The sequence below is a fragment of the Nelumbo nucifera genome, chromosome 5, assembly GCF_055504915.1.
Source record: "Nelumbo nucifera cultivar China Antique chromosome 5, China Antique-T2T, whole genome shotgun sequence".
NCBI classification, from domain to species: Eukaryota; Viridiplantae; Streptophyta; class Magnoliopsida; order Proteales; family Nelumbonaceae; genus Nelumbo; species Nelumbo nucifera.
The window spans coordinates 28,984,119-29,056,207 of record NC_142653.1 but is presented as its reverse complement, the minus strand read 5'-3'; the positions used below and the strand labels follow the sequence as shown (position 1 = coordinate 29,056,207).

The 72,089-nt window shown below is 36.6% G+C and overlaps 2 protein-coding genes and 1 long non-coding RNA gene across 6 annotated transcripts; 2 read left to right on the top strand and 1 right to left on the bottom strand.

The window, feature by feature from the left end:
- The first annotated feature begins 13,660 nt into the window (after positions 1 to 13,660).
- On the top strand, positions 13,661 to 16,013 carry LOC104600117 (ethylene-responsive transcription factor RAP2-4-like). The gene has a single exon (XM_010262960.3). The coding sequence runs from the start codon at positions 14,260 to 14,262 to the stop codon at positions 15,505 to 15,507; it is 1,248 nt and encodes a 415-aa protein (XP_010261262.1). The 5' UTR covers positions 13,661 to 14,259; the 3' UTR covers positions 15,508 to 16,013.
- A 4,426-nt stretch (positions 16,014 to 20,439) lies between these two features.
- Positions 20,440 to 42,846, bottom strand: LOC104600118 (uncharacterized). 2 transcript variants are annotated; one of them, XM_010262962.3, is made up of 13 exons: positions 42,482 to 42,846; positions 39,198 to 39,271; positions 38,548 to 38,631; positions 38,269 to 38,349; positions 37,543 to 37,623; positions 34,666 to 34,758; positions 25,347 to 25,526; positions 24,967 to 25,034; positions 24,791 to 24,842; positions 23,206 to 23,259; positions 23,026 to 23,118; positions 22,329 to 22,395; positions 20,440 to 20,873 (listed from the first exon to the last, which is right to left on the bottom strand). In XM_010262962.3, exons 1-13 carry the CDS (start codon positions 42,618 to 42,620, stop codon positions 20,782 to 20,784), a joined length of 1,158 nt encoding a protein of 385 aa, XP_010261264.1. In that variant the 5' UTR covers positions 42,621 to 42,846; the 3' UTR covers positions 20,440 to 20,781. The 2 variants fall into 2 exon arrangements, with proteins under 2 accessions (XP_010261264.1, XP_088743831.1); XM_088887705.1 differs by having other exon boundaries at positions 39,198 to 39,295; positions 42,482 to 42,840.
- Positions 42,847 to 45,052: 2,206 nt separating this feature from the next.
- LOC104600119 (uncharacterized) lies at positions 45,053 to 48,383 on the top strand. Of its 3 annotated transcripts, none has more exons than XR_016076023.1 (5): positions 45,053 to 45,232; positions 45,550 to 45,670; positions 47,168 to 47,359; positions 47,829 to 47,904; positions 48,195 to 48,383. It is a non-coding gene; the product is annotated as an uncharacterized LOC104600119 (long non-coding RNA). The 3 variants fall into 3 exon arrangements; XR_735626.2 differs by having other exon boundaries at positions 45,053 to 45,245; XR_016076022.1 differs by having other exon boundaries at positions 45,053 to 45,670.
- The last annotated feature ends 23,706 nt before the right edge of the window (positions 48,384 to 72,089 follow it).

Sequence of the window (72,089 nt, the reverse complement as noted above, 5' to 3'; positions counted from 1 at the left end):
AGAAAGGAAAAATAACCGTTCAATTGAATCAATCCAAATGAAATAAAGAGGGGAAGGAAACAAGAAAAGAAGGGGATCGTCAAGTTATTTTGTAACATGTTTTAGCATAGGCCCAACTCCCAAGGTGTCTATTGTGGGTACTTACCAGAAAAGGTGTTCATTGTGGGGTTACCCGTTAGCATTCCTTGGTTTTCTTTTAATTTTCAAAAGGTTTAATAGAATAATAGCCCAGAAAAAAAAGAAAAAAAAATTACAGAAATCTTAATTTATTTTCTTTGTGAGTTTCTCTTCTTTTCCTTCACGCTTCTCTTTAATGCAAAACTGAAAGAAATTGACTGAGTTTTGAATACAGAATCGCCAGTTAACCGGTCTGGGGACGGGGATTTTCATGATTTTCCCACTTAGGCAGATATTCAGAACATCAAAACCCATCATCCTGCCTAAGAGAGAGAGAGTTCATGCCAAAAAGCAACATGATCGATCAGATATCTTTGGACCATTTCAATTTTCAATTTTCAAACGCTTGAAAACATGGATATCGGGAGAGCTCGCATCCTCTACACCCATGTTGCAGAAAAATTTCTACAACTGCAAGTGAATTTATGCCACGTCATTCTTGCTTACAACCATTAAACTTAACGGAATCAAGGCCCTTAACCGACGTCTACACTCTAAAATATTTGAAATACCTAAAATCCCGCCTCTCAAATCTCTCCCCTATTTAGTTTCACCCCTCCCCGGCCTCTCCCTCTCGAGCACAAAGTCCTCCCTCTCCAACCTTCTTAGATTTCTGCAGCCTTGTGAAGGTCTGCGGCTGCAACCGTGGAGCGTCGCATATAAGGCTGTGTTTGATTTGAAGGAAAAAGCAGAGAAAGGCAGGAAAACCTTTACAAATCAAACTTAGCATTAAGATCATGAAATCTTTAATTCATTCCTCTTTAATACTGTTGCACTCAATAAGAAAACAAAGATAACCCAGAAGCAGAAACAAGGCTCGATTGTTCTCATTCTTTAGAGAAACTAAGTACCCAAAAAACACGAGTCACCTAAGTCAAATAACACCAATCATCTTATTCCTACACCTTTGAACGCACTAAAACCCAAGAGCGGGACGTGGACTGTTTGGTTGCTGAACGCACTAAAACCCGTAAATGTAAATCCATTGTTACCGAAGGTTTCTGGATGTGAGAGACTAATGAGAGACCAGTTTGAGGCGACTGGTCTAGTTTGGATACTGGACTGGAGTACGAGGCAAGAAAGATTTTCTCAAGGATTGGATTGACTCTTAGGTTTTCAATTCATCGCAGTGTCAATAGAAGAGAGTGGATGAGTGAATTCAGGTGGGTTAAGCATAGAGATTAGGTGTTCTTAAATCTTGTTTTTCAAATGGCTTAATCTTCAACTTTTGTTTTTAACAATTAATGATGCCGTCAAATCTCATTGTTTTGTTTTTGGGTGAGAAAACTAGACACTCAGTTAAACGAACGAGTCATGTCCGGTTTTTACATTTATGATCATGTCTTATGATGAGTGTTTGCAGCGGTAGATCTTCACGGTTGCAGTGTTCTGAGAGGCAGAGGCGATTGGAGAGAGAGAGGAGTTCGAGGGGAGACTGGAGAGATTTGAAACTTGAGAAGCGGGATTTTTTTTAATCCAAACGTCCGTTAATGGTCTTTGACTCCATTAAGTTTAATGGTCGTAAGCAAGAATGATGTGGCATAAATTCATTTGCAGTTGTAAAAATTTTTCTACAACATGGATGCAGAGGATGTGAGCTCAATGCAAGATATATATCAAGTAATGGATCTACAGACCATTTAATATTCCTTCTTCCCAAGACCGAGCAGGAAAAATGCCTCTAAACCTGATAATTTATTTCTCTTTTTGTGGGAAAATTTCACTTTAATGCCCCGAAATTTGGGGTAATGTCAAGTTAGATCTGAAACACATTCTCGCCTAGTTATTTCTTTGTTTTTAATTATTGTTTCCCTCTATCATATTTCATGTTTTTCCTCTATTTTTCTTTGAAAATAACCGGTTCAATCTCAAGGTAGAAGACAGCGAATAATGTTTTCTTTTGAAGGGTACTTTTGACATTTTCAACAGATAACTGACGGTCGTTTAACGGCAGGGACCAATTTGACACTTTTTGAAAGTTTAGGTACTGCAATGACATGTTTGAAAGTTCAGGTACTAACTCGACACTACCCCCAAAGTTTAGGGTACTAAAGTGGAATTTTCCCTTTTTCTTGTATTAATCACTACCTGACACTAGAGGTGTCAATTGGACTGAATTTGGTCCAATCCGGTCCAGCCCAATGTGAGTCCATTACAAATGGACCTGGTCCAATCCAGTCCAATGAATATTTTGGACCATTTTGAACTGGTCCAAAGATTGTTCAATCTGTTCAAATTCTTGTAAATTTAGATTGGTTTCAACTCAAACCTGGTCCATTGACACCTATGTTCTTATTTTTTATAAGTGGACCAGATATTGACTCAATCTAATATAAATTCATTATGGATGAATCAGGTCCAATCCAATATGTCATATTAGTCTGTCCAATCCATCAAAATTCAATGTTTTATTGGTCCATCCAATTAGTCCAAATGGATTTTGATTTGGACGGAATCCAACCCCAAACCGATCCATTGACACCCCTACTTGGCACTCCCATAGGGGTCGTTATACTCTTTTAAGTGAACAGTACAATATCATGTCGACAACTCTTTTTTTACAGAGATGATAATAGTAGGATTTGAAACTACACCATTGCTGGGACAACAATTCATCCAACGCACCACCTGGGCTACCCCTCAGTTGACAAACCTGACAATTTATTTAGTCTTACAACCATTTTGAGGAGTAAAAGTTAGGGGTGATCATGAGCCAAGCTGGGATTTGGGCCTAATACATTATATTTAATACACCATCATTAAGCTTGTCCTGTCCCAACTATACGGGGTTAGTTATATGAATCCTTATTTGCTATTCTGTTTAGGGGTGGTCATCTAACCCTTGTCCTAACCATATTTGTGGTTAAATTATGGGTGCTTAAGTCATTTATTATTACTTTTACCCAAGTCCATTTTGGTGTCTTCAACTTGTAGCATATCAATTTTTTTCTAAGAGGTGTTGTAAATAGTCTTTTATACATGTGATCAAACCATCACAATCTAATTTCTTTCATTTTATCACCTATTCAAATTATACTCATAGATTCATTTGTCTTACTTCATTTTAATCCTATCCTTTCTGGTTTTACCACTTGTCCATCTAACATTTGCATTTTTTTTGTCACACTTAATTTTTTGGACATGTTTTTTAGTTTTCCCACACTCTACCCCATAAAAATATATATAACTGGCCTTACAACCGTTTTATACAATTTCCTTTTTGTCAAAGTGGCATTCATCTATTACATAAGACTTGGATACTCCCTTCCCTTTTACACATCCTGCTCTAATTTTATGGCTGTCATCCTTCTTAATCTCTCATTTGTTAAGAATCGTTGAACCAAGAAGTCACATTATCCCTTGTGTACTCTGATTTGAATTTCTACTATCATTAAATTTACATGCTATATTTTATAATGACAGGGTAAACTACTGGAAGCCACTCTATATTTAGGGGGTAGTGACACACTTACCCTTCAACTTTGTTTTGCAACAAAGACCGCTTTGAACTTTTGGATTCTAGAACTTAGGCTGCAATTGACATTCCTTATTTTAAGGATTTATCATATTTTTGCGATAAAAAACTCAGTGTCTATAAGAACATTTTAATTGCAAAAAGGAGATAAATTCTTAAAATAAGGAATGACAAATGCAGCCTTAAACCCCGCCATTAGCATTCTTTCAGTTAACTTCATGGAATTTTCCATTAAGCATTTCTAAAATCCCAAACTACCCTTGTGTTATCATATGAAATCATTTTGCCCTTTTAACTTAGGCTCTATTTGGTAGGACTACAAATACAAATATGTACAGTACAAATAGATAGAAATAATACAAAATACAAAGTTTTATGCTCTACAAATTTGTATTTATACTCCTTCCAAACTGAGCCTCAAGTTTTTTTTAATTCTAATGCTTACATGTTTCTCTCAATTTTATTTTAACAAAGTTCTATCATTAAAAAACTTGGATAATAATCAATTCATCAATGCCTTGAGATTGATTTGTGATTTAGAATATAGTTATTTTCATCATCATTTTCATATTTATTGCTAGAAGCCCGTAGAAGGTTGAATGGATAATTTTGTAATTTTACTTTCATTGTCAACCTTGTTACTGGTCAAGAGGCAAAGAACTGGAATTCAGGGTTGTTTTTGGTAATACTGTTATTCCTACCAAAAAGGTTTATCAACACAAATTTGTGAAAGGCATTTTTTCAACTTGTAATACTGAGTTGATTAATACACATTGTTGTTTCTACTTTCTACCCTTGTTCCTTCTTTCATTTATAAACATCAACCATCAATTCCATATATGCGTTTTTTTTTTTAAATTCTTGTATGATGTGACAATACATATTTCTCACCAATTTCTATTTAAGGTATCTTCTTATCAAAACAGGAAGGTATCAAGTAAAATTAACAATACCACAAAAAAAGGTTCAAAGTATCATACTCGCAAAGTATTGCATCAATGATTTTGACCAAATTAAACTCCTTTTTATTTGTTTGTTTTAACTTCTTCTTAGTTGACATGACAGGATACAATATACTGTAACGAAATAACAAGAACTACTAGCGTATCATTTACCCCAAAAATTCATGTTTGCATCCATTATAGCTAATAATCTATTTGGTAAGAAAATAAATTTGTCAGTGCAAAATTAACCCAACTTTATTATTTATATGAACTATTTTATACTCTACATATTTGCATTCACACTTATTTACATCGCTTTCAAACACAGCTTTAAAAGTCAATATATTACACCCTTGGGTCCATAAATTCATTGAAGGTAGGGATATTCATGATTGGATTCAATATGATTTGAAAAAGATCTCAGACTAAATCAATTAATAAAATATGATTTGAAAATTCATGAAACCAAAGCAAATCGTTTTATACTTTTATTATGGTTGGGACCACGACCATTCTATTAGACTTAACCTAGTTAAAAAGCCCAAATAACATGCAAGCTTACATAAATAGTAATTTACATTTTATATATAATTCAGTGCTTCAGTTTATGGTTTACGGTATAATTTGATTTCTAAAATGTAGAAAATTGAACCGAAACCATAAACCGTAATTTAGAAGAATTCCAAACTGAATCAAATCATTCCTCTGTAAACACTGAAGTACTGAACAAAACCATAAATTTCAAATTGTAATTTATATATAATTTATCTAAATAATTTGGGCCGTCAAAAAAAGTGTAACTTACTCCTTCAGTCATGCAATCAACCGCATGGTATAAGTGGGATCCATTTGAAAATGTGTTCAAACTCATGAGTTTTTTTTTCTACGCAATGTATTAAAAATCGACTGGCTAAACATAATGTATAATTATGTTTTATATATAATATATGAAATATTTTATATTTAATTTATGTTTTTTAATTCAGTTTTAATTTTTTTATTTGTAAAACATATTAAAAATTGCAATTTAAGGCAACAAAAAAGGATTTTTTGAAAAAAATATTGGGGCAAGTTACCCAAATAATGGCGCCTTAGGATTAGACCTATTCATGGGACGGGTAGTCCGACAAGCCTGAAATATCTGGCTTGATTTTTTTTTCAGGCTGGGCTTGGGATTTCTCAAAAAAGCCCGGCCTGAGCCCGACTTGATAATGTATGATATTAATAAAAATATATTTTATATAATAAAAAAGCATATATATAATATATTTTTCTTCTCTTTTTTCAATTAATAATGAGACTTTTCATTATTTTTTTTTAGGTTTTGAGGTCTTTTAGTATAAATAAAACAACTTTTAATTGAATTAAAAAGAAAAAATCTTTTTTTTTCCAGATTTCTAGTCGGGTTCGAGCTTGGGCCTGAACATTTTCTGTTAGTGTAAAGGCAAAGCCTAGCCTATGAACAAGTCTACTTAGGATGCATAGATCTTGAAAAGTTACCCAAAATTAAAAAAAAAAAAAATCACCTCAATTGAACATTGGATTCAGAATGCCAAGGTACGGAACGTATGGCCTCCTAAAGTTTGCATACACAATTAGTATGCAACCTGTGACCCGGTCACCGGGTCAAACGAGTAAGTGATCCAATTGTCTGGTCTAGGCCGGGCCGTGGACCAAGCCAAAATTATTTATTTAAAAAATTGAAAAAAAAACTTAAAATTGAACAAATTTATTTATTTTATTAATATATTATATATTTTATATATATATATATATATATATATGGGTTGTGCCACCGGCTAGGCCGCAGGCCGGGCTGTGCTAATCCATGGGCCACCAGTGTCACGGCACGACAGTGTGGGCTGTGCCAACCCGACTTATTGACCTGAAACCCCAAACCCAATACAGCCAATCGACCCATACAATCGTATCGAGCTGCGGTATGACTGGTAAAACCATTGAATCGGGCTGGCTAAAAATCGTATTAGGCCGTGTCGGGTCGCGACCGATTTACACCTCTAAATGACTCCACCAATTTCAAGACAAAAAATCTAAAAACAGAAAAAACAGAAAAGATGATCACATGCTACGTGGCAAACATGTACGTCTCACGTGATACGAAGAATCTAAGTCTGGCTTTGATATTTCAGGCGCTGACTAAATCACGTGCGGGAGAGATGGTCGACTACTGTTAAATAAGTGAAATGCACGTGGCAAAGAATAATTGGCTTGGAGTGATGTCTTCGTCAATAACGGCTGTGAAAGCGCGTCAGAACTCAGAAGCCTTTTTTTTTTTTCTTTCGTTTTTCATGCGGGTCCCACGCTAGCGCCATTGAGATTGACAAAACAAAACGACTAAACGAGCAGCAGATTTCGCTTACTGTTCACGCAACCGAACCCAGCCCTGCTATATTTGTCCTGTCCTAATAGGCTAATACCCATTACCCCCACCCCAACTCCACTCCTCTACGCCTCCAATTTCCCGTTTTCGTAAATCGTAACACTTCAATTTCTCTTTTCTCGTGTCTACTTTTCCACTTCCTCCTCCGCACAAGTACAAATCAAACCTTGTTTCATATTTGTATTAAATATATTTATATTTGTGCAGTTTGAGAAAATACAAATATGCAAAATCATGTATATTGTTTATATTTGTCTTTTTAAAACCTTGTATTTTTACCAAATATATTTATACGACGAAAATCTTTGTTAAGTGGATTGTGTGGTGCAAAATGCAAATTTCCCAAATCAACCCAATTGAAGGGTGGGAATGAAATCAACCTTGAATATGTCTGTACTTGTGATAAGAATCAATTTGTAATTGAAGCATAGAATTAGGCCAAAATTGGTCATGGCGCATAACCTAGAAAGCGATAAAGGTTATGTACCATTCATCTTAGAATGGTTTCAAAAAAGAAAAAGAAAAAAAAAAATCAACGAAATCTTTGAAAATTTGCATGAATAATATATTCTTATGGTTAATTGTCATCAGGCTTCTATGCGTCATGATGGATGAAAAGGAAGCATCATTGTTTGAAATTTGATATCAAAAAATTGGCAAAGTAGCGAGTAGCCTGCATCTGCTGTTGATGTACTGCTATGCTATAATAATACATCATGTTAAAACTTTAAAACTGTGTTCATAGCATTTTTGGTAGTCGATTTGGATTTATTCAATGTACCTATTGGAAAAGATATGATATCTAAAAATTTTTTGACCAATCAATTAGTATTTAAACATGATAATCAATCAGAGATTATTTGTCAAAATTTATAGGTGAGTTTTGATTGGTTAAAAATCTTCCAACACCATTTTCAGGATGAGTCTGTTATGCCTAATTTTAGTCTATTATCTATCCAAAACTCTTAATCCACTTGTTGATTGTTCTATTCAAAGTTTAATCAGGCAAAATTAACGGAGTTCAATATTAACGTATCAATGAAATTGCCTGCAGGCTTTAAAAGGAGGAAAAAAAAACTGCTTATTCAAATTAATCAAATATTTCTTCAAGCTTGTAAGTGATGATTAATGAAACAAAACCAGGAGGTATTTGACCATTTATTATAGAGCGAAATTGACGGAGTTTAAGCAGATTTAGGAAATAATTAAACCTGCAATTTAAAGCTTAAGTTTCGCATGACGTTCCCTGAAAATAAAATAAACCTTCGAGGGTTGCGTTGTTGGGCCATATTGTCCATCGAGGTACGTGATTTAGGAAAGAAACTAGCTAGCATTTAATTTAATTTTAATGCTTAGTTAAGTTTCCCATCACACACGGACTTCAAGGTTTCATGCGTGGTTTGGCGAATTAATTAATAGCTGCTTCCATTTAAACGGTTGCAAAATTTGTTTAATTATTGTTGGATCATGTTTTGTTATTATTAGAAGGTCGATTTGATAATTAATTTTGAAAAGGCAAACGACTCATAATAATTAATAACTTGGGGGGTGATGGATCCTACACCATAGAATTGTTGTGGATTTATCCATTCATTTATTTCACAATATAACTTGTTTTCTGATGAATCAAATTATCAATAAATGTCCTTTTTTCATTTTTTCAAGGGTTTGGAATTAAAATTGGAATGGTCCATTCCCTTTTCAATTATATGGTTGGGTGGAATCAGAATCTCATTCTCATTCTTAATGGAAATGCTATTCTTTTATTCAAAGGAATGGCCAACCTTTGCTCTCATGATAGATCTCATTCCAACTAATTTTAATTCTAATTTTGATTCATATCTGAACCAACCAAATAAGTTATGGGAACAGATCATTTTAATTTTGATTCCAAGAGGGTATTCTACAACATAGTTGAGTTTGATTTTAAAACAAAAGCAACTACCTCATCAACAAATTATATTGGTTGCTTTTGCTGATGCGGCAGTTGCTTTTTGTTTTTTAAAAACAAAACCAATCAAGTTTTTAAACACCCCCCTAAGTTGATCAATAGGTAAATTGAATGTCGTCATTTAAATCTCAGAATAGTTTTGTTTGACAATAAAAAGAAAATTGAAAATTCTATAAATATTTGTGCTGAATTATATAGCCAAAATACGTTTCTTAAATTAATGTACCAAGAATAGAAAAGAAAGCAATATTTGGCTCTCTACTCTATACTTCATAATATAACTTTGTTTAGAATTATATATGAAATGCATGGCAATCTGACTCTGTGGTGAACGAGAAAGAAGTGTTAATGGAAAATGGAGCCTACGCTATTTGTTAAATTAATTTGTTTTTGGTACATGCATTTAAGTATTTAACTAATTAACTTGGCTCTAGAATACTCTTGAATCACTCACTTCACATGTTAGCAGATACATGAGTGCTGTGTTCTGTTCTCTCATGGTTCATCGTTAATAGTAGGCGTGTCAGATTATCCACGACAATGCCTACATAGAAAATGAATTTTCGAATCAAAACTGTGAATTGAGACTTGAAAACGAATCGTATCATCAAATGTGTTTTATTTTTAATTTCTTATCTTGGATTTGGAAATTGGAGTACAAAAAACTGCGTGTATATACCTTGGATGCGTACTTAATTAAAACACCTTTACTTTTGGATTCATTCATCATTCGTCGACGTGTCACGTGGGATAGGAATCAGAAGAGACAAAATCCATGAAGAACAACGAGGAGCCGGTCATCCGACCGATTTAGGAATTCACCGATTCAACCACCTGAGTCAATCACAGTTTAAAAAGACCGATTATAGTACTCAATAACCTTGTATTGTAAATATAGTAGTACCAATCGAATGCTTCTTCCTAAGTTACTTTAACATGCTTCTGTTTAGCAAATATGCATAATATTCCACTAAAAAAATTATTATATATACGTGCCGTTTTTTTTGGGATTTTTGAATGAAAAATATATTAGTTAGATGTCAAATAATTAATATATATGGGAAAATATACATAACTGAAATTTTATAAAAAAAAAAAAAAACATATAGAAAAGTGATAATATGAATTTTAAAAACTACCTTGTTCTTCTTTAACAAAAAGGAAATAATATTGTGATGGCACCCACCACCACATTTTTGTTTGACAACATTATCCATGTTCATTATATATGCATTTTCATTTTTTATTTTTGAAACCCAATTTTCAAAATTAGTAATTAAGAGATGGTCCTTTACTATGAGGTGAACATTTTATTTATTTTTGTGAATTTGCCTTGTAGCTTTCTACTGGGAAGTATTGACAGCAATATTTATGATCATCATGCTTTTTGATTTTTATTTTTTTATTAAGAATTAAGAGATGGTCCTTTGATATGAAGTGGACCTTTAATTTTTTTATTTTTTTCATTTTCTTTTTGGAACTTGCCTTGCAGCTGCTTCTACGCGAAAAGTATTATTGGCCACAAGACAAAATATCTCTTTATACCCTTCAAATCATGTGCCTCACCAGCATTCATGATCCATCCCGATTCTCTTGTGTTGTGTGTGAGTTGTGACTATACCTTTCATAGGCCGGGTAGTTCGATGGTTATTTGGAGAAAATTTTAGTCTCGTGACTCGTGAGTTTGCAGGTTCGGGTTTATGCTTTAAATACTAGGTTCGATCATTTTTCGGGTTGGGTTTGAACTTTCTTAAATTAGTTTAATTTAATATTATTATATATAATATATTTATTTCTTAAATTATTAATACATATTAGTCTATTATTAAAAAATATAAATTAGTTTATTAAATTATTAATTTATAAAAATATATTAAAAATAGGACATTTTGTATACAGGTTGAGCTTTGGACTTTATATAAAAGTCGGGCTCAGGCTGAAAATTTAAACTTGATGGTCAAGCTAAGCCACATTTAGACTTGAACTTATACATTTTTTGTTGATAAAGAGATAAAAGCCAGCCCAACCAAGTTACAGGTCTACTTGTGACTTGTGAAATAAAGATAAAAAAGAGTGAGAAAGACGTATAGATATGTGGTTCTGTATTCATTAGTTCTTAAATATTGCTCTGTGCCGGATCGTCTTTTCTCATCTCTGATCCACTTTGAATGGTTATTTTTGTTTGACGCAATCATGTTTAGGGGTGGATTCATGCTTAGTTTGACAGAAGACCATCATGTTCAAGTTTGGGTCTCAGCTCGATTCAAAGTATAGATATGAACTTGAATTCGGCTCCACTCAAAGTTCATATATTCGAGTTTGGTTCAAATCGAATTCAATAATGAATCAAGCTTTCATATATAAAAAATTAACAATTATTCATATAAAAATTGTTTATTATTTTCTATATATATATATAATTAAAAGTATTACATATAATATAGGCTGGGTTAAGGTTACGAGTCTCACAAGCCAAATATCAATTAGATTAGCAAATAAGTCGGAATTGAGTTCGATTCAAAATTAGATTGTACCAAATTGAGTTTTTCATGAACAAACTTGAATAACTCGTGAAAAGATCCTTTAATTATATTGGCTTATTTAAAAGAATTGAACGAAGAAGGTGTATTAATTTTGGAAAAAAAAAAAAAAAACAAAAGAGAGGGATAGCGAAAAATCGAAAGAAATGATGAGAAACGACGACAGGGGGAAAGAGTGAATTTGCTGCTGGGGTGGAATAGTAGTGGGGGGAGCATTAACACAAGAAGGTATAGGGCGGGCCCACGAACGTGAGATGGTTCCAGACTTGCAGACACAGACAGCCTGCTCCCATCTGTTCCGCAACTTTTGACTTGTGAACCCTGAATTAACTTTCATCTCAAGCATGCATGCTTGGACTTGGGACTTGGGAGTTGGGGTTTCGTTTTTAAAATCAAAATTCAAAAGCCCCCAAAATACATCTTTTCCTCTTTGCTTTCCAACTCGGAAATGGGAATCTCTCAAACGCAAACTATCAATCAAAGTGGAATACATCACAATTCACAATTCAGTGATTCATAAACACCCCCTTAAGTTTTTAGTTGTTGTAGAGAATTTGCTTGGTTGTGCGGTTCAGATGGAATGGAATCAAAACGAATGAAACCAAAAAGTGGTAGATACCGGTTTCGACTTTCGAGGCCGTAAAAGCCAAGGCTTCTCCCCCGGCCCCACCCTACCACTACTACCAGGCTACCAGAGTGTCATGCGCCGTAACTGACAATCTTGCTCATCACCTTTATTTCCCAAATCCAGCAACCAACCCCATACTCATTACTCGAGAATTGAATGGGAGAGATGTTCTCAATGTACGGCTCGATTGCCGTGTTAGAACTTGCAAGTGTGTTATCACTCTTTTACTAGAAATCGAAGGGGCACCCAACTCCACTCCAGGTTCCAATCCCCCCAAACTCGATCACGGCCACACCCTCATGACTCTTGAGTTTAGTTAACCATGATGCTTTCTACCCATGGTCAGCATAACCTCCTTCAGTTTCATAAATAAATAAACTAATTAATTAATGAATTCATGAACTACCCCTTTCCCATCTTCCTACCTTCTCCGCCTCTCCAACCAATCATTTAATAAATTTATAATATTTTAATCAACCACATTCCACCAGATGAGATGAGAGAGTTTGGTTGTTCTGTTAGGATAAGCTCCCAAAATGTTAAACAATTACATTACTTGGCTATCTATTCTAGACCCTTCTCCTCATCCTTCTTCCTCCCTCGTCTTATATTTCTTTGGCCTTCACAACATCACCTCTGGCCCCCATCCAAACACAAACAAGCTCCTTTCATCTTTTCTTGTCATCTTATCAATCTCCTGGAGCTTGGAGATTTCGTACAGCGGAGTAGAGTAGAGACCTGGGATTAAATCCGCTGCCACCAAATGTGTTACCCCTTGTTTAACCCCGGATAGGCTTGAACACGCAAAAGAGTTCGCCGGATTAACCCCGGGCTAAAAAGCTTAGCCCGTAATAAATTTGAGCTATGTTTAGGATTTGCCAAAATAGCTCGGCATAACCTGATTTATAGATTAAAGTTAAAAATCTCTAGTGAAATCCCTCTTCTCTTTCACCTATTTCACCTCTTTCCAGCTGAACCTTTCTTTTCTTCAGTCTTCACATCCTCCTCAGTCCTCATGAACGTTCGTCATTTCTCTTCTTTCTTTTTCTCTCTTCTTAGACGTGAAATGATCACTATTGAAATCAGTTCGGACCTAACAAATTTCCATTCATAAATAATAAAAGCCCGACCCGGACTATTAACAGTAAGTCTACCGCCCTGTTGTGTAACCCACGAAGCGAAAAAAAAATGTATTCTATCTTTTTCTTTTTATACCTTGTGCTACGGTTTTTTTACGGACAATAAAAGACTTAAAAGCCCACTTAATGAGAACGCGGAATTCAGTCAACATGTTGGTTCATGAACCAAAGTTCGCCACGTATAAAAATGATGGACACCTTCCGGTTAATACCGACAAGTGTCGGTTGGTACTGGTACGTGTCCACTCCTCGTTGGTGTAAGTACATTGATTGGAGGAGACTTGCGTCATAGCCGAAGTTGACAGCAGGAGAGAGAGCTTGTTAATTAGGTGAGCTTAGAGAGAGAAACAGGAAATTAACTATGAATTCAAGAGAGAGAAGGCCAACTCCCGGATGATTATATAAGGAGATTGTGCAATACAGACTGCTGCAGAGGTAAACAACCAAAGGTGAGGTTGAGCGAAATAGAAAAAAAATCAATCTCGCTTGAGAGATAATTTTCTGCTTTCTTCTTCAATTGTTTTGATCGGTTTTCTTCTTCTCTTCTCCCTCCCTCCTCTCTAATTCCCGCTTCTTGGTCTCCCTTTCTGTCATCGTCTGTCTTTCAAAATTTGTTTTTGGGTTTGTTTTTTTTTTTGTTGGGATTTTGCGCAGGAAAAAAAAGCAAACTTTGAATGGTTTTTGGAAGTCGGGTGGTTCAGAATAGAGATCCAGGTTTTCCTTCTTTTTTTTAGTCAAATTCTTTTATGTTAGCTTAGATCTGCTTTTTCTTTTCGTTTCATCAACCAAGAGGGTTGTTTTTCTGTCCCTCCTGTTGATTTTCTTAGTTCTAGAGGTTTTCTTTTGCTTAAACCTCTTTGATCTTTTTTTTACAAAACTTTTACCTGGTTCTTTAGTTTTGGTAAGAAGCAGGTTGCTTTTAGAATCTTTTGCAAATTTTCTCCTCTTGTTTACCTTTTTTTTTCTAATATACAAATTTCCATTTTCATCATCGTTAAGAAGGCATGGCAGCAGCTATAGATATTTGCAGTAGCAGTGGCCCTGTTTTTTCAGATCCCATTAGGGAGGAGCTCATGAAAGCACTGGAACCTTTTATCAAAGGTGCTTCACCAAGCTCCTCTGAAATCCCTTCTACACCTTCAACCTCTTATCCATCTTCATCTTCTTCATTTTCTTATTATTCTCCTTCTCCTTCTCCTTCTCCTTCTCCTCCTCCTCCTTCTTCTTCTTCTTGTGCCCCCTTCTCTTACCCTATGTGCTATTTCCCTTCTTCAATCCCTTCCTACACCAGTCCAGACTCGAGTTTTTGCTCAACATCGACAACCCATATGTTTTCTCAAGGGTTCTCGAGCCATGACCTACTGGGTCTTGAGCATTCGAGTTCAATCGGGCTTAACCAGCTTAGCCTATCTCAGATCCAGCAAATCCAAGCCCAGGTCCAGATCCAACAACAACAGCAGCAGCGGATGGCTGCCTTGGCAGCAGTCTCCATTCAGAACCAGAATTCAAGCACAAGGCAATGGCAGCAGCAACAACATCAGCAAAATACCCTGAATTTCCTCGGTCCAAGAACCATCCCGATGAAGCATGTGGGCTCTCCAAGTCCACCAAAGCCCACCAAGCTTTATAGAGGGGTAAGACAACGGCATTGGGGGAAGTGGGTTGCTGAGATCCGTCTGCCGAAGAACCGCACCCGGCTTTGGCTGGGCACCTTCGATACCGCCGAGGAAGCGGCTTTGGCTTATGATAAGGCCGCTTACAAGCTGAGGGGAGAGTTTGCAAGGCTGAACTTTCCAAACCTCCGGCACCAAGGAGCTTACGTCGGAGGGGAATTCGGCGATTACAAGCCTCTCCAATCCTCCGTGGATGCGAAGCTTCAAGCGATTTGTCAAAGCTTGGCCAATTCGCAGAAACAGGGGAGCTTGGGTAAGCCCGTGGTCGTTGCTGACACCAAAAAGACGACGGCCGGGCAAACGCAGGCAGGTTCGACCGTGTCACCGGCTCAGCCGCAGCGGAAAACTGTTTCGGTGGATTCTTCTCAAGGCGAATCGGGGTTTCCGGGATTGGAGGATTGCAAGGTGGAGAACTCCTTGTCGCCATGTTTAACAGAGAGCGATGAGTCTGCAGGGTCTTCACCTGAGTCCGATATCAAGTTTCCGGATTTCACAGAGCCGCCATGGGATGAGTGGGAGAGCTTTCAGTTGCAGAAATTCCCTTCGTTGGAGATCGACTGGGAATCTATCCTGGCTTAAATTAATGTGTCGTAGGCCTGTTTAATTTCAGTTTCTAGATGGTTCTTTTTTAACTTTTGAATTTTTTTTTTTTTTTTTTTTGGGGGGGGGGGTGCGTTAAATTGGTACATCAAATAGGCAGTATAGCCACTGCAATGGGTTTTTAGCAAAAGCAGGGGCTACTGGTTAGTGGTTAGGATAAATGAATCAGCAGCAGGTTTAATTAAGAAGTAGTGGAGATTAGTGTCAGTGTAAGAGTTGTTATGTATGTAATATTGTGTGTAATGTCTCTCCCCGCCCATCTGGTCTGCTGGTTTTTTAGTCTTGCAGAACTCAGGGAACAAGAGAGATTCTCTTATTCTTGTGTAGTACTATAATCTGTGATCTTTGTAATTTGTATGTATGTTATTGTAGTAAATTTGTAATTTGTATGTATGTTGTTGTAGTAAATTTGTAATTTGTATGTATGTTATTGTAGTAAATTTGTAATTTGTATGAATAGAGAGAGAGAGAGAGATTAGATCTCAGTGTTCTGTTTCATTTTTTGGCCTCCCTACCAAATCCCAATCCAAAGGCTAGTGAGCATGTGGATTGCTTGCCAAATGGTAGAGATAAGGTTGGGTTACCAACCGACTTACCATGGACGCATCATATTTCTTCATAAATGCTTTTAAGAGTGGGGTTCGACAACGTTACCGGAAAAAAACTTGTAACGAATAGACCGTATCGGTACGTACCATAAAAGGAGAGTGATAATTTGTAACCAAGAAGAGGGGTTGATTGGTCAGCACTGTTTTTTCTGGCTTTGAGAACGTCGCTGAACACAACGGGATGAATAAAGGAGAGTGATAATTTGTAACCAAGAAGAGGGGTTGATTGGTCAGCACTGTTTTTTCTGGCTTTGAGAACGTCGCTGAGCACAACGGGATGAATGATCGGATGGATGTACCTCCACAAAAAGGTGGGTTGGATTGGGTTACAGTTGAAGCAAAATATCACCTGAATTCAATTTGGTTAGGGTTGCAGAAATCGAATCCTAACATACCAATTAAATAAACCAACGTTGGATTATGATCGACCACCTCAACTGACGAACTCCGAGATATACCGGTCCAACTTGCACTCCCTCCCATCTTAAAACCCCAAAACAATTGTCAAACCAGAAGGCAGGCAGAAGCGTGATACAAGAATACTCGGGCTCGGCGGGTCGGGTCAAGATGTACTTACGCTACAGTAGCCATAGGGCCATAGGCCTTAAACCTTCCTACAGACATCAATTGGATCTTCTCTTGGTCAAGACTCAAGAGGGCCCTCATACTAAAGAAAATGGCAGTTGTAGTCATCGCTGGGTCCATTTCTATACAGGCCCATGGTTCCGGACCCACAAGGAATAATATCCATACCTTATTATTGCGGACAATAACAAGAACCCAACATGATTCTAAAATCTTTGCCCTTTTCAGCTTCACCATGTAATAATGTTGAGCTCTCTTGGTTTTATCAACTGGGGTTGGACAGTCGGGTAACTGGCTGGGGTATCTATCCATGGGCATGGGCACACTAAATTTGAATTGTTAGTCTTCTCCAAGTATCATTAATAAAAAATTGAATGGGTCATTTGATTTTTCAAAAATATCAAACCAAAATCGATTCAATTAACCAGATTTTTTTATTAGATTTTCTCAAGTTGGTTTGATTTTTGAATTTTTTGAGCACCCCTATCTGGAATCTGGAATTCTCCACCTTTTGTAAGGAAATTGCTACTCGACCTTGAGGCTTGAGAAAACCCACTCGTAGTCGCAGGTGGGAACCCTATTAACAGTAAAACCATGAGTCGTTGCTTGGCGGCCTACTTTTTAACCTTACGTGTTAATATAGTGCCACGTCTCTCTTAAGACAAAAGGAATTTGGAAGCCACCACCTCAGTCCTCACCTCTTTATTCTCATTCTTCCTTCTCAAATTGCCAACCCGAGTTCACACGGCCATTCTCATTCTGGAGTGCTCGGACAGACCATCAGGAGGAAATCTTGCCTTGAAGCCAAACAACGTCCTTTCACTTTCACTTCCAACTTTGTCTTTTGTTTGTAAATTTAATATATCGATTCTTTCAGTTTGTATATATTGTTTATCCATGGATGAAAAAGCTCCACACATGATGAGCAACTACTGAAATACAGTGTGAACTCAATGGGGGGAGGATCAAGAGAATACAAATACAGTGTTGTAGATGGAGACCCATAACACCCAAGTGCAAGTGGGGTTCTCTTACTTTACGTGTCAGCAAAAGGTATATTCATCCATGTCAATGATGTGGTTTTCATCAATAACATGGGCAAAGAATCTCGACTTTTCAGTAAAGCTGGGGCTCTGCCTCATCATCTACATTTTCAGTTAATATGAACACTCTATATTAATAATGGAGAAGCAGAGAGATGCTTTGAACGGATGAGTCCACACTATTTTGCAATCAAAGGATGAAATACCCGTTTACAGAAAGCCTAATAACTGGCTGGCGCACATAAGAATCGGGACCGGCCTGATTCGATTTGTTTTACTTTTTAAAACATGATTCTCTCCCTTCCAAATCTTATCTCCTCATTCACTCATAGTTGATCCACTGGCTTTTTGGAAAATTGGTAATCAAAATTGAACTGAAGAAAGAATCCCGCTTTGTTATCTGAACCCGTTCTGAAGATAACCATGGGCTTCACCCTAGGATTTAGTTTGCACAAGTAGAATTTGAAAATGAAAATGCAGAAAAGGGAATGGTGGCCAACTGCAACTGCTGCCCATGCTATGACTTATGAGAAAGTTACCATGGAGCTTTCCTTGCAATTGACAAGTGGATTGTGTGTCTTTATATGTGGTGATGCATACGTCATTCCCATAAGAGATTTAAGAGGTTCAACCACCTCTCTTCCCTTTTTGTCTGTACGTGATTGAAATGTGGCTATACACCAAATTGATCGAAGACCCCCAATGGGGGGTTAGTTGGAGTGCTGGATGTTACTCAAACTCACCTTAAACAGAGCTCTCTTACTCTTTCTAGAAGAGAAAGAATGTTTTTTAACTTTTTTTCTCTCACCTTTTAACTTTGTATCTTTTTGCCCATTTCCTACTGAATCAGTTGTCCACGGCCACCATGTCTGAGTCTCGAGTTTCCATCTACTACAGATTGAGGCAGCTGGCCTACAAAACTAGTTGATGATGAAGAACCAGCCTGAAACTGAAAAAGTTCATAATCCGGACAACAACTTCTTGTCAAGTTACATAAAGAAGCTATAGATAAATATCCAGTTTTATCACAGAACCTCAGCACGATTAGGTGCTGTTCCTAATGTTACTATCGGTGTTAAATATTGACAAGAGTGATTGGACAAATGTCATTTCAATTCAAAAACTGAATAATGGGCATCTTCCATCTTCTTTCAAAATCTTGCATTAATTATTTTGACCAGATTGGCTACTTGACAGTCCAAGTTCACGTGGTGCTGCACTATGTCACCAAATGGATACAAATAATGGATATGGTTATGGTTCTCCACTCTCTGGGTCTGGTACGTTGTAGATCCCATAAGGAGACATTCTAGTAGTTGCGATAGCCCAATGAAGATGAAAATAAGATGGCAACCCATACCGAGCAGAGTACCAGTTTTAACTAGGGACCATCAGTGGCCCATGGAATTCCCTTGACCATTGACCAAGGTAAGGCATGAAATTGAAATGGGTCACACTGTCCTCACCTCATTTGAAACTGCGAAGCCAATTGGCAGAAACAGGCAAAACTATTGTTCGGCTTCTGTCAGGGCAAGTCGGTGCTCGCACCGTTCCAGCAGCCCCTTGTAACCTCACAAGTATGGAGATATTTCTAATCGTAAAGATTGTTGGAACGGGCTTTGCCCTGACTCAAGCCGGACTCACAAAACTAACAGTTAAGTACTTCGGCAAATTTGTTCCAAAGCCTTTCATGGACGAATCCTTGGCAACAAAGCTCCACGTCATTTGGCAAATAAATCCTTTTTAAGTAAAATTAGGAATTTGGTTTTACAGAATGGTTGGTTGGTTTCTGCAGATGTGGGGCACAGGTTGTCCCAATACTACCATATAATGACACACTATGGGCCATACAAACCCTAAGATTCCAAAACCATCTTACCAAAGGAAATTCTCAGATTCCAACGTTATCTTGAATATAAAATAATTCATACTTTCATAGCAAAGTTCTGCTTGGTATCATTACCAATACAAACAACTTGCAGTAAAGTGAGTGGCGGTAGGCCCCTAGAAATTATTGTTCTACAATCGAATGAAATGAACCCTGATTTATTTTAATAATAAGAACCAACTTGGTTATACACTTGAACAATCTATTAGCAATGATCCTCTGATTCAGTGAGACAAAGCAATCACAGAAACTTTGGTTTATCTATCCTTACATCCCCATCAGTCTATCACATCGTAATAATTTCATTCACTACCATTTTTACTGTTTTATTCATCGATTATCATCCAAGTCTTATCCCAACCATATACGATACCCACCATTCCCTTCTGTTGCTAGAAACGTCTAAAATCCAAAGCAATGTTATCAGACTGGGACCAGACGAGAAAACCGTAATTTGACTGGATCACCCACTAACCAGTTCAGACACTGGGTCCAACCCTTGAGGCCGAGACCGACAACACTGAAATAAGAGCTTGTCGCAAAAAGATACTAGCAGCACAAACAGAGTCATTTGCATTGCACGAGCTCCTTACTGTTGATTATAGAGATGAAAGGACAAATCATAAGATAACATGCAATATTCACCCCAAAAATCTGACCAAAAAAAAAATAAGGTTCACCCCGTAAAGGATTTTTGCACTGCATCAATCGTCAGGAAATGTTGCAACTGCATCAGTAGTACTTTCTATAAATGAATAAATAAACAAGTGTGGAAAAGATCTAGATGGGCACTCAACTGCACAAGCAACTATTTAATTTCCGAAACTGATCAACTACAACGGTTTCAGGAGAGGTATTAAGCAGTCTTCTTGATAAAGGCACCCATTGCCCTCTACTTTCAAATAGAAATACATTGCCAGTTTAATGACAAAAACTTGAGAAAAGTTGTTAGAATAACAAAATTTAAAAAAAAAAAAAAATCTCATTTGAAGGACGACATTTCTAGTTGTAGGGGAAACCCATTCTATCGGTTCTCTTTCCATTCATCAATTTTCCACAGAAAGCCATGGCCATGTGCAACATCAAGTGGGCCAACAAGACTGAAACATGAAATGCAATGGCGAAAACATCAGCTGAATTTGCCAATTTCCATCTTCTTCTTTATTGCCTTCTGGCCATGGTATATAAATGAATCTACTATTCCAGAAACAGTGAAAATGCCTGGACATAACAAACAAGCGGGTTATTATAATTTGCCCCATAAAAAATAAATGAAAACCACACTATTAGAGCTTAACATGAATAAGATTCACATTTCAGGATTAGATATTGAAACTTGCTATATGGAAACTTCACAAAAAAGTTATTTGGAATTGCTCAGTTCTCAAGAAACAAGAGATTAGCGGGATTTTAAACAGCCAGTTACACCCTTTTAGAGCTGCAGAAAAGGAAACCTCAGAGTTGAATATGAAATTATGCAACTTCTGAAAAACAAATTATTACAAACTTCTGAAAAAACAGTTGAGAGACAATTTTATCATGTTGGAAGATTAGAAAATTCATATGCTAGCTGCATGAATCAGAAGACGAAAAGTTAAAGACCTATATTCATATAACCACTAACACGGGGGTGGGAATTTTAACAATGATAAAGGAACTCCTAGGGCTGTTCATAACAAGACCCAAACCGACCAACTCGGTCCGACCCAATCTGAGTCGGCTGGTTTTTCTTCACCACTGGTTGGTTTCGGGTTGTAAAAATTGGTAAACCGACCATTCAGTTCAGTTTCAGTTTTCCTGTGTGAAAACCAAAACCGAACCGAGTTATATAACTACTTATTACTTATTAATTATTACTTAACTAGGTTGTCTCTATCCTAGTTACAACCTAACTTAGTTCCTAGTCTTCTCTTTAGGAATGCCATTAATGGCAAGTATTGCAAGGCAAGGAATCCCTAGTCCTACTCCCTACACCTTTACTCCTTTAGAAAAATTAGCTTGATAGCTTGCATTTTTTGGAAAGGTTTAAATAAAGGATCTCTACTTTCTAAGGTCTTTTACACCAAATAGGCAATGACAAATAGGTGTCATTTTTTTCTTAGATTAGAAGTCTTCTTCCAGTTTCCAAATTTCATTCTTTCTCTAACTCTCTTTGATTCTTCTTTTCTTGGTATTGGCGTTGATTTTAACTTCAGTTACCTCTTTTCTTGATATTGGATCTTTAAGGCCAAGAGATACTTTGAATATCACAAAACTGACCCAAACCGACCAGGTCGGTTTTTCTTAGTACAGGGTCGGTTTTGGTTTCATCTTTAGGCAACCCGACCAGGTTGGGTCGGTTGGAAAAACACCAGTAAACCGACCCAACCCGACCGTGAACAGCCCTAGGAACTCCAATAAACACCCAATATAATTGCTTATAGCCGAGAAGGATATTATATTTCCAGTAAAAAATATTATATATAGAAGTTTTTCTGTTCTTTTGTTTCAACTCTCCATTATCCACCACCACCAGACAACCTTTCGATTTCTTCGTTTGTTGACTGTATCCATGTACTAAATATGTAGTCATATTCCTCTTGGAAAGAGCAGTCAGTTGCACAAGGAAATCAAGAATCAATCAACTTTTATACTTGCTCAACGGAAGAGCTTGTGTCTGAGAGAGAGAGAGAGTACCTCCAACTATAGCACAAACACTAGTCAGGAAGTGTAAGAATGACACATGTTCCTCTGTGAAGGTCACCTGCAATATACAATCACATAAGCTGCAGAAAGACATGAGAATAATAAAATCTGACATTAACATTGCCTTGCATTTAGTGGTTATGTTAATATTAACTATTAATCATATATCGTACACTACTTTTTTTCCTCAATGATTTTAGATATCATTTAAGCATTTAGGCTGTGTTTGGTTTGAAAGAAAAAGTAGGGAGAGTGCGCAATAATTAATCTCAATATTTTCTCCAAAAATAATAACAAAGAAAACTACATATTTTCTTATAATTTATAAACCTATATTACATGGATAAACCATCAAGTTAGTAACTAATATTTTTTTTAGAATGCAAATGATACATTTTATTATATAAAACTAACTTAGCTGATTTACCAGCGCTGCCAAGTATGGTACCACATATACACATTATGACATGTAGAGCCTAGATAAACTTGCACTATGCATTCCAATGATTACAGTGGAAATAAACAAAGCACAAGGTTGAAAAAAAAAGGAAAAATATAACACTAAAAAGTGGCTCCTAACTAATTAGCAAAACTTGAAATTCTCCATCACTCACCTGAGGAACTAGCCACATCATAAGGAATAAGATGTAAAACTTGGGATAAATATGGTAATACAGGCAGGACATACCTTAATTGGGGAAAGGTCATAAAAGAAGAAAACTCCAGGAAGAGACTGAGGTCTTCCGAATTCTGCATTCCTAAAATGCTCGGTTACAGAGAACTGCACAATGACCATGCTAATGCACCTCAGATCGGATTAAATAAATGAATTTCACTAGAGGTACAATGGTGATATGTACAGACAAACCTGATTTGATTGGATAGTGTGCCCATTTACATCAGTGTATACAGTGGGGACAACCTGCAAAATAGATAGAGAATCCTAGTAAACATCTGAAAAACATTACCCCCAGAACCTTGGGTAACTCTTAGACATGTCCATACACAAATAAGTTGTGTGCAAACCTACACCATCAAGCATTGCTTTGACCTAGAACATTCACAGAAAGCAATAGTATCATCACCTTTCTATACTTGGGGCAAGTAGGCTTGGCTAAGTCAATGAGAAGAACTATTTTTTCTAGGAAAAGGTGTTGTATTAGAATCAAAAGTATAAGGTCTTTAACAATGAGAAACTATACAAGTTTAACCAGTATTAGGACCTCCCCCCCCCAACCCAAAAAAAATAAAAAATAAAATCCACCCTCGAAAAAGTATCAGAAAAAAACTTCATCTTTAAATACATCAGAGAAGATCAACCAACTCCTAAGCTCTTCCACTATGAAGTTGATTACCCCAGCCTCAGACTTAGCTTTTTGCTCAAAGACCATATTGTTCCTCTCCATCCATATAGCCCACAATACTGCACAGGGAATAACAGACCACACTTGCTTTCCTTTTCTTAACATGCCTGGGAGAGAGAAACTATTTTAACTTATTCAAGGGATCAGATAGCATTTTTAATGAGATTTGAAAAATACATCATGGAGGGGTGACGATTGAAAGACTAGAAAGGGGGGGGGGGGGGCACAAACAACCAGAAGTAGACAGTCGGGCAAAATGTTACAGGTTGGACCTTCTTTTCCTACAATGAGGAGGGGGCATGGGTTGCCCATTGCACCTCTTTTGATGACTCTTGCACTTTCTACTTATATTTGCGTTCCTTTGTAACTAATACAATTTTAAGTTTACTTAAAGATTAATATGCATCTTAGATTTTCAGGAAGCTTATAATGGTGGCAATTCTTGAGCTAATCTCCTTTGTTTATTTATTTATTTGATTGGTAGCATAGGTTATAGGTATTTTAGTCTTTTCCATGCATGCTTACTTCCATCTGTAAGTAGAGAGAGACTCCAATGAGGCCCTCAGGAGTCAGGAGAGGACAATAATATGTATAGGTACAGGTTTGTTGGTGGAATATTTTCGACAAGGAGTCCAGAGTTGAGACAACCTAGGATAGCATGGTTAGACCCAGCAAGGAACCACAATCTACTATCCTAAATTCCTAATCTATTCATAGGACAAAGTTTCAGGAAAAAAAAACCTCACCTTCTGGCTTTGCCCAAGTCATTCTCTGAACTTAAAAACAAAAATCAAAATTTCAACAGTTAAAAAAACTGAAGAAAAGATCCAATTAGTTGCAGGGTATAAGATTGAGAATTAAGGTATCCATGGATGTATTAGGATCATGAACCTGAATTTAAAAACAAAAATCAAAATTTCAACAGTTAAAATAACCGAAGAAAAGCACCAATCAGTTTCAGGGTATAAGATTGAAAATTAAGGTATCCATGGATGTGTTAGGATCATGAACATATATGCTAAGAATCACAAGAAACCCAATCCTTAAACCAATATCTTAATTCCTATTGGAGACGACCAAAAAACTAACCTTGATGAAATACTGATACATTCCGCTTGGTGTTTGTTGCACCCATTGCACCCTGTAAATTTTAGCAACAAAAAATGAGTGCAAATACATGAATAATATCACAAGTTGGCATAGAACATAGAGGATTAAGCATTTCATATGATTGAATCATTCAGTAAAATGGAGGAGAGGATTACCTGTCAAGAGGATTCACAATGCCTGGGAAATATTCACCGAAAGCTAATCTGTTTATTTTGTGACTAATCTGTATCACAAAGAATAAATTAGATAGTTGTCTCAATAGAATGTGAGGGGAAAAGATTCTACAAATAAATTAAATTTCTTATTTATTAAAACTAGCCTGATGTACATGGGTTGCGTAAGCTATGGGTCTGGATACATGGAAGTAAGAAAAATTGAAATAGAAGAAAAGGGATTCAGGTCGAACCAAGGAAGAAAGGGTTGACCACAAAGAGGGTTAACCCCCCTCTTTTACATACAGGTATAGAAAACATTATATTGTCAATATGACTTCACTTTTGCTCTAAGAATTTTAATCAGTAGAGTTTTTCCTTACATTGAAACTATCCTTCTGGAAAGCCAGCAAATCATGTACATGAACATTTGACTGTTGAAAGCTTTTGCCAGGGGCAAAATGAAAATTTCCAGCCACCTTGTTAACTTCCAAGAACCCATAAATATTGCATCCTTCACCATCTTCGTCTTTAATTTTTTGAAGAAATCCTTCTCTTTTGCACTAAATATCACAAAATAGGAATTAGAAAATAAATAAACAAACAAAGAAAACCAGTGCATAGACAATTATATCAGCAAATATAGAAAAGAACCATCATTTCAAAAAAATCTGATCTGATCATGCTTTCACTGCAAGTTGAAAGCTTTTTTCCAATGCTCCTCACGTTTACAAGCTTTTTTCCTATTGTGGTACATTTCTCACATTTACAAGCTATATACAATGATATTATCATATTATTCTAAATCCTACTGTAGAAACCACTGATGTGGTCCCCACCTCTTTCTATTGTACTCGTATACAACTATTAGTTATTTAAGTCAGTCCACAATTAGTTATTAGTCTTTTATTAGGATATTATTTTTGCCATGTAAGCAGTCTTATCCTTACTTCAGAATTAATATAAATAGAAAGAGGGGGGCGGCAGATTGAGCATCCTCTTCTTTTCTGAAACCCTTCCTTTGAATTCTTCGTCTCTCTTTCTCCTCTCATTCTCTCCTCTCATCTTCTTAATTTCCTATTGATTATACACCACAGCTTGGGCTGTTAGTAGTCTCATACGACTACATGGTATCAGAGCCAACCTAGGAAATCTTATGATAGTCTGACATGGCCGGCTGCATAAGAATTTCCTAGGGTTGGAAAACTTCCAGCAAAAGGGATCATCGGCTGAATCTTGGAGATTGTTGGTGAAGCATCAGAGGATGACCAGCAATCAGGAAGAGTCAGAAGGAAGAACCCTCAAGATTAGGGTTCAGATTTATTTTTGAAAGTTGCGACCAAAGTTTTGCTGAAGTAAGTTAATCTTTGATATTGATCTATTAAAAGATTACCTTTTCTGGTTATTTCAAAGGTTCGACTGAAAGTTTTTTTCCTCCTGAACTGTTCTTGATACATTGAAAGAATAAATTTTGGTTACTTTAAGAGGTGCAGCTGAGAGGTCGCCCCCTTTCTAGCCATTGATTGTGTTCTTGGCTTGTTTCTTGACCTTTGACTGGTTCTAGGTTCAAGATTCTAGTTTCTTGACTGTCGCCAATTCTAGGGCTGCAGTTAGTTTCAGCCCTGCACTCTCAGCCCTTCACTCTAAGTTGTTCTTGGAAGGTTACCTTTTTGGGTGGATTGCTGACCTAGAAGGATAAAGTAGGTTCGGCTGTTAACAAATTTTGGGTGAGATTACCCAGTCTTAGTGATAGAAAGGTATTGTTTCTTGACCTTAGGTTCGGCTGATAGCAAATTCTAGGTGTAATTACCCAGTCCCAGTGATACAAGAGGCATTCTTTAACCTTTTCTTGACAAAGATTGGAGTTTAAGAGCCAAGGGGAAAGCCTTTTAGGGGCTGGTGGTGCTGGTAGCATACCTGAGAACAGTTTTCAGATTATCACTGTAAAATTTGATGGGTCAAACTACCTAGAGTGGACCCTATCAGCCATGATGGCTATTGGGGGTAGAGGAAAGCTAAGTTATTTACTGGGAGATGTCAAGGAACCAGCCAATGAAGACCAAATATATATCAAATGGGTTCAATAGAACTATTTAGTTATGACATGGCTGTGTAACTCCATGCTGCCACATATCAGCCGAAATTATTTATGGGCAAAAACAGCTAAAGAAATTTGGGATATCATGAAAGAAACCTACTCTCAACCCCTCAATGTTGCTAGGGCCTATGAACTAAAATGTTAAGGTAAATAACCTTAAGCAAGGAGAGAAGCCAATCTCGGTTTATTTTTCCACCTTGAAATCCTTGTGGCATGAGATTGATCACTTAGAAACAATTGAGTGGGAAAGCCAGAAAGATGCCCAGACCTACAAAAAGCAGGTTGAAACCAATAGGGTATTTGAGTTTCTAGCTGGTCTGAATTATGAGTATGACATTCTGAGACAACAGCTTCTAACAAGAGACAGTGTGACCCTATCACAAGCTTACTCTCTAGTGCACAGTGAAGAAAGTAGAAGGAAAGTTATGTTACAGCATTCGCCACTTGAATCAGCCTTGGCAGCAACTAAACCCAAGTTTGGGGGGGATAAGGAGAGAGATATGAAGAAGGAAGACAAGAAAGACCTAATATGTTAACATTGCAAGAAACCTAAGCATACCAAAGAAACCTGTTGGAAGTTACATCCTCATCTAGTTCCAGCAGAACTCTGGAACAAAAAGGGGAATGTTAATATAGTTGTTACTACTGATTGTGCAACCTCATCAGGCACAAGAGCAGCACCACTAGACACTCTAACTGCTGTCCGAGCTGCCTTGACTCAGTTGGAAAAGGAGGTTGGTAATTCAGCATCATCATCTCAGCCAGTCACAACAACTCCTCCCACCTCAGCATTTGCTCATTCAGGTACACGGGCCTCAGCTTATCATGCTTCAGCTCCAGTTAACACTGAACATTGTTGGGTAATAGACTCAGGTGCATCTGATCATATGACCGGTTTGCCTTCACTATTTACTACCTATCACTTATCCTCTAGTAAAGACAAGGTGTCTATTGTTGATGGATCACTTGTTCCCATTTCTGGCAAGGGAGACATCAAGTTGTCTAGTGCCATTTCCATGTCTTTTGTTCTGCATGTTCCTAAACTTAGCACCAATAAGCAATTTATTTTTAGTTAGCAACATTACTAAAAACCAGAATTGCTCCGCAACTTTTTTTCCTGATCGATGTGTTTTAGGACTTGGAGACAAGGAAGGTGATTGGGACTGGCCATGAGACAAATGGAATCTATCTGCTTGGAGGAAGTTCACAATGGGAAGGTAGTGAATTTAGAGGGTCTTTTGTTTCTCAGTCTATTGGTCAAGTCATGCTTTGGCATAACCAATTGGGTCATTTATCCTTTAGGTCTTTGAAAAGCTTGTTTCCTAGTTTATTTGAATCTTTCTAGATGTCCAGTTTAAAGTGTGAAAGTTGTGAGCTCGCAAAGCATTATAGAATAACATATTCATTAAGTAATAAGAGAAATAGTGTTCCTTTTGACATTGTGCATACCAGTGTTTGGGAACCATATCACATCACTGCTATGGGGGGGGGGGGGGGGGTACAAATACTTCTTGTTGCTTGTTGATGACTACACCCAGTTTTCTTGGGTCTACTTGATGCGTTCTCGAGATGAGGTTCCTACCCAGACCCAAACCTTTCATCAGATGATTTAACCCAGTTTGGGGTAAAAATCAAAATTTTCAGATCCGATAATGCGAGAGAATACTAACATCACTAGCCTCTTATTTTCTAGAACATGGGACTATCCATCAGAGTACCTACCCTCATACCCCTTAGCAGAATGGAGTGGCTGAGAGAAAGAATAGACACATATTGGAATAGCTAGAAGTATCATATTTAACTCCAATGTGCCTATACATTTCTGGGGAGATGCCATTCTCACAGTTGTGTATCTCATCAACTGAATCCCTTCATGGGTTCTTGACATGAAACCTCCATTCACTCTTTTATATCCTGATAAAGAGCTATTTTCTGTCCCTCTTAAAACCTTTGGTTGTACCTGCTTCGTGCAAACTCCTGGCCCTCACCATTCCAATTTTGACCCTAAAACCTCAAAATGTATTTTCCTTGGTTATGCACAAACTCAAAAGGGATACTACTGCTATGAACCTACTTCGGGAAAGATATTTGTATCCATGGATGTTACTTTCTTTGAGGATGTACCTTATTACTCTAGGATTTCTTCTCAGGGGGAGAGTAGTAAGGTTGGGGTCAACACATCAGAAGTCCCTTTACCTGTTCCATTGAGTGAAGAGGGGTGTAATGGGGAGGGTTGTCAAAAATGTCAGGATTTGAGAGTTTATCACAAATGGTGGAGGCAGGTTGATTTCGGTCATCAGCAGTCCAGGCCAGCCCCAATTCCTTCTGAGGATCCAGATCCAAGTACTACATCTCTTCCATCTCCCATTACGGATGAGCCTCCTACTGTTGAGCCTTCTCCATCTTCTAAGCCCTCACTTCCATTGAATGACCTTGACCTTCCCATTGCAGTCCGTAAAGGCAAACGCCGTTGCACCTCATCCACAACCCACTGTATCTCACAATTCTTGTCCTATGATCATCTACCTCCCTCTTTTTCTTTTGATGAATAACAATAAGTTTATTGATTTAGAAGCAACTTTAGAGTGAGTTCATACATCATCCCAACGAGAGGCACGAGCTACAGCCCCTCCTTGAGTCTTACAAGTAAACTAGGAAAGAAAAACAATAATCACAGCTGATCATCTACCTCCCTCTTACAAGTCCTTTCTTACATCCATTGTTGATATTCCCATTCCCAGAACAGTACAGGAAGCCCTGACCATTCCTGAGTGGAAGGATGCAATGAAGGTAGAAATGGATGTCCTTCTAAGAAACAATGCCTGGGAAGTAATTGATCAACCTAAAGGGAAGAAACCAGTTAGATGTAGATGAGTGTTTATTGTGAAATATAATGTCGATGGTTCCATTGAAAGGTATAAGGCCTGGTTAGTTGCAAAGGGATTTACTCTGACTTATGGTATAGATTACTTGGAGACTTTCGCACCAGTAGCAAAAATGACCACTATCAGAGTGTTATTATCTCTTGCAGCCAATTACTCTTGGCCCTTGTTCTAAATGGATGTTAAAAATGCCTTCCTCAATGGAGACTTACAAGAAGTGTACATGCAGTTACCTCCTGGTTTTTATAGTATAGAGACAGATAAGAAGGCTTATCGGCTGAAAAAAGCTTTGTATGACCTAAAACAGTCCCCTAGAGATTGGTTTGATAAATTCAAACAAGCCCTTGAAAAGTTTGGCTATGTGCAGGCTCAATCATATCACACTTCATTTATTAAGAAAGTGGACACTTCCTTGACTCTACTTGTTGTATATGTTGATGGCATTGTAGTAACAAAGAGTGATAATAGTGAAATTGAGTCTCTTAAGAAACTTCTCCATCAAGAATTTGAGGTAAAAGACCTAGGAGAGCTACGATATTTCTTGGGTATTGATGTAGCTCGATCCAAGCATGGAATCTTTGTTTCTCAAAGGAAGTATGTCCTTGATTTGTTAGAAGAAACAAGAAAGTTGGGTGTTAAGCCAGCCGATACACCTATTCAACAGAATCACAATGATTAGTTAGGAAACTACTCTATCTTTGTCTTACACGACCAGACATCAGCTATGTAGTCAGTGTTTTTAGTCAGTATATGCACTCTCTTAGAACTACCCACCTACTTGTTGAGAGGATATTGGTATATTTAAAGAGGTGTCCAGGCAGAGGTGTACTATTTAAGGATAATAATCACATGAAGATAGAAGTTTACACAGGTGTAGATTGGGCCAGTTGTGTTGATGATATTGTGCCTTTGTAGGAGGAAACCTTGTTTCTTGGAGGAGTAAGAAACAAAATGTTGTTTCTCGTTCCAGTGCTAAAGCTGAATATCGGTCCATGGCAAATGCTGTGGCTTAAATAATATGGTTGAAATCATTGTTTGATGAATTGGGTATTACCTATGAGAAACCTCTAATGTTGTACTGTGATAATCAGGCTGCTATTAATATAGCTCATAACCCGATACAACATGACAGAACCAAGCACATTGAAGTGGATCGACATTTTATTAAGGAAAGGGTTGCATCTCAAGAAGTTTGTCTTCCATATATCAGCTCCAACATGCAGTTTGCCGATCTTCTCACCAAGGCAGTTTCAAAGAAGAAGTTAGAAGCAGATCTATGCAAGTTGGGAACGAGAAACATCTATTCCCAACTTGAGGAAGAGTGTAGAAACCACTGATGTGGTCCCCACCTCTTTCTATTGTACTCGTATACAACTATTAGTTATTTAAGTCAGTCCACAATTAGTTATTAATCTTTTATTAGGATTTTATTTTTGCCATGTAAGCAGTCTTATCCTTACTTCAGAATTAATATTAATAGAAAGAGGGGGCGACAGATTGAGCATCCTCTTCTTTTCTGAAACTCTTCCTTCAAATTCTTCTTCTCTCTTTCTCCTCTCATTCTCTTCTCTCATCTTCTTAATTTCCTGTTGATTATACACCACAACTTGGGTTGTTAGTAGTCTCATACGACTACACCTACATGCTTTCTTGAGGATCAAACAGGATCTTGGGTGGTGTACAGGCACTGGAATTTGGTCCCGAATGAGCATATTCTTTCTAAATGCCTTCTTTATACTAGTTCACTTGGCCCTAAGATTGCTTTATACTCCTGTTAATAAAACCTCGTGTTATTCAATCAAAAAGCAAATGCTTGGATTGAATCGGGCTTCACCTTCAATATGGCCCCACCCAATGCTTCATATGCCTCACATTAACCAAACCATGTTTTTCAGAAATATCAATTATTACATGATTCTGACAAGACTTATTTTTTAGTATGCTATGATTTACATTAAATTTACAGAGGAAAAAGGGTATACATAAATAAGGAGATTAACCGATGTTGGTCCTAGATATCTAGGGTCTTGGAGGTGGTGGACTGGATACAGACCTAACCTTTGGACATTTTTTCCAGCACAAAAAGGCTGTTGTCAAACTTGAACACGAGTTCTCATGCTTGTCAGCTCAAGATTTTAACCATTACACCAGGTAATGGAAATGGGGCACGTATGCACATACTTCCTCTATGTGAAATGGGCTGAGTTTCTCTACTATATGTGAAATGGGCAGTTCTCCAAATTCACATGTCATCATTCCCCTTACACAAGATTAATCATTTATTACTTATTTCTTCAGATAACCTCAATTAGGTACTTCTATATTTACACCACCCTAACAATACATGTATGGAGGTTATTTAAAAAGCTATTTTCCCATTCTGGACTAATGCTTTTTTTTTGGAAAGGTAAAGTAATATTTATTGAGATAAGAGATACACGAGGGAGGCTGAGATCAGTCCCTGAAAGGCCGACTGATCTAATCAGCAATTACACATTCCACCAAGAACTAGAAAGAAAAACAGCAGACACATTACAATTTCTGAAATCCTCAGGACAGACACCCAAGACATCAGTTTGCCACTGCTTTCTGAATTAGCTCATCCAAACTTAAAGCGTTGTTACAGAATATCCTTCTATTCCTCTCAGACCAGATGGACCATAACACAGCATTAGGAATAGTCTTCCAAACAATCTTCTTTTCTTGCTCAACCCCATGAGCTTCCAGCAACACAACAGCTCCTTAACCGAGCTTGGCATGACCCAACTTAAGTTCATAGAGCTGAAGAAATGATTCCACAGTTGAGAAGAAAACGGGCAGTGAATGCACAAATGATCAGTAGATTCAGCACGACTCCCACACAGGCTGCATGACAGGTCCAAAAGCTGAATGCCCCTTCTCACAAGGTTAGCTCTAGTAAGACATTTATTTAAAGCCATAGCCCAAACTAGGAAGTTAGATTTAGTTGGGCTGGTGGGATTCCACATCTGAGGACAAGGGAAATCAGAAACACCCCTTCTACAGAGGTTAGAAGCCAGAGACTTGACAGAGAACACATCATCTGAGTTCCACTTCCACTGCCACTTATCCTCTGAGCTGAAATCCAACTCTTGATTCTGAAGACAGGACAACGGATTCAAAACCTCATCCACCTCCCAGTCGAAAAGGTTCCTTCTAAATGAAGGAGACCAAAGAACTGAACCACCAGATACACTACAGCACTCTGCAACTGAAGCCTCTTGATTTGAAGCGTACTAGAAGAGGAGAGTAAAGGAATCAGCAAGGGGGTCATCCGAGCACCAAGAGTCCTTCTAAAACTTGGTCCTAATACCATTGCCAACTTTATTTGAGACCCCACCAGCAAGAGCTGAGAATTTCTTCATTATCCCTTTCCACAAAGAGTTTCCCCAATTAGGAAGAGGGTCCCTCATTCTCCAATTACCCCATTCCACACCATATTTACTAGCAATGAGAGATCTCCACCAGGCATCATTTTCTGCCGCAAATCTCCAAATCCACTTGCAGAGGAGAGCAAAATTAAAAAATTTCAACTTCCTTATGCCTAACCCCCCTTCACCTTTAGGGAGGCAGACTTGCTCCCAACTTACCAAATGCATTTTTTTCTCCTCTTCCCATCCCCTCCAAAGAAAATTCCTTTGAAGTTTTTCAAGCTGACTTGCAACTTTGTTTGGAATAGAGAAAAGAGACAGGAAATAGGTGGGAAGTATTAAGGAGATTTATCAACGTCACTTAGACTTGGGCCATTTATTTGGGCTAGCTACATAAATCCCATGTATCATCTTAATATTACTTGATACAATATTTTTTGGGGGATGATTTTGGCACATACTATTTTTGACAACTGAGGTGCATCCAGATGAAATACAAAAAGAGACCCCTATTTAGAATGATATAAATCAATATGCAGGTGCATTATTGTCTTTTACAGGTACTTTGATTATTAATTTGGGGTTTTCCAGGTTAAAAAAAAAAGAAAAAAGAATGAGATGTGCCCACTCACCACCCTATTATTTTAGATAAGAGATGTGATTGTATTGATTGTATGTGAAGGAAATAATCTGAACTTCTTGTAGAAGTAAACAATTTAGACTGCAGAAAAAATAACACAAAAAAGTAATATATACCTAGTTTTGATATTTTAAACCTACGATGAATACAACTATTTTCACACATTCCTCAGAGGTTACACGGCTCCAGAGTGGTCAGAGAATTGGAGCAGCATTCTGAGCAAAGCTCCCTAAGAGATTCACAACTATGTCAATAGAGAATGTGTTGATATTAGAATTACTTATCAGCATGCAAATCCATAGACTTGTGTGTGCATCATCTTATGGCAAATTTCATGTAATGTCCTAGTGACGACTATAATATAGAATACTATGGTACTGTCAAAACATAGCTAAGAACTTGGTTAAAACAACCAGAAGCATTACATAACTTCCTTTGATGATAAGGACTTGGTCAGACGCCTTAAAACTTCTTTTCCTGCCCACAAATTTTTCAGATTTCATTGCAAGACTGATTTTATTTTTTTTGGTATTACTTTGGAAGACTGACTAGGAAACTTCCTTCACCTCACTGCATTGTCCCAATAGACAGAGAAGAAGATAATTACCTCAGTTTTTAACAATATTCCCTGCCTCAATAAGGGACAACTAGAAAAAGCCAAAAACAAAACCAATGGATTCTATACCAACAGACCTGATCAATCAAATCTGGATTTGACAGCCCCCATCCCTTCTTTCTATATGCTTCACGAACTTCTTCACATGAGTTACAGCAATCATCATCTGACTGCAAAACAAATAAGAAATTCAGATAATACAGAGAAATAAATGCCACTTGTTTTCCTAACAGGAACATATTATGCTGCATGTCAACAGATTCTTCTCTGAACTAATATGACAATATGTCAACTATAAGCTAAAACAACATTACAGAAAAATAACTGATGCTATAACAGAAACATGAATGGCTAGTGATATTATTAAAAAAGTAGTAATAAAATATTCATACTAGTAGATAAAAAGCAGAAACAAGAAAAAAAACCCATGAAGAAATGCAATAATCAACAAACATTCAGATAATTGATAAAATATGTCATAACCATTGTGTATAACCAGATAACTAGTGAGGGATTTTCTCTTAGTATACAATCATAAATAATAATGCATTGTACTTTTTATACAGAACAAAACCAGAAAGCCAACCTTGTAGAGGCTTGGATATGTAAAGGAAAGCCACCAAGCTACAAAATGTGGACCTCAAGAAGAGCAATCAGATCAACTAGACTGTTGCGGTGTTGCCAAATAACTATGGAAACTTTGTAAAAAGAAAAAGATAAAAGAAAATAACCTTGGGATATCTGACTATTTGATCCATGAAAACATGATTTAACTTTTCCCCTCTATGAGCAACAACAGGTCTTCTTTATTTCCCTTGCATGCAAACCTTAGATTCACATGATAAAATAAAAATATATGTGCAGTCCAGAAGTTTTTCCATTGACTGTTGTTTCCTTTTTTCCCAGCTAAATTTTCAATAGACACAAATGATGGTATGATGGAAAAATATCAGGGATTTATTATCAAAGACTACAATATAAAACAAGACAAGTGCCTTTAATCAGGTGGGCAGAAGGTCTACTGAAAATCAGAACCCTAGTGGGCTGTGGAATGACCTAAGGAAGAAGTAAGGTTTCATTTCATATGCTTTCTGGAAACTAAACAATAAAACAACAAGGCTGGATTAAGAGTTACACTTGCAAAAAGTGGAGTTCCAGAACTAGAGGGGGAAGGGAGGGGGAGAGACCAAGAAAAAACCACATCTCCAAAGTCCAAACACAGAACTCATTTGATCCCAATTCATTCCGAATTCAGTTACAATAAAAAAGGCTATGAGTTGGGCCAACCCTCATTAGCATCCTCTCTTTGATGCACCTAATTTATGATAAAGCTCATCATATACCCTGAACTTAAAACTTTTTGATAAGTACAGAGAAAATTCATTAAAATAAAAATCCCATTATATACCCTAAATTTAAATTCACTTTCTTTTAAACTTTACCGGTGTAAGCTTGTCTTCCACCACTGGTCCCAATAAAGGAAAGTTGCATTAGGTTAGAAGTTAGCACTAAAACTTCTGCCAAACTCTCATGATCATGGATCCTGAGCTGGGCTAACCCATTTAACTATTTTTAAATAAAAAAATACTAAAAGATTCCTAAGGATCTAACCAGTTGATTCCTAACACACAATCCAGTCATTTATTGACACCTTATGTTCCGTGCTTGACCAATGCATCAAAAGCCTTAACTGTTTGTACGTGTCAAGTCAAGCCCTCTAACATTTAGAAAGGTAATATACCATCACGCTTCCACAGCCAAGGTCTCGACAGCTTCACTCTAGGCAGCTCTCACTCTAGCAACAAGTAGCTGGTAGCCCTCTCCATGACAGCTCACACTCTGGCAGCAGGTAGGCCTGTCCTTCTAGTGGCTTTCACTCTACTCCAGGTAGCCCTTTCCGGAGTAGGTTTCACTTTGCTCTAGGTAGCTCTTCTCCCAGGTAGCCCTCCCTATAATTTGAAATTCAGATGTGGTGGTAGGCTCTAATACCATTTGTTACATGCTTGACCAATACACAAAAAGCCTTAAGACTGTTGGGACGTGTCAAGTCCAACCCTACAGCTTTCCCAAAACACATTAGACAAGATCTTGGTCTTGCCAAATGTGCTGCAAAAATGGAAAAAAAAAATCTAAAAAATTATGTCAAAGTGACAAGTTTGAAAATTCAAAACTTATGTTGCAAGAGACCAATAAAAAAGATTAGGTTGCAAGAGAAGTGACGGATACACAACTTACAATATTTCTCAAAATTCTAAAAATACTATAATAAGACCCAGTAAGATATCCTGACACTTTAAACAAACTAAAACATTCTTTCAACAATAATGAAACAAGAAAAACCATAAAATATCAAAATTTACCCAATTTTATAAAAAAATAGAATCACAAAATTGCTATCCATAGAAAAAAAAAGTTTGCAAAATTGCCACTGTAGGAAGAGTTGAGAGAAATTATTTTTTGTTCAATTTGGATGAAACATAATTTTTTGTAGTAAAATAAAATTTTCATTAAAAGAAAAATGAGAATACATAAAGAATATGATAAAATATCGCCCAAGTAAGAAAGACCCCCAGCACAAACTACCAACTGCACCCAGTCCTTATAGAAAGAAACCGGAAAACAACACAAATGGAAATTTGATAAACTGCTTCAACTTGAAAAGGAAGACAAAACCTACGCTTCTCAATAGAAAAAAAAATGAAGTGAAAAAACATATAATAACATAAATTATGTCTTTTCAACTAGATTTATCATGTAGAGTAATGACCAGTGTATATCTCATTAAAACCCTATTTTTACCTAAAATATTTATTTTTTAAGCCAACTAAAATATTGTGCATATCATACTTTATGGGTTTTCCTAATTCTGCATTCCAGTTGAACTCTGATTTACAAATCTTAAAAGCTTATTTCTCAAAAAAAAAAAGAAAAAAAAAAAAACAGTAAAAACATACCACTTCTGCACCATAACATGAACCACAGTATGTCTCATTGTGTTCAAGCCGCCCACCATGTCTCTGCAAAGGCTTTTCAATCTGGCAATAATATCACGAAGTAACAGATGAATTGATGCTGAAAGGAAGCAGAAAGAGAAAACATATAGAGAAAGCACAAGTAGCCATAAACAAGACAATTTAGCACCTCACAATTCCTAGAACTGCAAGAAATGAGACATCAAGAATTACAGTTATAGAAGCTCAAAAATGTTTAAATTTCCCCAAGTATTAAATTGCTGATTTTCCATAAATGTTTCCAACTGAGCACAATTGCATCTGAGTCTTTGATCCTCTATTCACAGGACTCAATACACAATTTTTGTTTTTGATAAATAAAATCAATTCCATTAAAATAATGAATAGATACAAGAAGATCCCCTTAGAGGCGCGAGGAGCAGCCTCTCCAAACAGAAAATACACAAACTACAACAGAGATAACATGAATGTTGAAATTAAAACAATGGTTACAATTGTGCCCTGTGAATAGAGGACTCAATACACAATTTTACTATCCAATTATACATCAAATGTCATTCCAGCACATTTAAACAGATAACTTTCCAACATGTGATAGTAATAGGAATTCTTTCATGAAAAATGTGATAATCTGGAGGTCAAAATTGATGGAGCTATGTTTAGAATTCTAAACCTTAAGAAAAATATTTATAATATCCTCTTACAAACCTTGGGTGCACCAATTCCATCCTGCCTAGATTCAATTGCATTCCCATGAGAATCAAGCCTTTTCTTGATTATATCATGTCTCTGCAAGTGAAATATGATGTCAGCATATGAATCAAGACTATACAGAATACCATGATGTGCTCAAGAACAAAAAAAGGTTAGAAGCAATAAGAGTGAAAAGATGGCTGTCAGCAAGAGACCAATGAGGTGAACAATATTTAATCAGCAACACAAGGCATAAGAATAATACAAAAGTATGATAGTCTTTGCAGTACATACCACATCAAGATGTTGCTCCCCACTGATATCCATGGCATCCAGACTGAGAATAGAACATGAAAGGGCAGGAAAAGTGACATCGAACTGCACTTGCAAAATCAGAAGGAATCATGGTCAACAATAAAATAAAATGCAACAGTTACTTAAAAGTTAAAACAGTCATAGTTGATATTTGCAATTAGCAGATAAACCATCAACTCAATAAATCCTTATTTGAACTATAGGTTCATCTATATAGCAGACAATTCCAACTATGTAGAGGCTTATATTTTCAGATGGTTACATCTAATTCTTCTTTTGAAGAATAGCACGCATATTTTGATGTGTGTATTCAAAATCAATGTCATGTCCATGTCAAACACCTCAAACTTTTGTGTATCCAACATGTAAATGGTTTAAGAAGATGCACATTCTTACGTACATGATGGATACAAGACACAAAAAACATACACAGAGTACACTCAAGTCAAAACCTATCCAAAAACATTTTAGTATAATCCTAAATAATCTAATGAATCTAATCACACAAAATGCTCTGTTATAACCAGAGAAATCATAACCTTAAAATATCAAAACAAGCATGGATTCACATATAGTGCTTCAGAATGAGAATATCTTTGATATCTCTACAAGAGAAAATAAGAAATTACATTTATACGTAGGGTTTCTCCTCTTGAGGTATCCACTACAAGCTTTGTTTCAGTAACTGCATGGAGGTATAATCCTGCAATCAATGCCAGAGAAAGTCCTGCATTAATACCAATACAGAAACAAAGATAACCAAAAGTTGATAAGAACATAACCAGATATTTGGAAAAACATAGGGTTTAAATGCCAGAGTACAAAAGATCCAGGTATCCAGAATAAAGACCCATTTATAAAAATCAATCATGATGCATTCAACCAGTCATGAAAATGAAGATATTGATGCCTTTTCTTCCTATAAATGGAAAAATTATGAAAGAAGAAGAAACCTAGCAATTAGCATACAAAGTTCCAAATAAACCAGTAGACTGCCAAAAAAAAGAACTTAGAAATAACACAACAAGGGAAGAGACAATGCAGGATACAACTAACAACTGTAACAATTGACACACCTCAAAGTTATGCTTTAAATTTAAGAAGATTACTATGTTGTTTCACTAGCATGTATTGGTGTGTCAAGACTTTACTAGTTTGTTTAAAGGGAATAAGCTTAGTAACTCCAATAGGGATGTTGCAACTCCACTAAATGTCTTTTGTTATAGATTTGCTGAATTGGTGCTCCACTCCATAGGGATGTTCCACTCCAATAGGGATATTACAACTCCACTAAATGCCTCCAATAGGGATGTTGCAACTCCACTAAATGCCTCCAATAGGGATGTTCCACTCCATAAGCACATATGCTCCATACTTGGGCTTTACGAGGCATGTCTGTAATACAAGATCCTCCCTACATAATCTTATGCTTTTTTCTTTTTCATTGACAGCAGTCTAGCTCTTCCACTCAACTCAAGGGCATCACACAGAGCTTCCTGTTCATCATCTAAGCCTTTGTCCCAATCCCAACAATATGGAGATACACAAATCCTGTTCCATCATTCCATTATGCTAAGTCAGTGACATATCTGTTGTTAAATTATGGACACTTAAATCATTTCTGACTACTAAAATTAATGTCCTTTTTGGTCTGTCCCTAGCTCTTGTAGCCCCTTCAACTTGTAACAGGTCATTTCTTCCTACTGGTGCTGTATGCTCTTCTCTGCATGTGACCAAACCATCTTAGCCATCTACTTTCCTCATTTTATAACCTATTGGAGCTAATCCTAGGTTCCTTAAGATAAGTCCATAAATTAACATTGAATTTTTTTTTGGGTAATTTAGCTAACCTTGAATTTGGTTTTTGATTAGGTAATTTACTAACACTACAGGTTCTAGCTAAATGTTTATAATTTAAACAGTTTAACTGATGCAGTAAGCCAGAACTTGAACCTACAGTGTTAATAACATGATGCTCCAACCAATTGAGCTGATAGGCTCTCTGAAATTTTCACGTTTTTCAGAATTTAGATTTTAGATATAGTCTTGCATTGTTTCTTTTTCTTTCAAAACGTGGTGACTCACCTTGTTTCTCAGACCTAAGGCTCTAGGAATTCCTTGCACTTTAGCTTTGCTTCTTGCCCTTCTCACTTTTAAAACAGTGTCAAACTTGACTTGCCTTTCAGTTGATTGTTATTCTGTTTTGGTGAGATCAAAGGACGAATTTAGACATTGAACACAAAAAATGTCTAAATCACCTTACTTGAGGTATCATCAACAAGGAAACCTTTTTAAATCATGTTCAAAGTTCAAACTATGAAACTAAAAACCTACAATCATTTTTTATAGGTTCAACTTTATGTCTTAAACTCATATGCTCACAAATTCAAGGATACTAACCCAGATTTATATTAGAAATTGTCAAAACTCTTCCTAAACGAGAGAGAGAGAAAGAGAGTTCTAAAACAACCCAAAGGCCTCAGCTTGGAACTAAGAATAATTTATCCATTCTTTTTGAAGGGGAAAGGACAAAACAAAAATGAAGAACTCTAAGAAACGATCATAAAGATTCATTTGTCATGGTCTCATCATTGTTATAGAGCATGATAAGAATCTGATATCCATCTAGGTTCATCAATATGTTAAAATACTGTTGCATAGTTGTCAAGGCGACGCCTAGGCACCAAGGAACCCTTGGAGGCTCACCTCGCCCAGTCGCCAAGCAGTTTTGCATACTGTGTAATAAAATACTTTTATATTGTTATTTTTTTGAGATTATAATTATAAAATAGACATTTTTAAAGAAAAATATTCATTTTTTGTGTTTATGAACTAATTTCTTTTATTATTTTCTTATTTGTTAGGGTTTAATCAACACAAACATTGCTAACTGCTGTATTGAACCCTCAATGACTTCAAAATCTGAACCAATAAGTAAGGGAAAAACTTAAAATTTTGTCTAATCAACACATTTCTCCTTCCACCTTTTCTTCTCCTTCAGTCCTTCTCCTTCTTCTTCCACCTTTTCTTTTCTTCTTTTCCTATAACAAAAATAGGGGTTCAGCCCCTATATTTTTTGAATGGAACCTAGGGAACGTATATGTGATATTTACTTAAAAAAATTCATCGCCTAGGTGACAAGGCCCCCCCCCCCCCCCCCCGGTGTCGCCTAGCCTCGCCTTGGGGCCTTGAAAACTATGTACTGTTGATTAGAAAACTCCCAACTGTTGCCCCTTCTAACTGTATTCCCTTGAAAAAACAACAATTTCACAATAACCAAAGAATTAAACAAAGTCTTCCGTCAAAAAAAAAACACTAAGAAATAGATAGAAAGAAGCTTTCTTCGTACTACTGAAGGTTGAATTAATCAATACCAAGAATTTAGGTACAAAATAAAGAGATGGATATGAAGAAACATTTTGAAAAATAAAACCTATATGACATTTTCCTGATTTCCACATGCCTTCTAATTACTTCCCCGAGCTAAACGCCGCAACTAAAGCACCCCTTTTTCTTTTAGTTTTGTTTTCTTTTTTATTTTCCTCCATAAGCATATGCCCATATCCACTGTAAAGCATAATAGAATCCATATAATGATTTCAGGATCAATGCGAACATTGAAATAAGTATGATGAAAAAATATGGTCAAGCGGTCGTTGACTAATCTCGAAACGACTTTGCTCGAGTCAAAAATAAATCAGCCAAAATGGAGAACACGAAAATTACAGTGTGAAGCGTTCAGATATATGGATCAAGCAAAACAAAACGAATTGCAATGAACCCTAAGCTGGGAATCTAGAGAAAAAAAAGTATAATCCTTGAAGAGAAAGCAACAATGAACCCAAACGATCTGAAAGAAGATAGGAACCCTAAGTTGGAAAAAGGAGAAGAAAGAAGGAAAGAGAAGGCATACTGAGTTCGGAGATGAAAAGCAAGAGCATGACAACAGAGGAGACTAGCGTGATAACACCACCGGAGAGGGTTCTGCTGTAGAAATCCTCATTGATCTTTGGGTACGCATCCAGGTTCCGAAGCTTGTTGAAGATGTCCATGGCGCGCTTTACCAAAGCCGACTCCGCTCACACGATTCCTGATTACTTTTATACCATGTAACAGGAAAGCTTTGATTTTGGTTAACGCCTTAAACACTTCGTCTGGTCAAATTGATCCGCTGCTAAACGAGGCGTTTAAAGAAGGAAAGGAACCTACCCCTGCAGCAGCAGCAGCAGCCAACTCCCTTTAGTTCTTTACTTCTGTCTCCGTTGGCTGTGTTGCACTATTTGACAAATTTTATTTTGATTATTTATCAATAATTAATGGATTAGTACAGGAACGCGAGGCCGGTGGGAACGCGTCGATGCCCCAGAAGCCCAGAAACCTCACGGCCCCCTCAGAAAAGAGTGACCCTCGTTCTCGCATTATTTACGGATATTAACCCGTTCCTAGTCAGAAAATTTTGACTGTCTATGTTCGTCAGCGTCTGCTGTCTAGAGGAACCATACTGGCTCCCCACGTCGCGGGGAAAGCACTGTGGACATGGAAGGCTGATGCGATGAATATAAACAACTCAATGGTAGTAAGAAACCAGTTTATGCAATTCACACCTTACAGTTCACTTCGGACCAGACCTGTTCATGAGCCGGATAGCCCAATGGGACGGCCCGGCTCGGCTTGGTCTAAGTCGGGCTTGGACAGGGTTTCAGGTTTGTAGGTTTGGATTTGGGCTTAAAACATTGGATTCGACCTTTTTTCGAGCCAGGACTTGAGTCCAAGCCTAACTTGATTTAATAGTGACTAGTGAGGTATTTCATTATTTCTTAGGTTTTGAGGTCTTTTAATATAAATAAAATAGTTTTTAATTAAATAAAAAAGAAAAAAAATTCCAAATTTTTGGCCAGGTTGAGGTTCGGGCCCAGGCTTCAGGCTTTATATGACAGCTAGGCTCAAGCTCAAGACTTAGGCCCGATGGTCGGGCTAGGCTCGGATTTGGATTTTTAACATATTCTGTTAATGTAAAGACAAAACCTGGCCCAACCCAGCCCAGCCTGTGAACAGGTCTAGTTCAGACACATGAGGGGAGGAATCTATGAATGGAAAGAAATGAAGAATTCTATAAATTTCATTGTCTTTTGCTTACTAGTTACTATTATTAATCCTGTATTTTTTTGGTCTGTTTCCATTTGGTTAGTAAGATAGAGATCTGGAATCAAAATTGGAATCGTTCTTATTCTAAGCAGTTTGGTTGGGCAAAATAGAATTTCAATTCCCATTCCCACGTTTGAAGGAAGGGGATTTTATAGTTCAGTCTAGCCCTAGGGTGGAGCTAAGATTTCTAAGGGTGGGGCTGCAATTCAGATTTCTGAGGTGGATTGCAGTCCACTTATCCTTTGAAGGAATGGTTATTTTCAGCCTCCTCCATGGAAACGAGAATTTCATTCCAATGACAATAAAAAAGATAAGTGACTTAAAACCCCTAAACCCTCTTTCTCTTTACCTCACGCCAACCCTAATTGGGAATCATTCATATTTTATGGAATCTGATTCTGATTCCTGTATGAATCAAGCAGCAGAGAATAAACAATTCCAATTCCAACCATGAACCAAACAGTTGTTTAGTTATCACTGCATTTCATGGGATCCACCATGTTTATAGGGCAAAGTTCCAAAAGTTACAAAATCTCAAATTCCACTATTGAAGGCTGATTCATGATTTATCATATAGGCAGTGGTCAGTCTCACGCATGGCAACTTCTGGGTTGGGCCGCATAGGAGGCTTTCAGGTCGCTTTGTTCCAACCCATGACACAGTCCTCGGTATTTTTATTTGCAGAACATTGGGCCCAGGAGGCAACCGGCTAGGCTCGAATTTGCCATTTACCCACAATTGAACCACCTCATATTACTAAGCCGGGAAGGGCCTTCGTCAAGACGACGTGGCCTTCTCTTCCCGCAGTATAAGGTATCCTCACGTGAAATTTGTTTTCGCGTGCGAAAATCGCTTCTCTTCCCAGGAAAAGGTATACGTGAAATCTATCTTCCCGTGCGAAAATCGCTTCTTTCTTCTCAGATTTAATTTGTGCCACGGCACGCTCGGAGCGTTCGGCTACTCTCTCTGCCGATTCTGCTACGGAACCAACATCGCTTTGTCTCTCGTCCACCTCGCTCTTTGCTCTAGTTGGGGCAGAGCGTCGGCAATTTGCTCTACCTCCGCAACCGGCAATGTCTGCCACCGTGTGCTCATCGCGTGTGAAAAAAGCAGGATGGTTGCATGAATCTTGCAGCCACAGAATTCTTTCTTCCCGGATTTAATTTGTGCCATGGCACGCTCGGAGCGTTCGGTCACTCTCTCTGCTGTTTCTGCTACGGAACCAACATCGCTTTGTCTCTCGTCCACCTCGCTCTTTGCTCCAGTTGGGGCAGATCGTCGGCAATTTGCTCTACCTCCGCAACCGGCAATGTCTGCCACCGTGTGCTTCAGAAAGCAGCACCTGTCGACATGAATGCATCACTACTATTACAAAACGACGCGCCTGAAAAGAAGGGGTTTGTGAGCCCTTGGCCGGCTTGCCAGGTTAATAATCGTTTCTCAGTCTCAACTGGATTCTCGCGTTCTCCATGGCATGTCAGAGCAAGAGCTTTAGCAGCTCGCTATAGGCTTTGGCCAGGTAAAATGGAAGGGTAAGGTCACCAAAGAAATTCAGGATTTCAGTCGTGAATTGGGTTCTTTTTCTTTCCTTTTGCCCTTCCCCCTGTTCGAGTGCATTGACTGTTTCTTTTTTCCGCAAACTGGAGCCACACCAAGACATGTGGATCTCCGATTAGACCGATTTCTATCGTTTTATGTCTATAATTCCTAACTTGCCCTCTCTCAATTTCCTTAATCCCTCATTTGTAAATTTTCTTATTATCTACTAATATATCATATTTTGCATGTTTACTTATGTGTTGCTTTAATTTGATTTCTGCATGTTTTATTTCACAGTTGTCGTGCTATGCTCAGAAAAGTTTTGAAAATCTGCCATTTGATTGTTATGGACAATTAATGACTGTTAAGGTGTTTTCTTATAAATATGGAAGTGATGTTATTTTATCTTTGTATTCAGGTACGTTTTCTTTTCTTTTAGAAATTAATTTTGTTTTTTGCTTTTTTTTTTAAATTGCTATACAGAATTTAATTTTGCACAATATCCTCAGTCTATGGTTGTATTTCTTTGGGTATTCTTTGATTTTGCTAAGAATTTTTTTTGGTAATCCTCTTGACATCTAATTGCTAAAAATAATTTTTTCATGGAGAATCTATTGAAGATAAATTTCATTGGATTTCACAAATAGCCCATCTAATACATGGTTATTATTATGGTTGCTATGTTCATAATTGGATCCGTTTGCTGGTTTTTGTGATTCAAAATTAGGTCGGTTAGGCAACCTTTGGTATTGATTTGCAAATCTTGAAGTGCTAGAACTGTAATTTTCGTATCTGGAAGAGAATAGAAAGAATGCAGAGCCATGGGTGACATTTCTGATCCAATGTCCATCTGGCAAGGAATACAGCAGATGCTGCAATGAGGGAAGGAAGGAACTTCAAGAATGCATACTCAACCAGAGTTAGCTCTGCTAGATAATTGGCTAAGAACTCCAATTCAAGGATAGGGACCTGTAAATAGTACATAAACTTTAAAAATTCCAATTCAGTGAATTAGTTGTTTTTCAATGAGTCTATCAAAATTTTAAACCATAAAAACTGAAAAGGTCATTTACACAATTCTGGTCCTTGATATTTGGGGTGTTGGGAGGGGTGGACTGGATATTGAACCTCTTCCCTTCTGAACAAAAACAAATGGGGTTTTGCCACATGCTATACATAATAGATAACATTGTTGACTTTTCTTTACAAATTAGTTTTGCTTTTTGCTTTATTTGTTGATGTTGTTTTTAATTTCTTGATATTTAATTTAGGTTGATGTCTTTCTTTTAAACAAAATGATATATAGCTGATTACAAATTACAAATAATATAAAGCCTCTTAAATGTTTTTTCTTTTTTTTTTTTGTTTATATGTGCAGAAGAAGTTTTTCTTTGGATATCATGATTTATCTATATTCTCATAATTTATCTATTTTAAGAAAAAACAAAAGAAAAGTGAAATATTATTTAGAAGGACAGGTGGTCATGTATTATATTAACAAGTACAATTGGAAGACACTTGTCTATGAAATATTGTTGACTGAGTGAGGATTTTATAGTTTTCATTCTGTTTCAAGGCTCCATAAAGAACTTGTGTTGCTACTTACTACTCATCTTTCTCATAAACCTTCACCACTTTATCTATGAAATAAGTATACACCAAGGTCTCTATATCAAGCTCAAGTCATTGGTTTTATGGTTTACATACTCACCTCTCTGTGGCTCCATCCAACATGATAATTAAATAAAATCCAGAAGGAATGTTCTAATAGCACATCAAGTTTGTGAGAGGAATAATTTGAGTATAATAACATTTTAACTAAGAGTAACAGTAGTAATTGTCAAAATGTCTGTGTTGTTTGAACACCCAAAACAATGATGACTTTGATGACATACTTTCTCCTCATGGTACACAGTTTCAGCAAACAAACAATGGAGAGCGTGAAGCAGTTCTTAATGCAGTATTGCAAAGAGAGAAGAGAGGCAGGGTATGCCATGTTGCAAGATTGATCCATTGTCAGATTTCTATGATACTTTATCTGCAGGACAGAATTGAGATGAGGAAGCTAGCCTTGATGAACTTACTCAACCTTGTCAAAATTTATCAGGTTTTTGGCCATCCTTCTGTCTTTATTGTTTGTTTCCAGGGAGTTATTTCATACTTTCCATATTTTAGTATCCTTGGAACACCAACTCACTACTGTCCTATAGCACAAGAAGGGCTTAACAATCTTACCTGCCACCCCCCTCCCCAATTCACTGCTGCTAAATGACTCATGGCGCAAGAAATGGTGAATAATATGATCTTAACATTCTTTCGCACTAGTCCTCAGACAGATTTGAGGATCTATATAAAAGTTAAACAGCTGTGCTGATGAAGGAGAATCTTCTCTGTTGTTTCTTGAGATTATATATGAATTTTAAGCCCAGCCCCCAACTGGTTCCATTTGGATTGGGGAGTACTATATTGGTCACCATGCACTTTAGATTAGTTAATCTTTTAACTATGAGGTGGGATGTTAAGTTCCCAAGTTTAAACAGACTGACCCATTTGCCTTCTCTTTTTGTTTTTATTAGAGAGGTGAGTGAAATGACTAATTCAAATGCAAAAAGCAGTGGCACTAAACCCGCTCAAAGCAGCCTCGCTTTACAGGTCATACTTGCTGCTCTTTTCATGTGTTTTGCTTCTTAAAAAGAAGAGGAAATTTCAGTTTTCATAATCAATTAGATGCAATGGACTAGTACAGCTTAAAAATAGCACAGATCATTCAGTAGGACCAAGCAGTATAATCTTGTGCGTACAATCCGATCCAATTAGAAATGCAATCATATATTTTTGGCGAACCATATCATGTGATCAATGTGTTACTAAGTCATTGATTATTATTTGCTCATATTTTTTTTTCTTTTTTTTTTCTGCTTTTCATGTTTTGGTTGACACAGAGGGAGAGAACAGGGAAGTTGCAACTGAGAGATTTGACAGGCTATTTCCACCTGCCCGTATAAGTTGCTATAATGTGTTTGTGGTGGCTGAAAATGTCATCTTTTTTTTTTTTGCCTTTTTTTCTATTGTCTTCCACAAAGATAAGAAGCATGGACAGGAAAATATCAAGTTTTCTATTGCCTTTTTTCTATTCTTCTATATCTCTTTGGATTTTCTCGCCCTCTCTCTCTCTATCGATCTACCTGTAGTGCTATATATGACTACATAAACCAAATACAATTAATATCTCCCAAAATCTCTTGCAATTAATATCAAAATAGGAGTGTTAGGATGGTCATACATGTTATTATCAATGAGAAACTGAGAAGTTTTTTGTTCAAAAACTAGATTGTGCAAAAACGCTGCAGATCTAGTTTTCAATAATGAAAAAACTTTAAAAAAATCCAAATCTGGTTGTAAATGAATGAGGATAAAAGGAAAACACAAGAAGAACAACATACTCGAGATTTCAAGTCGTTTTTCCAATTGCCAGTCGCCCCCCCAGACACCCACCGTTGCTCAATGACCTTATACGAATGGAGAAGATGATAGGGTTTTCTCAATTTGTTGGGGGCATTTCATCATATCAAAATTTTTTAGGGACAAACTCATCCCAAGGAAAAAGAAATAAGCACTTAAATTTTAAGTACTTAAAATAAGCAACCTAGAAGTTGCTTATTTTGTAAGCACTTATTTCTTAAATAAGAACTTTTTCTTGGTTCTTTTGCCAAATAGGAAATAGTGTTTATTTTCTACTTATCGTGTAATTCCACCACTTATTTTAAGTACTTGTTTGAATAAGTACTTAAAATCAACGTTTTAAAAATCAACCCAGAACTTGAACCATTTTTGTCTCTGGGTTGCGGGTCATCAGTTCGACCATCCGGGTCAAATGAGTCAACTCATGACATCATAACTAAAATGATATATATAATGCAAAAAAATCATAAAATAGCAAACCATTTAACATTTACCGATCAAAACAGAAATATCTTAAGATTTAGGAGATTCAGATTAATGAAAATAAAATATATTATTATAAAAATAAAAATTATCAATAATCATAATACTCATAACAGAAATGGTCATTTATCAATATGAAAGCAATTGCCATTTACCAATTGGTGAAATATTAAGATTCATAATCGAACTTCAAAAATAAGAGAATTTGATGAAAATAAAAATAAAAGATTACCTCTTCAAAAGGGTTGACAACTTGTAGCCATTTAAGAAATTAGAAAACATATTAAAATGACTGAAAATAAATATATTAGAAGATATACTAGAAATTTAGAATGAATGTCTAAATAGAGTCGTTCTAGAAAAATTTACCCAAAAACCCAAAACAAAAATGAAAGTTTTCTAATAACAGAGTTTCAAATGTCTAAAATGTTTGATATTTTGATTTCTAGATAGTTAAAAATTAAAAAGAAAACTTAAAAACTAAAATGAAAATGAAAAGTTTACTGAAAAACCCAAAACGAAAATGAAAGTTTTCTAATAACAGAACAGAGTTTCAAATGTTTGAAAGTTTGACATTTTGATTTCTAGAAAGTTAAAAATTAAAAAGAAAACTTAAAATCTAAAATGAAAAATTTACCTATGACTGTTTGAATCATCCAAGCTTATTTGCTTACAGCTGCCGACCTTAATGTGGAAAACTCAAACACAGATTACAGTCGCTAGCGTTAATCACTGGATTGGAGTAGCTGACGCTAGATCTTTGTTTTATACTTGATTTCTTCTTCTAAAACCTCAAGCGCAAGAAGCATTGAACAGGGGTTCTTTTAGGTTTTAATCTTTGTTAAGTGAGCTTATATATTCAGTGAAACAATTGCATTGATGGGCTATTTTATAAGTGGGCTAAATCAAGTGATTCATTTAGACAAAGCCCATAGACTTCAACAAAAGGGTATGGGGCTTAATGAGTGGATACCACATTTTGGCCCATATAGGCTTAATGGGATCCTATTAGGTCAAAATATAAAGGCTCCTAGGTTATGGTTCCCAATATGTTAAATCATCCAGCCGCCCTCTTGCTCTACCCCATTAGAGTCAAGAGCTGAGAAAACCTAAGGAAGAAGGAAGATTTAACTGAGGAAAACCACAGTCAACCTACCATTGATTCATCACTCATTCCGCAAGGGTTTCTACTACTGCAATGGATGCAGGTATGTACGTTTAAACCTCCTTGATAACTGCAGCATGATATTCTTTGGGGTGCAACATGGCTTCTTGTTCTTCGTACATGAATGATATTGGTATGATTCTGCAAGACTAAGGATTGATTTGCTCCCCTTTATTTATTCTTACAAGTGGTATCAGAGCCTTATATCATGTTCAGTTATTAGGATTATCGTTTTTCTTTTTGAATCAATTTCTTGGTGGTTGCCTTGATGGATACAGTCGTTTGGTTGTGTGTGCTTGTCAGACAGCCATGAAGCAAGGCTGTGTCAACCAAAAAAAAAAAAAACAAAGACGCATTGATGATTCAATGTGGTTTTGATCATTGATGATTCGGTTTCAGTTTCGGTTTTGACCTTGTCATTATGATTTCAGCCAACCAAAAAAAAAAGGGAAGACGCATTGATGATTCAATGCGGTTTTGGTTTCAGCCGAAAGGAGAGACGCATTGATTATTCGGTTTTGCTTTCAATCGACCAAAAAAAAAACCAAAGACGCATTGTAATGATAATTCAATGCTGTTGCGATGTGTCTCTGGAAGCAAAAAAAAAACAGAAGACGCATCGGTGTTGCGTCTTTGCTTGCGATGCCTCTCTGGAATCGGTGTTGCGTGTTTGGAACCCAAAAAAAAAAAAAAAAAACGACGCATCAGTGTTGCAATGCGCCTCTGGAACCCAAGAATGAATTCGCATCAGTGATTCGATGCATCTACAGAACCGACTCAAAAAAAAATTTTTGAATCGTGATTTGCATGCACGTAAGCAATTTGCATGTGTCAGTTCTTCTCTCCTTTTGCATGGAAGTAACCTTGAACCTTTTTTAACTTTGTCATGCATGCGATGAATACAGTTTTGGATGAATACTTTTTCCTTTTCAAATTAAATTGATTGAAGCAGCATGTTACCAAAGTAGCCTCTGCAGTGTAAAATTAATTTGATTTGAAATATAAAGATTTTGTGTGTTCATTGTCCATGCGAACATTGATCGGCCCAAAGGAAGGTTGATGTTTGGTCAGGCAGTGAACACACATGCAATGATTTGAAATATAAAGATTTTGTGTTCATTGTCCATGCGGACATTGGTCGGCCCAAAGGAAGGTTGATGTTTGGTCGGGTAGTGAACACACATGCAATGATTTGAAATATAAAGATCTTGTGTGTTCATTGTCCATGCGGACATTGGTCGGCCCAAAGGAAGGTTGATGTTTGGTTGGGCAGTGAACACACGCGATGATGAATATTGATATTGTAAAGCTATTATCCATGTGAATAGTAGTCGGTCCAAAGAAAGGCTATTGTTTGACAGGATTTATTATCAATGTTTGATTGTTGCGTTGAGAGTACCATTTACAATTGATGTTTCTGTGCAAACACTAAATGTCAAGTTGTGCTGGGTATCTTGCCTTTGTAATTTATATTATTATTGATTATATGTTGTTTTTGTTCTCTGTTCAGTTTCAGCAACTGCAAATAATGTTTCTATTCAAATCAGTGTCATTCCCATGTTGAATGGTACAAACTTCAGGATCTGGAAAGAGAATGTGGAAATCGTTCTCAGTTGCATGGATTTAGACCTTGCGTTAAGGACGGAGCGACCCATCTCGGCTAAGGACAATTCCAATGAGGCCAAAGTTGAGAAATGGGATCACTCTAATCGCATAAGTCTGATGATTATGAAACGTTCCATACCGGAAGCGTTTCGGGGCTCTATTTCTGAGAGCAATAATGTTAAGGAATCCCTTGTGGCGATACAACAGTATTTTGCCAAGAATGAGAAAGCAGAGACTAGCAATCTTTTAGCTACTCTAATTTCTATGAGGTACAAGGGAAAAGGAAATATAAAGAAGGGTACGTCTCTCACTTTAGTTTGTTCTGAGGCTAATTTAGCTTCTGTACCTATAGACACTTGGTGGATAGATTCTGGCGCTACTACCCACATAAGTGTGTCTATGCAGGGTTGCATCTAGAGCTGACCGCCAACTGATGTTGAAAGATTCATCTATGTAAGCAATGGCAATAAAGTTCTTGTGGAAGCTGTAGGACATTTTACATTGATTTTAAAAACTGGTTGTTATTTGAATTTAGTTGAGACATTTGTAGCTCCGTCATTTAAACGGAACTTAATTTCTATTTCCTGTTTAGACAAATCTGGTTACTTTTGTGGTTTTGTAAATAATAAAGTTAGTATTTCTCTAAATTCAAATATTATTGGTACCGGTATTTTAATTGATCGTCTTTATATGTTAGAAACTATTACTTCCCCAATGTAGTCCTGCATGCAAGTACTAAAGGTGCAAAGCGTAAATTAACCGAGAATTCTGCTTCCTTGTGGCATAAGCGCTTAGGCCACATCTCTAAACAGAGAATTCAGAGGCTTGTGTCGGATGAAATTCTTGATTCCCTTGATTTAACGGACTTCCAAGTCTGTATTGAGTGTATTAAGGGAAAATTGACAAACACAAAGAAATTAGGTGCCAATAGATGTACGGAAGTTTTAGAACTGATACATACGGACATCTGTGGGCCATTCCCTACGCTAGCATGGAATGGCCAATAGTACTTCATCACGTTCATAGACGACTATTCGCGGTATGGGTACCTATACTTAATAAGTGAGAAGTCTCAATCCCTGGATGTTTTCAAGTCTTATAAAGCTGAAGTTGAACTTCAATTTGGTAAGAAAATTAAAGCCGTCAAATCTGACCGTGGTGGGGAATACTATTGCAGATATGATGGATCAGGAGAGCAACGTCCAGGACCCTTTGCTAACTTCCTAAAGGAATGTGGTATCGTCCCGCAGTACACCATGCCGGGTACACCTAACATGAATGGTGTTGCTGAAAGATGAAACAGGACACTTAAGGACATGGTGAGGAGCATGATTAGTCATTCTTCTTTACCTGAATCACTTTGGGGAGAAGCATTAAAGACTGTAGTGTATATCCTTAACAAAGTACCCAGCAAAGCAGTAACTAAAACCCCGTATGAGTTGTGGACTGGGAAAAAGCCTAGCATAAGGCACCTACACATTTGGGGATGTCCAGCTGAAGCGAGGCCTTATAGGCCCAACGAAAGGAAATTAGACTCTAGGACAATTAGCTGTTACTTTGTTGGATGTGCGGAATGTTCTCGAGGGTTCAAGTTCTATGATCCCACTACCCGCTCCTTCTTTGAGACGGGAAATGCGAGATTTCTTGAAGATGTTGAGTTTGGAGGGGAAGAATTAAGGAACGTCTCTTTTGACGAAACAATTGTCTTGCAAGAAGAGAAATTCGTTTCTCTTCCTGATATTATTATCGCTAGTGATCAGACAACAATTCCTGACACTGTTCATGAAGCGATTCCGGTTCAAGACAACAATGAAGTTCCTTCCATAAACTCAACAACCTCAATAAGTGTCATTGAGGAGATCCAACAGACAAAAGAGAAGTGTGATTCCAAATGACTATATCGTGTTCCTCCTACAACAAGAAGATTCGGTAGGCTTAGCGGAAGATGATCCAATCACCCTTCACGAAGCCCTTCAAAGTTATAATTCTCAACATTGGATCAATACCATGCAAGAAGAGATGAAATCCATGAAAGACAATGACGTTTGGGATCTTGTCGAGTTGCTTGAAGGCTCGAAACCCATTGGTTGCAAATGGATATTTAAAACCAAAAGGGATTCAAAAGGCAATGTCGAAAGATATAAGGCTCGTCTAGTCGCTAAAGGTTTCACTCAAAGGGAAGACATTGATTATAAAGAGACATTTTCTCCGGTTTTTTTGAAGGATTCCTTTAGGACAATAATGGCGCTTGTAGCTCATTTTGATTTAGAGCTACATCAGATGGATGTAAAGACAACGTTTCTCAACGGAGACATTGATGAAACGATTTATATGGTTCAGCCAGAAAACTTTGAATCCAAAGATTCAAAGTTTATGGTCTGCAAATTAAAAAAATCCATCTATGGTCTCAAACAGGCTTCTCGTTGATGGTATCACAAATTTCATCAAGTGATTATCTCATATGGTTTTGAGGTAAATGTGGTTGATGAATGTGTATACCACAAGTTCAGTGGAATCAGGTTTATCTTCATGGTACTATATGTCGATGACATACTGCTGGCGAGTAACAATATAGGCTTGCTGTACGAAACCAATAAATTTCTCACTAAGAATTTTGAGATGAAAGATCTTGGGGACGCCTCTTTTGTGCTAGGCATACAAATACTACGAGATCGCTCTCGAGGCGTTCTTGGATTGTCACAAAAGGGCTAAGGTGCTAAGCAGATTCGGCATGAAAAGTTGTTCGCCGGGTGATACGCCTGTGGCTAAAGGAGACAAGTTCAGTTTCAGTTAGTGCCCCAAAACAGACCTTGAAATAAAGGAGATGCAAAAGGTTCCTATGCCTCGACTATAAGAAGTCTGATGTATGCTCAAGTTTGTACCCGTCTCGATATAGCATTTATAGTGGGACTGTTGGGCAGATATTTGAGTAACCCAGGACTGGATCATTGGAAAGCAGCCAAACGGGTCATGCGGTATTTACAGAGAACAAAGGACTTCATGTTAATCTACAGGAAAATCAGACAGTTTGGAGATCATTGGGTATTCTGATTCTGATTTTGCGGGATGCCAAGACAGCAAACGATCCACTTCGGGCTATGTTTTCATGTTAGCTGGAGGAGCTATATCTTGGAAAAGTGCCAAACAGACGCTCATAGCCCCTTCAACTATGGCAACAGAGTTCATAGCTTGCTTTGAGGCATCCAATCATGGGATATGGCTGCGTAACTTTGTCACGGGGCTGCGAGTGGTTAATGGCATTGAAAGGCCATTAAAGTTATTGTGTGACAATAAATCTGCAATTCTATATTCCAACAATAATAGAAGTTCTCTGAAGTCGAAACATATTAATATCAAGTTTCTATCTGTTAAGGAAAGAGTTCAGAGTGGTCAAATTTGCATAGAGCATATAGGGACAAACTCCATGATAGCGGATCCGTTGACCAAGGGATTGCCACCTAAGGTCTTTCATGAGCACACTGCTCATATGGGTGTAGGCATGTTTTATGATACATTGATTTAGTGGAAGTTTTCTTTTCTTTTGCTCTTGGATGTACTATGGATTAAGGCATGTTTGCATGTCTACATTTACACATAATAAAGTTTATGACTCTTTCCATCATCTACATCTCTGAATATGTTTGTGACTTTGATTGATCTCTCAAAAGAATAAAGTTGAACCAGTTGGAAATAGGCATGTTTTGAGATCACATTGCATGTAATTTCCATGCCACTCATCCATACTTGATCTATGTCATTGAATGTATTGATATGGTGAGCATGAAAGGTTTAGTCACGCATATATGTGGCGAATGCCGTCATGGTCTCATATTAGTACAGGAGATGGATCAGATTGAAACTAAGGAGAAGTCTAAAGAAATTAGCTTAAGAAGTGTACACATAAGGAATTCTTTCAATATAATTGTTTCAGTTCTCATATGTAGCCAAAGTGGAAGATTGTTAGGTTTTAATCTCTGTTAAGTGGGCTTACATATTCAGTGAAACAATTGCATTGATGGGCTATCTTGTAAGTGGGCTAAATCAAGTGATTCATTTAGACAAAGCCCATAGACTTCAACAAAAGGGTATGGGGCTTAATGAGTGGATACCACATTTTGGCCCATATAGGCTTAATGGGATCCTATTAGGTCAAAATATAAAGGCTCCTAGGTTATGGTTCCCAATATGTTAAATCATCCAGCCGCCCTCTTGCTCTACCCCATTAGAGTCAAGAGCTGAGAAAATCTAAGAAAGAAGGAAGATTTAACTGAGGAAAACCACAATCGACCTACCATTGATTCATCACTCATTCCGCAAGGGTTTCTACTACTGCGATGGATACAGGTATGTATGTTTAAACCTCCTTGATAACTACAACATGATATTCTTTGGGGTGCAACATGGCTTCTTGTTCTTCGTACAGGAATGATATTGGTATGATTCTGCAAGACTAAGGATTGATTTGCTCCCCTTTATTTATTCTTACAGGTTCCTCTTTGAAAGAGGGGTCAGGCTTAAAATGGGAGTTTGGGACACGATTGTCATTTTCAATATATTAAACTTTGCAAAAAATCATTCGAAATCCAAACCATTTATTGACTCAGTGAACATTTTTTTTTGAAAAGCACCAGGTTTTGATGAAACTGGACCCGAAAAGATGACCAGGTGACGGTTTAGACGGTTCGACCATCCAGGTTAATAGTGGTTTAAAAACATTGCTTAACATAAGTGTACCAAACATGGGCTTAATTTATCTTGCATTTTTACTCCTAAATAGTTGAGACAAATACGAATGTTGCAATATATACTAAATCAAGAAGACCAACTTCTATTTTAAAAGTGATGGAAAATAAGAATAAATGATTTTCTTACAGTTCGTACATATACATTTCTTTGGAAATATTCACTTTTTTCACAGCCATTGTATGTGCATACTAAATGGAACCAAGCATTCAACCCATTAATTTTTTTTTCTCTAACAAAGCCCAACGTTCCTCGTATAAATAATGGAGTTTCAATTTCACTCCTTCCGTCAGAGACACAAGCATCCTTTTAACACTTGCACTGTTAGGAATGGCAATGGGGCAGGTTTTGTAAATATTAGATCTTATATGTTTCTAAGGTTTAAAAAATCGTTACGTATCAATCTGTATTCGGCCTTTTCTGATATGCCCTACAAGGGTTGTATCGGGTCAGGGCCTGGTTTAGAGGGGCCAGTTTAAAATTCAAAAAAAAAAAGTAAAATTTAAAGAAAAAGGACCGATACAGGCCAGCATCAATACTTTGAATCTTGTATGCCTCCCTAAACCTTCCAACTTATATTCATCCCAAAACCCATAACGGGTGGGATTTTGAGAATCCAAACCCTCATCGTACATGAAAATACAAAACCTTCCCCGCATTTAAGGGTAGGGGCGGATTGAGTTTAGAATCTACATCTAATTTCCTATTATTTTTTTGTCATATATAAACATTAAATAAGTAAAAAAACACAATACAACTAAATAATAAAATTTTCAATTATTTGATTAAGACATATAAAAAATACATAAACTATCAATTATCCTTCATATAAAATTTAAAATATTATTAAATCAATATGTAATACATAAATTTTATATGCTTTCTAATAATATACGGATCGGATTTAGTGTAACACAATACCCTACTCATACCCGTATTAAATGTAGAATCCCAAAACCCGTTCTTCAAACGAAAGAAACCCACCCCATCGGAGAGGGTAAGGGTGAATACACAGCGGATAGGATAGGAATTGCAATGGAATAAAAGACGTAAATTCCAATGGAATAAAAGACGTAACAACTTATTAGTCAATTCACAACTATTCAAATCTTGAAGTGACCACACAGGTGTCATCTAGCCTACTGGTAAAGTGTCTGGTTGGTTGTAGCGGAGACAGGGACCGAGTCCTGCCTTAACCCGGGTTGGTGGGGTCTACGGATTTATGGGGGAGGGCTATCTCCTATTTGGACATGGGCATCGGGCTTGGAAACATGTCATAAAAAATGTCCAGTGTCCCAATGATGGTCTTAGCGTACATCTCGAGTTGGCCCAATTTAGCATTTTATACTGCTTTGGATTTAGGCTTTTAGGTTGGATCCATTCAAATTTTGATAGAAGTCCATTTCTGAGCCAGTCCAAATTAAGCCAATTGCACATTGTGCTGCCTTTGGAAACGATATGCACATGGAGTGTAAATCCCGGTTCAGAGTAAATTTGTACTCTGGTTCATTTTTGCTTATGTTTGGTAATAATACATTTATGTATTGATAAATGATAGAAAACACATTTTCCAATGCATACTTACATTAATAATAAGATGTAAAGGCTGTGTTTTGTTGCAATGTAAATGTAAATATGTACATTACATATTTACCCAATTTTTGGTTCATGAATGCAAATACGGTTTACATTTTAAACCGTTTTTGTATTCATCTTGTTTGTTTGAAATCAGTGCAAAGTGTGGGCCCATCATTAAATGCTTCAACTATCTTATATTCCAATGCCTTAACTTGGGTCAAAAAGTTAATTATCAAAAGAACACAAAATTGTATAAAAAAATAGGTATAGTAATACTCTCTTCTCAGAGTACAAAAGTGTCAGAAAATACATTTTTGCTCTAATAATCACTACTTTTTTACGTATCAAACAAACACTCGTAAACACGAACCGAGGTACATAAATACCTCGGTTCGGTGTTTGTATCACAAACAAACAGAGCCAAAAGTACATCAATAAAAAAGAAGTAAATTTGCATTCAAGTGGGCTTTTAATAAAAAAAAAAGGCATATATTTTATTGGAATTTGTGTTTGCATCCATTACAGTTAAAAATCTGTTTGGTAAGAAGGTAAATTTATTAGTGCAAAACTAACCCAACTTTATAATTTATATGAACCATTTTACACTCTACATATTTGCATCATTTCCAAATACAGCCTTGGGAATATCTCCTTATGAATACCTTTGCTTTCATGGGGTGTATAGAGCTTTTGCTTGCAGGAGATCCGTTGCCCAAATTGCACCCTTAGACCCTAGTTGGTCTCAACTTTTTAGGGTCATGAGAGGGATGGATTGGATTAAGGATTCTGAACTAACTCTTGGCACTTTTCTTTTTTACACAAAATGGCTGATCTCAACCTCCAAGTTCCCAACCCAAACTAAAAATATAGTTGCTATTATCATTAGAGATCATGGGCCGTGCCAGGCCGGGCTCTCGGCCTAAGTCACTAAATACTTGATAATTTTCAAGCCCAAAGCAAGAAATTTGCAGGGCCCGGCTTGAAATGATCACCCGTATGAGCTATGATCTAGATAATGGTAATATTTATTTTTCAAATATCAAATAATTATTGTTATCAAAAGCATATAAAAGTAAATGAATTGGACAAGAGTCGAAACTACATCACAGTTAATGCAAGAGTAGAAATAGCGTAGCATAATAATTTGAAGTATTGGCAGACACATAGTTGCACAACCCAACTAAAGTTCAGGTTTTGGAACACAAGTTTTGCTTGAGGTCCACCGGTTATACCCCTACTATAGTCTTAAGAAGAACATCTGTGTGTGAGTTGAATGAATTATTACTTCAAAAAATGTTAAATTATTCCTAAAACAATAATACTCTTTCAACAAATTTCTCCTTGATACAAGCCCAAACTGGACTGACTTTGTCGAACAGTTTTGAGCGGAATTAGTTCGCAAATTTTTGCTTGTCTTGCCAACGTATTCTTGGTTGAATTAATCTTGATATGTTGTTGTTTCCATGAATTTAGTTAAATCCTCAAATGAGATTTGAAGAATTAACTTCCATTGATTAATTCTGAGCATCTGTTTCTCCATATATAGTATCTATCGATTCTTCCGAAGTAAAAAGAAAAAGGGAATCATTCTAATTTTTGGATGACACAATAGAATATAGATTTCTTTAGATGAGACATCATGCAAATCATTTCTATACTAATAGAACAGAACCCTATTCTACTTACTTTAATTTGAATTTATTTCATCAAAGTTTACGTTAAAAAAAAAATCGATTTTTTCACTAAGATATCCCCCCATTTTTTATTTTGTTTTATTTGTCCACCATTTCTTAATTCAATTTTTTAATACTTTTATTTTTATTAAATTAAATAGAATAAATCTAAACAAAGAGATTCCGTTAAACTTGGAAAAAATATCTTTAATGAACAGGATCAAGAATCATTATTATTTCGACACGTGTAAAGAGTAGAAAATTCCCCTTCCTGTGCCGAATATTAGGAAGACGAGTAATCCCTCCTTGGTGGTGGTGGGTTTAGGTTCATTTGCCACTTGTCCATGGGTTATAATCTTGTTGGTAAGAAACTAAGAGCACCGCTGTTCACTTAATTTGCCTGGAATTATGTAATCCTACTGTTTCCAAGGGCTATATGATGAAGAAAACAACTTTCTTTTGAATACCCACCATGGATGCCAGATGCCCGATAGCACCGAAGACTTTGTTTGTTTGCAGTATAAATCTGAACCAAATACAAATTTTGACATAGGGCCCAGTTTTACATTTTTATTTGCACCAATTTCATCTTATTTTAATTTTCTTATATTGCTTCCAGACTTACTCCCAAACAAAGAACCCTCTACTACCTCCATTCTCTTTCGTATAAGGTGGGAACTATAAAAGTGAATCAAAATTTATGTTTTACGTATTTGCACTTTCAAACATTTATACCATGGTTTTTAAAAACGAATTGGTAACCGAATTGGGGTCTGGTTACCGGTTTGAATGGTCTGACCGATTGACCTGAACGGCTGGTCTGTTCTGACAAAAAAAATTAAAAAATGATCAAAACCATTCAAGTGGTTAACCGGTCAGTTCAGCGGTTTACTGATCAAAATCAACAGTTTTGAGAGAAAAAACGATTTTAAAGAAAAATGGAACCGATCGGTTTCCGGTTTTTCCGGTCTGTCTGATTTTAAAAACAGTGGTTTATACCAATGTAAATAAAATTTACACCGCAAACAAATTAAGTCTACAAGTCTATGGCAAATCCAACAAAAACATCAAAACCACAGTTTCTAGAGAAAGCATGATTCTACAAATAATCTGGAACTTTCTTAAATCTTTTTCAAACAGCCAAAGCTTTTATCTCATTTTCTTTCTCTAAAAAAAGATTTAAGTAACCTTTGGTGCAGCTTTTGGGATGTAGTTTGGTAAAGATGTTGAGGAGTTTTATTTTTCTTCTTTCCTTGAGTGCACTCTTTTCTTGCTTTTTCTTACCATTTTTATAATCTCAACTTACCAACCTGTGAAGGGTTGTGCTTTAGAAATTATGTCTGTGCACAGAAACTGTTGGCGAGCAGGCACCCAACTGTCCATTAATGCAATGTAGAGGCAGCAGGTTTCAATTTGAAAATGGTAGATTCTCTTTTCTTGTTTCTTTCTCTTTGATTTTTCTTTTAAGCCAAGAACATCTACTAAACCTGTTATAAAGTGTTGTGCCCCACAGGCCACAAGCACTCAATCTCTCATTTCACGCGCATGACTGCTATATATGGGGGCTTCATTACAGCCATCGTGTTCAGCCAATCTCGACTTATCAAAAGCCAGGTTTCTCAATGACATTGTCTTATAAGAGCAGCTTGGATTGTCTAGCTAGCCGTTGTGATAAAAATATAAAAAATAAAAAATAAAAAATTGAAAAACAAAAATAATTATAGATCAACGGATCGCACAAGTCAACTGTTCACTAATCAAATCAATAGTTTTTGACCAAAAAAAAGTTTTGGAGTAAAAAGATATCAGTCAGGTTATTAGTTTGTGGTTTTTATTTTTTATTTTTATTTTTTATTTTTTTTTTAATTTCTGATCCAACCATCTGGTTCGATCCGATTTTAAAACCACCGGTTTCATATAAAGAAAATAAATTCGCAGAATGAAAGGGAGCCCATCATGGTACACCAAATGCAGTTGATTTTTGAGTGATAATTAAGATACATGAAATATCATCTCTCACATGGAGTATGTCCACCCATGTCCTAGTACACAAAATTCATTGTATCTTTTGAGCTTTATGGAATTAACATGGAGTATGTCCACCCATGGAGTAACATTGTTGGGCAGTTGGGGCTTCCCTAGCCCGTAGGTGCTTTGCTTTGGTCAGTGACAAAAATGTACACATTAATTTGAAAGCCCAAATGTATGGAAAATGATTTCTCAAAAGCAAGATGAGCGGACAGGAGATTTATGGAACTTACAAGGAAGAGACTAGAGAAAAAACACTAATATGGATGAATGAAGTGAAATTATTTCCAAGAATTGGAGGAGTGTTATAAGAATTATTATATTTATTTGTTGATTATAGAGATGAATGAAAAGGTGACAACGGAAATTTAGCAAGCTCGAACCATTCATACAGATGTGATATGAGTAATCTGTTTTTCTGTGTCTTCATCAGATCGCAAGGTTCTCTTCTAAATGCAAAAGACATTTGATTTGAAATTTCCTTTTGTCGTTAGAGGCTTAGAGCTGATAATTGACAACAAAGTAGAAATAAATTTGATATTTTAAGACCAATATATATATATTAATGATAAAGGTAACATTCATTAGTCATTAGTCATTAGTCATTAGAGAGAGAGAGAGAGTACATCATCGAGCTCATTCCGTGGGAGCCTCGGGGAGACATGAAGCTAATAAATGAACTGCACGTTAACCTTGACCGGTCGATAAAGCTTGTTGCTTGGCCAGCCCTGCCAAAGGCCCAAAGACTAGTATTCAATAATAGGGTAATGGTTTTACATAACTTTCTGACAGCTGTCAATGTATCCTTGTGTTTGGAGTCTGGATTGATTTGATGGGTTAGGTTTTTCAGTCACAGAGAATAAGTTGGATCTACTACTTTGTCCCGAGGAAAAAAACTTGGCTGTTTGAAAAAAGAAAAAAAAAGAAAAAAAAAACAAGACGGGAACGGGATGTTTTCAAGCTTTCTGCACATGATATCTTATCACATTTACTTCTTTATTTGTGCGTTCAATTAAAAAATTCTTATTTGCAACAACTCTTTTCGCCAAACAGACAGAGCTATCCCACTTGTTTGTACACAAACTTAATGGATTCCTAACTGGTCCGGTCAAGGTAGGTATAGGTTGGGGCGGGGGTCATTCCATCCTCTGTCCACTCCGACCTTGACCCAATTGATTTTGGGGGGCCCGTCGGAGTCGGAGGGAGAGTATGGGTTGTTGTTGTTGTTGTATCAAGATACTTAGAATTTGGCATACAAATCCAAGCCTTCAATTTATTTGTGCACTGTGCAGGAACCAAGTAGGTAGTGCACTAGTTCTATAGTGAAGTGAGTGTAACACCTTAATTAAAACCAAAAATATTCCTCTTCTTTAATTGTCATAAAATTAAACCATAATAATAAAAAGGTGCCGTTGTAGTTGGGTTAATGGGCCGAGCCATAATCAGCCCATGTCTCGAATTTGGGTTGAGGTGGTCCGACCATCATAAACATCCGGATGAGCCACAGGCCCTTGCTGGTTGGTTACCCTTTAAAGCAGACACTCCATATATATATATATTCATATTGCCAGACCTAAACCTAACCTCTTGTCACTATTCATTAGCAAGAGCTGACCGCTCTCTCACTGGGATTCGCATGCATGTTAATGCTTGTCAGTTAAGCTGAGATTTTACCGTCACATCACGCAGGCTATCACTTCTTCCAAATAATGAAAAGAAAAAGCTAAGGTGAGAAAACATTTTTTTTTTTTTTCCTATTGGTATAGAATTAGGCAATTAGCATTTGCCAATCAATCAACTGATCATCTAATTTGTACTGGTGCTGTGTTACATATATATATATACAGCTGCCAAACTCCAAAACCAAAGCCCGACAGACATCAGTTGTTTTAAGTCCATGGAAATGACGATGACAAAAGCCGATGAATAATCGTACATCCATTGAGGTCGAAAACCAAAAGTAATGGCAATGGCACATACGACAGAGATAGCAGCTTGGAAAGTTTTTTACAGCTACTCTGACACATTCTGGGTAAAGGTACAACTTAGAGGTAGATGACAGGAGCGATCATAAATCATTAAATCAAAATTTTTCTTTTGGTTAATAATATGATGGGTTCTCTAACCATCTAATCTACACACAAGGCCCATGGACAGGATAGCCGATAGCCCACAATAATGAGAAGCTTGCTTTAGTTAGACCCATGACACCCGAACCCGATTATAGAAATCGGCCTCACAATTAAAAAATAAAAAAATACCCTTCTACTACTTTAAGAATTAGAGAATGTGGTAATTAGATATGAGTTGATTAATTGGCGAATGCATCATGAAATATGAGTTGATCAAATTTACCTTTTCTCATCTCCCAGATCGTTATCATCAACAATGCCCGTCGGCGCAATCCATATCTCAGTTTTATAAAATTCCATACCCCGTCGGTGAACAATAATTCCAAATAAAAGAATGAGGAAGTAGGAAAAGGGTAAGAGATTCTAGAGACACTATCTTTCTTTCTCTCTCTTTGGGCTTGGGCATGCACTAAGATTCTAACCCACAACGCTAAGGAACCGAAAGCCGAGAGATCCTTTCCACAATCTTTTAATCTTATTAAGGCAAAGTAGGTGATTTTTAGGGCTTTTCATATATAGGGGATCTATCTCCCTTTCTCTTCTTCACCTTTATTTCACCATCCAGCCTAGCTACACTAAGATGTATGGCCCATTTGCTATCCAAGATTTGGATAACCCAGTGTTGTATTGTAACTGGTTCCGGTTGGGACTTGGGACTTGGGACCAGGGAGAGAGCCTTAAAGCTTGCAAATTTGCTCTCTCCAAGTGGTGGGGTTTTGTTTTACTCTGTTGAAGCAACAACTTCCTTCCAAGGGAACCGCATATATATGTATGAGTTGGTGTCATGGTGTGGGTAAGAATAATTCCTTGCCCAGCCCAGGAAATAAAGAGAAATTAGAAGACGAATTAATGCTTGTTAGAAGAAGATATGTGGTGGGTGGTGGCCTGGTGGGGTGTGTACGTTCTGATAGGGGGATTCTTCTCATTTAATTGTAGGCTCTAAAATCTCTCTAAACCCCCCAAAAAACTTTCTCACTCCATTCTGTCCTTTAAATTCTAATCCCACCAACCAACCTCAACCAATTACAAATGGATGCTCATGTTCATCTGTACTTCAATCCAAAAAGCGCGTCTAACCATCCTTTTGAAAAATAGTGCATGGGGATGATGGTTATAGAGAACATCTAACCCTAAGTGCTTTAATAATGGGAATGGTATTTTGCTCATCAGAATCCCTACCAAAGAAAGTACTTTTTTTTTTTTTTTTTCTTGCAGCCAGCAATAAGGGTTCCTTGAACATTCTGCACTGCACAATTATGGTGCCTGCATTCAGGCCTGTAAAAAAGTTGAGTGAGCTTCTTCATATGCATCAACACATGTGGGATAGGTGAGATGCTAACCATACCTCAAGCATCAATTCATTAGCATCACAAGGATGACGGCAACGACGGCCGTGACGATGATGATAAGATATCAGCATAAATTGTAATTATTTTCTACTTAATTTGGCATTTTGGCTGCCTTTGGTTGCGGTGCAAATCTGAATCATATAAAAATTTTGCATCGAGTTCAGTTTTCATCTTGATTTTCACTCCTACCTGGTATAAATTGTTTTTTTTGTTTCATTAGTAGATGCAAAATTTGCACCACCTTCTTCCTATCTTACTTCTTTCTCATATAAAATGAGGATGGTGTAAAATAATCCCCCTACCAGCCTACCATCTTTCTCTTACTGTTATGGTGGGACAACACCTCAAACCTGAAGCAAAAAGTAAAGCAGAGAGAATTTATGTACACCAGTACTGCAAATGAAATTCATTTGCACTACAACCAAACGCAGCCTTAAGTAAGTAAATGTGGAACTAATAAAGAGACTGTACTCTAGTTTAGTGCATTATTCCCTGGTTTATTGGGGAGGTGGCCAGAATCCCCACATGTTCACAAACACAAAGCTGTAATTCAACGCCAGGAAGGTTCAAATCTAGGATATGGGGAAAAAAGTGAAGATTCATATAGTCCAATTGCCAACAAAAATAGACCAGTCACAGTCATGGTCATGCATGGCTCCGGCACTTGAGTCATCTTACCAACATTTCAACTCAAAACTAACTAGTGGATTCGAAAATAGCGATGCAGTAGAAAGGCGTACGATGTCACTGCTCCATCTTATATCCAACAGTTTGATAGTGAAGTTTCTTTAGCTGATTTAGTTACCAGCCTGCTGTAACAAATCCATATCATCCTTGCAAACATGATAATTTGCTGCTTGCATTTTTTGCTTCCCCTTTTAACTTATAAAAGGAGTGATGGATTTGTCCTTTTCCATATATATATATATATATATACATGTTGGGTTTATGGATAAGTTAATCTGGACCCTGTCAATTTTTGCTTCAACTTGAGGGTGAAAGCTAGTTTCCCGGGGTCATCAGTAATCTGAAAGCCCAATAATTCGGTGGTACTTGAAGAAAAAAATAAATAAATAAATAAAGAAGAGGTTCAGGGGGTCTACTTTAGTCCTTTGAATGTCTCAATTACCCTAAAATGTTATAATGTAATCCGTTAGTTTGGTTGTTGCTCATCATTCCTTTTATTGTACCACTCTAGTACATATTTGATATGATCTATCAACCTATAACAAAAGAATAATAGAGCCCTTGCACTACCATACACGGGAAAGAGAGAGAGAACCTTTTAGGGATCAAATCAAATCATGGTTTAACTTTATAATCCTATTGGGTTTCTCTACTTTGAGGATTATTCGATTAGATGATGTTCACCGACTGGTTACTCTAGATTTTTAATGGCTGCTTTAAATCTGGGCACGTGGACATCCATTTCGTCGACTAAGACACTGTTGGGGGTAGGACCAGCCCAGAAGCCACAACCTCACATCTATAACTGTTTCAGTTAGGAGATAGTTGAGAAAGAAAAAGTTCAATTCTAATCGCCAAATGGCAACATCAAGCTTCCTCTCTCACCTTTTTCTACACTTGTTATGATTGCAATTAGCTTATTGTTCAAGGCTAAAATAAATAAACAAATTAAAGGTGAACAGCACATGGGAGATCGGAAATCAATCAATCTTTTCAAGGACCCCAAGACCTTAGTGGCCAATAGAGATGGATTTAGAGGTATTTTGATCTTTCAAGATAAGGCCAGGCATATATGTATGGAGAACCCTGCTGGACCTGGCTTAATTGTTTTGCCCTCTTCCTTCCTTTAATTAATTAAGATTTAATTTCAACTATAAGGTTGAAACATCCAATCATATAGATCAGCTAGCTTTGAACATTCTTGTCAATAAGCATGGCCATGGTGGGGGCTATTTCTTTGATTATTTGCTGCAATAGTTAGGGGGGTCGGTCACTCTTTGGATCATTTTTGAATAAAGAATCCAATGGAAATCCTTTCTACTGCTCATGCAACCGATCCCCTTATTAGACTATTAGTGGCTGATATTCAGAGAAGTAGATTCTGTTTGTTATTATACTAACTTATCTCTCTCGTCATCTCCAATTGTTTGTTTATAGGGGCTACAAATTTGCTGCGGAAGGTTTGTGGACCTTTATGTGTATGAACCTAGCTACCATTTGGATGGCATCCCTTCAAAAGTGGAGGCATGGGATCAAATCGACATAACCGCAGCTTCTCTTTGCATGGTAAGGTTTGTGGACCTCACATGCACCCGGCTCCCCAACCCCATATAATGAGTCCTTCTGTAATGTAATGTGTGTTGTGTAATATATACAAGGAGGATATGCATGTACATATGAATGAATGCTCAATAGTTTTTCTAATTCGCTTACTACTTGGTAGTAGGATTTCTTTAAGACAAATTAAGAAACAGAAATGGGGACATGGGATCTTCCCCACTATATACAAATGAGGGATAACATCTTCCCCAATTCCCACTACATGTAAAAAATGGGTGGACAAGTTATTATGCAGTATTTAATTATTCAGTTTGAGGAAGATATAATCATAGTTTGTCCATGAAAATGCATGTCTCCATCATATTTTTCTTTTCCAATAATCAAGTGTACATCTGTACATAGAGAACTTTGGTTTAATTCATAAATAAATCAAACTTCAAAACAAGTATTAATTAAATAGAAATCGAAAAGAATTTAAGAAAAAAAAAAAGTTAGATAAAAAGGTGAAGATAAGGAATATTTGGGATTTGATTTTAGACTTGAAATATATACATATACAAATACTACCGATTTTCCACTTTTAATCCAATCTAGGCAAGACGTCTTTATACTTGAGATGTAACACACATACAACATACAGACCTTCTTCATGTTCAGTTGAAATATTAAATCCCATAAAAATCAGGAAAAAGAAAGAGTATATCCGGATTATCCAGTAGGAAGAAGAGAAGAAGATCGGGTCTCGGTGTAGAGCACTAAGGAAGTGTGGCCGCGTGGGTCCAAAATGAGTCATTTGGCAATATGACACGTAACATCATCAACGAAAGTGAAACGTGGGACCCAGATCAAGCGTGGCGCTGCGGCTGCTAGAGTCTGTCGTCCTATCAAAGAGTCCACGCGTCATGTCCTTAGCCTAACGGAGCAGTATTAATCATTTTGCGAGGAAAAGCTTAAAAGTTAGAAACAGTGCAACCCTGTCTCTCTCTCAATCTCGAATTGGAAACTTTGTAGAAGTGATTCTTGTAGAGGATCAATCATATGGGTTTTGGTGACCTTTCTGATTAAGGTAATTTGGTTTCTACAATTAACCAATTTCATGTTTGATGGAAATATTTTTTCTTTTTGTTAAATTCTTCTTGCACTTACAGAACATATATTCCCTTTTATAAAGAAAAACAGAAAAGAACAAACCAAATACATCTTAGAAATCTTTTTTTATTAAGAAATGCAATGTGAAACAATTCTCAATGTTTCAATCAACATTGAGAAAGGATGGTGAGTGATAAACATTACTTTAGACTAGTCTCTGCATTCTTACTTTAAACGTTTGACAAAGAAGATAAACATTAATGTTCACAACCTAAGAGAGTGGAAAAAAAAAGAAGGATAGAGACGTAGGGGAATAGAGATGTATGAAGAGATTAGAGAGAGAGAGAAGGATGTATGTGGGCAACCTCTTCAATCCCTTTTAAGTTTGGTTAAATGAGCAGGTTGAGCTATCCAGACCTAGTGTCCAATAAAGGGCACCCACCGCAGCCTATGATGGCTATTGGCCAATCCAATGTTAGCACAAAACACTTAGGGGGCGTTTTTTTGGGATAAGAGAACCGCAGTCAACCACAGAAATCTGAAATTATAGCCCCCTCCTAAAAATCACATCATGTTCTTGGATTGGATTTGGCATTTATTCACCGTCAAGATTTTTGAAGTAGATTGAACAATTTTCTTTTTATGGATTTTGAGGAGGGGAAAAGTTGGTCAATGGGATTTTGGTTCCCATTGACTAAGAATTATACGTTATTTTTTCAGATTTTATATGGGGACCAGGGAAAGTATTTTCCCCGATACTCATCTCTTAGATGGATAAATAACTTTTCCACTTAGAGGAAAAATTGCCAACACTTGAATGGGACAAAAACACCCCTTTTGATAATGGATTTTTATGGTTAAAATGGTTATTATCTTATTTACATGAGAAATAAAAAAAAAATGGATAAATGCATTTACCTGGGCAAATATTTCCTGAAAAAAATATACCCAGATAAATGTATTTATCCAGATAAATAACTTACCGAAAAACAAATAGAGCATTAGACTAATTCTTATAAATGGCTCTAGAAGGCTGACAACAGCTTTTATTTCTAGCTAGGGCTTTACATATCTAATGCTTAGCATTTAGATTAATTCTCACGCATGCCTAGAGAGATTGACAGAAGAGCTTTGCTAGGGCTTTCCATGGGACCCCTTAAACCTTTAATTGTTTTACTTTTCGACATTATCCTTGTGTGGTGTTTCTAGCTTTTATTTTTTGTGTTTTCCCTTATCCTAATTCCACTATCATGTCTGAAAAGACATAGAACCATTTTTTGTATTCTTCAGTCAGCTTTCAGCCTCTCCAAGACTTATATCGCAGAGCCAGTCCAGCCATTTGTTTTGCAGTAGTATAAATGCATGAAAGGGCAAATGAGATAAATGTAAATTCTGGCTCATTTTTGCTTTAGTTTGCTTCAGGTATTCTCTACTTCATTTGCAATGCAAACCGCGAATTTTCAGGTCAATAATTTTAATTGTTTAATGAACTTTTCTTTTCTATATTTTTTAATCTCAAATCACATAACAAGATCCAAATATAATAGTGTCTCTCAAGTATGGGTGTCAATTGGACTGGATTTGGTCTAATCCGATCCAGTCCAATGTGATTTTATTATAAATGGATCAGGTCCAATCCAATCCAATGAATGTTTTGAATCAATTTTGATCAGTCCAATTCAATATCTGGACCGTCTAATTTGTTCAAATTCATTTTGATTTAGATTGGTTTCAACCTAAACCCGGTCCATTGATACATATAATCTTATCTTATATCAATGGACTAGATATTGGCTTAATCCAATCCATTCCAAAATAAATCTGTTACGGATGGGCCAGGTCCAATTCAATCTAATAAATATTTTGGATTGGATTGGTCCAATCCAATATATCTTATTGGTCCATCCAATTTGTCTAAATTAATTTTGGACTGGATAGAGTCCAATCTAAAAACCAGTCCATTGACACCCTTACTCTCAAGTTGTAGCCGTCCATTCAACACCCTTGCGTTGCTATTTGCTAGGTACGTATCAATTTGTATCTATTGTTATCTCAGTGTCATGGTTGACATGGAACTCTCACCAATTTGCATTGATGCTTATTGGTTAGTACAAACTGATATGTAAAGATACGGTATAATTAATGCTTCTCTAATTTCAGTTCGGATCAGGTAGGCACTGTCAATGTCTATCAGTTTTTTTAAGAGGAGAAAAGATACACTCTTAGAATTGAAAGTTTTATTTTTTTAATCAAAGTGGGGTTGAGTACTTGATCACTCTCCATAGAACAAGGACAAGTTATGTTTTTTTTTTAATTAATTTTTTAGTTATTTCAGAGGATTTACATTTTTAGGTTTTTGAAATGCATGGATATGCTGATCTCCTGATTAAATTATGATTTAATTATAATGTTTTAATTTGTTTGTATGAGTAGATCTATGGATTTTCGAGAGGCTAAAAATTTTAAAAATATACTAATTTATCTTTCCTTCTATTTTCTACGATTTTGATAGTAAAAAATGGCCATGCATACATTAGATCAATCGATATTCAATTCAAATCCATGGATCAATCAATAATTTATATAAAATGGAATTGTTAGTTTTTGGTAATTTATAGAAATAAATATTAATGAAACATGAGATAATTATTTTAGTAATTAGTTAAAATTCATTAATTAACATGATTTTGTCTGTGAGATCTATGAATCTTCTACCACTCTTATGGATGTAAATGATATGTTATGGACTAAAACTACATATATTTTTTAATTACTACTTACTAATTTAATTTAAAATAAATAGTAGTGCATTAATTTTTAGTATATATATATATATATATATATATATATATATATTAGCTAGCTAGCATATTAATGTTAAGTTGACTTAAACTTTTGAGTTTCAATGGACAATTTAATGTATTTTTTTCCTAATTATTATATTTAATTTATAGTTGTTTTATGTTTCAAAGCGTTCTACAACTTCGAAGTTTAAACTATAATGATTTATCGTCATATTTAGGATTTTTTTAAATTTTTAGTAAATTGAGAATTGGGATATTAAAATCAGATGAACAAACAATTTTTTCTTAACAAAAAAAGGATGTATATTTAATGACTGGGACCATTGTTTTCTTAACTTGTTATATATACGTGGCATAAGTCACTAAAAGTATATATTGTTATATTTTTACTAGGGCCAATACGGCAATACTTGCCTTGGCCTCACGTCAATATGACCATGAAAATGTAATACATCCATTTTGCATTCCTACTCTTCTCC

Coding starts and splice junctions, on each gene's coding strand:
- LOC104600117 (XM_010262960.3), top strand. CDS start 14,260: ATGGCAGCAGCTATAGATATTTGCAGTAGCAGTGGCCCTGTTTTTTCA.
- LOC104600118 (XM_088887705.1), bottom strand. CDS start 42,620: ATGGACATCTTCAACAAGCTTCGGAACCTGGATGCGTACCCAAAGATC. Junction 38,632..39,197: donor GAGAAACCCTACGTATAAAT/GTAATTTCTTAT, acceptor TTGCAAGTGCAG/TTCGATGTCACTTTTCCTGC. Junction 37,624..38,268: donor ATGGAATTGGTGCACCCAAG/GTTTGTAAGAGG, acceptor TATTATTGCCAG/ATTGAAAAGCCTTTGCAGAG.